Here is a 71058-nt window from a genome sequence, read left to right on the forward strand (position 1 = left end):
CAAAGCATAAAGAAGCAAAATATGACATTTTTTTGCACAAAAATAAGCAGTCAAAAAGTGTTTGTGAGTGAGAGTGACTATCTGACAACTTATTGTAAAGGAGGCCGGACTACTTTTAGAGAGAGGAGTTCCTCCTCTGAGCCTGAATGACTTTTACAACAACAGGTTTCCGCTCATTTCTCTCCTCTATTCGGCTAGGCACAAAGCTGAGTGCGAGGCAGTGCTTTTCCTGCTCTGAATGGGCTGAGAGTGAGAAATGTCATGTTAAACTGACCTTAGATCAGCGGAAACAGAGAAGTGCTCATGCTGGTGCAGAGTTTAGTTGCTATGCAGCCATAGACCTCACCCCAAGAACTTTAGTTGCTCACTGGACAAATTATGTTTTGTGATCCATAATGGCAGACCACTCGAGGCAGTGACATATGATCTGAGTAAAATTTCAAGAATTTATTTTTGTCTGTTAAAATGTGTTTGTGAGAATGAGGGATGAAGGGGGTTGGCATATAGATGTGATTGTATAATTAATGTGTGTGCATGCATGCGTGTCAGTGTGTATGGAAGTGAGAATGCATGGGTGAGAGTTTTTGTGTGTGAAAGACCACACCAGCTACATTGAACATTAGACAAAGTGATTGATGACAGAATCGTTGGGTCCACCAGTCTCCCAAACACAGATGCATTCTGTACTGGCAATTTAGACTATTAGAGTTCAGGAAGTGTCTCAACCATTAAACAGCCTGTGTATATTCACTCCAAACTGCTAAGAAGACTGTAGTGCGGATGGAAAAGCCAAGAGGAAAAAATGCATTCTGCTAGCCCTAGCACCCCCATTGGCTCACATAGTGAACCATATCTGGAGATAGAGCTATTTAGTTTAGACGCCTGATAAAATTTTCCATGACGCTGGAGTAAAGGTTTCCACTCTGTATGTCCAAATAGTTGTTCATCTACTGGTGATACTATGAGGTTTTTAAAGTTTTAAGGTAGAGTTATAGAGTAAAATATGATGTAATATATATTTGTAGGCTACTATTATAACATTTCTATAAGATGTATAGGCTATATCACTATAGGCTCTATAGGTTTAATTAAAACTGAAGGAGAGAAAGCGAAGATCACTGTCCACACCAGACTGGGGCGGAGCTTCTGTCCACACAGACACCCATGATAAGTTAATTCAGAATGAGAGTGTCTATACATGCTGTGATGTATTTGTTTACAGGCTGACTACTCCACTCCATCTACTCAGTGTCCTGTGTTTTCTGTGTCCTAATGTTCAATCAAGCATTAGTTTACTTCATGCCTAAAAATGTACTAAAAAACTATTGATATTCACTCATGTGGAATTAATATTGCACATTTGTGGAATATTCAAAGTTTACAATGAAAAGAATTTGCTAAACAATGTCAACAACATCAGTATTTGATGATGAAACAATTTTCAGTAACAAGCATGTGTGTACTACATTTTATCATGACAAACAGTACTCAGCATTATTTTACTTGTTTACCATCAATATATCAAAACAAATGTATATAAGAGGTTAGTGTGAGAACAGTGCATTTCACTGTGTGCATAGTGTCTGCGCATGCTTGTGCAATCTCCACATTTGAGACATTGTTAACAAGCTTTCATCTTTGTTCTCTGTTCACAGTCTGTGATATCACAACCCAGATAGAGTTACAAGCTCCATCTGAAGGGAATGACTGGTTGTCCGGGTGCCAATGTACCCCCATAGCAGTCTGTATCACTTTACACAATCAGTCACCAGAGGGCCACAATAAGCAGAATCTGTTGGGATTACTTCTGTTTTTCAGTCACTCACAAAGAAATGGTGTGATAGCAAAACAAGGCTATAAGTGAAGAGTGTTTAATGATGACTAATATTATAAAGAGATCACACAGTAGCCCACGTGTTTACTAGAATGAGAGGATGGAGTGAGTCAGTAAAAGGCCCACACAGAATATGCAAGAAACTCTAAAGCTGATTATTATTGTCATGCACATAGTTCGACACACCCCACACCTGAAATAATAATATAATTACTACCAGTCAAAAGTTTAGACACCAACTCATTTTTTTTAAAATTACAATTCGTCTTAATATAGGCCTATACAGCAACAGAAAAGTCCAAGACTGAAATTTCATATCGTCATAACACAACAATTTCTGGGTTTTATGGGTGTTACGATCACTCGTAAACACCCATTAAACCTCTCTTACCACATCAAACCCCCACAGACTGAGCAGAAAGAATGGGTGTTTCCGTCATCTAGCTTTTTTTTTTTTTCACAATATGTAATAACTCCTGGAGTCATTCCAACTACCACATCTACCAAGAACCCGACACAAGAGCATAAATACTGTACATCAACATGTTCAAAGCATATGGTAGTTGTTAACATGAAATTTCAGGTAGCTTCAGCAGTCTTGTGGTGTGATATGCTAGGCTACTGCAGCAATTACAACTATTGTAAATGCAGCAGTTATTGATACTGATAGTAAATTGAATATGAATAGGCTATTTTGTAGGCAACTTAAAAACAATGGATTGATTAAGCTAAAAAATGTTATTAAAATGGTGGGGGAAAACATTCAGTTGAATGAAAAAGAACGTAGAAATGTTGTGTCAAGTACCCTTGCAACCTCGTGGGGCAGGTAAGCGCGTGCCAAGGCACAAGACAAACGTTAACCTGTTGATATGGAGGCAGACAGCAGAAGTTTTGCGCATGCGCCCTGAGTCCTGCATCAACCCGCTATATGAGACCGAGCGCGGATACAGATGCCGTTTTCTTGAACAGCCGCACACATGGATGGAACCGAAACGAACCGGAGAAACTGCGCGAAACCGGAGCAACAGAAGATGTTAGACTCCGGTGGAAACCAAAGTGGATCTAAGGATAGAGTGACTCTTAAAAAGGAAATTGGTCTCTTGAGCGCGTGTGCCATAATTATAGGTGAGATGTTTCCTCATTTTATCGCACCAACGCGTGCGCTCTAACCACCTTGAACTTTTATCATTTGGCATGTTTCTTTGTCTGTCATTTTATCACTCTCGGCTTCTCTTGAATCTATTCATCCTAACCTTCAGTCCTCACTCTTTCATATAGCCTACTTTCGCTTTAATGAAATCTCCTCTCCTAAAAGTCGAGTAGCCTAAAGTATTAAAAAAATACATCTCAATCATGTCAAAACTTATATCGTCACGGAGTACGGCTGTCTTAATTTGTAAGGACAAATTGCATGATTCCGGCGGAGAATAGCCTACGTCTCGTGCCATGCCGCCACTTACAGTAGGCTATTCTCCATCACACTCTATTCATCAGAGCGCAGATTGCATCATTGAGGAAGAGAATCAGGCTGAAACTCAACTCCGCGCTTACGTGGCTGCTGCAACCCTCTACACTGGGTCCTTCACGTGTGCTGAACAAACCCAGCACCATATAAGAGTCCATATGCTGTGCAGTGAAATGTTGCTATAGACCTGTAATTAAAGTAGGAAAAAATTAGAAAGTGTAGGCCTAGACGTTTTATGTAATCGTTTGCTTCCTTTAATGCTATTTTAAAGTTCAGTTTTAGCTAATGCATGTCCTGATCATTACTTACATTACTCGATTTAAATGTTTATTGTAGTCAATAAATCGCGGACTCAGAGTAAAATTAAATACATCCTGGACAGGAAAATACATTAAACAAAATTAAAATTCATGTTTCCTCCTCAAATGTAAGCATCCTTTACACTGACTTTATACTACCCAAAGCCTTTTTAATTCATCTTTTTTATCATGTGTGTGCTGGACACATCCATGAATAATCCTCACTGAGTATAAATATGCAGTCACACTTTAGTTTATGGTCCAATTCTCACTATTGACTTACTATTAATTATGACATTTGCCTCAATAAGCTCCTAATTAGGCTACAGCTGATTAATAGTTTGTAAGGTGGTTGTTAAATGTAGGTTTTGTGTAGGATTTAGGGATGTAGAATATGGTAATGCAGAATAAGGCTTTAATGGACTGCATTTAGTGCTTTCACAAACCTAATGGTCACAAAAGCGCTTTACGATGTGCTTTACTAATATTGTTAATATGTGCTTTACAAGTATTAATAAACATCCAACAATGCATGCTAATAAGCAACAATAGTGAGAATTGGACCCTAAACTAAAGTGTTACCGCTATTGTGTTACTCAGATGAAGGCCATCTAACGGAATCCTTTGATAAGATTGACACTATGTCTTTATATTTTGTTACTGTAATTTCTAATGTGTTGTTGTGTCAGTGAAATTTAGCTCTCCTCCTGAAGCTGTATCAGCCTATTGTATAACGGAGACTAGTTGTCACATTTTTTTCCTCCACCTCCGGTAAATATAAGCTAATGAACGTTTCCACTGTTACAGTTCATTAAACACGTTGATTTACATTAGTCCTTTTAAGGTACAAAAGTTTATTTCTCAACTACAAATATATACTGTATATACACTGTATATCCTATGTATCACTTTATATTTCTAAATAAAGATTTGATTCTCAAAATGACCTGGTAATACTACAGAATACAGAAAGAACTGTGTATCTGTCTGCCAGTAAACCTGACATGTTATTTAGTTAGACGTGAAATACTGAAACATGACGTGGCCTTATTTTAGTCTCACATGTGCTAGAGTTTTGATGTAACTATGTGGAGATTTTCTCAGGTATATATATTGTTGAAACATATGACTAGTCTCTCTTCTTTATAAAGATTCTTTTTTTTAACAAGAAGCAATGACAGGAAGTTAAGTTAAGATATAATTAATATTAACTGCTCGTTATGGCTGTGACCTTTACCCCAAAATGTATGGCTGTATAAGATTAAGTGAAAGTGGTTCGGTGTTTTGCGCTTGGTGTCAGTGTAACATCAGCGTACAGGTGCAGCTGTAGATTTCAGTTATGTTTATGGTTTAGTGGCTTTATGGGTAGTAACTAAGGCAATTTTGTTCACAGCCCTTTACCATTCTAAATGTTTGACATAATTCTGACAAGCACCTTTAAGAAGAGTACAGGATTGCAGATTACTCAAAGGATTTCATAGAGTCAAAAACTGTTGAATTTTAACTGGTGACTTATTTACCTCCTGAACATGGGAAAGTTTTCCTTTGCTAGAATGTCCTCCTGATATAACTCAAGGTCAATGACTAATTTTATCAGTTACTTCACAACTCTTTGCCCATGCAGTACTCAAGTTTATTTCTTTTCAATACTTTAATATGGACACAAATGTAAACTCTTTATTCGCCATCATAACCTAACAGGAGTAGTTCACTTTAAAAAAAAAACTTTTGCTGATAATTTACTCACCCCCATGTCATCCAAGATGTCCACGTCTTTCTTTCTTCAGTCGAAAAGAAATTAAGGTTTTTGATGAAAACATTCCAGGATTTTCTCCATGTAATGGACTTCATTGGGAACCAAATGGTTCAAGGTCCAAATGAGAGTTTCAGTGCGGCTTCAAAGGGCTTTAAACGACACCAGACGATGAATAAGGGTCTTATCTAGGACCCTTCGAATCATGACTCGAAAAAAGATTTGTTCATTTTGATGAACGAGTTTGAACAGGAGAGTCACGAACGCTCATCACAGAACAGAGCAAGGCAAGCAGTTGTGCTTATAAAACTTAAACTTTAATATTTATTTTTGAAATGGCTGATCGTTTCGCTAGATAAGACCCTTATTCATCGTCTGGTGTCCTTTAAAGCCCTTTGAAGCTGCACTGAAAGACTCATTTGGACCTTGAACCATTTGGTTCCCATTGAAGTCTATTATAAGGAGAAAATCCTGGAATGTTTTCATCAAAAACCTTAATTTCTTTTCGACTGAAGAAAGAAAGACATAGACATATTGGATGACATGGGGGTGAGTAAATTTCTCCTTTACTACTCCTTTAATTAAAGTCTGGGATTTTAATTAAATTCTTTTTAATTTTAATTAAATTCTTAAACTACAATTTAATAACTGCTAATGACATGAAACACTTTTTATTTTCACATGTCTTAAAATGCTTTAATATCCATTGACAACAGCGTCGCTAAATTCTGGACCTAATACAAGGGGGATTTAATACTTCTGTCAATCAGGCAAGCGGACATTGTTTTGTTATGTTGTGAGTTGTACGACCACCAGTCAAAGTCAAGTGACCCTGTGAACTTCATTCAGGAACTTTGAATCTCATTTGACTGAGTGTTTTTGAGATCCGCTGGGTGTCGTCAACTTTAATGCCTTATCTTCTGTACAGGTCTGAGGCGCTGGGAGCAAACATTCACATCCACTCAATACTACCCATACCTAATTCTATTATTGTGAACACATTTACAGACAAAGAGAGAACCCAAAATGATTACATAATGCTTCGGCCCATAACTGTAGCTGAGCCTTGTATAATTGAAAGTCTTTTGTTGAAGTTTCCTGAGGCATAATCATTCAGGCAATGCACATGAGTGGTTTTACTAAGATATATATGCAATGAAGCAGAACATTCACCTTTTACTGAATACTGGACCTTCATCTCAATTTCGCAACTGATGTTGACTCTAACATTGTTGATCTCATGTATCGTGTCCGTTTGCTTGGAATGCGCAGCAGCGTTTTGACAGCTGCAAGGACACATTGTCTTTGCACTGGGAAAAAAACAACAAAGATTTTCATTTAAACAATCATTTTGTTAAGACTGCAGTGTATTTCAAGTAAGAAAGTGATATGACAGCATAATCATCAAATATTTTTGCAAAAATCAGCTTTTTTATATGTCTATATTTATTTCTACAGAATATCAAGCAAGCATTATTAGGTGAAGACCACATGATACAATAAATGAAGAATAAACAACCCATTGTGGTTTCTTTTGTTTTCTCAGGTAACATCATTGGCTCAGGGATCTTCATCTCTCCAAAGGGTGTTCTAGATCATGCTGGCAGTGTGGGTTTTTCACTCATTGTGTGGGTTCTCGGAGGAGGAATCTGTGCCCTAGGGTCTCTTTGCTATGCCGAACTGGGCGTCACCATCCCCAAATCAGGTGGAGACTACTCATACGTGACAGAGATCTTCGGGGGCCTGGTGGGGTAGGTCTATTGTTGAATGTTAGTCTTAGCATTCATATAGTTCAAACAGTGAATGCACTAACAGCACTAACAATGCCAAGATAATGGGTTTGATTGCCAAGAAATGCATGAACAGATCCAATATATGTTGCTTTGGATGAAAGTGGCTTCCAAATGCATAAATGTCAATATGGACGTCTCAGTTTGTGGGTGTGACGCACACAAGAGAACTTCTCCTCAGGGAGATTCACATGTGTCTACTTTCTTGTTCAGTTACAACAATAACACTGCTCAGAATTCTGGGTTTGTTGTAAATTGGTGCTGATAAAGATGGCCATTTGTTTACGTGTTTTTACAGCTTCTTGTTGCTGTGGAGCGCAGTGTTGATCATGTACCCAACAACTCTGGCTGTGATTGCACTCACCTTCTCCAACTATGTGCTACAGCCTGCCTTCCCAAACTGCCTGCCACCATACATCGCCACCCGCGTCCTCTCAACCGCCTGCGTCTGTGAGTACAGCACACACCATTAGTAATGAGGTTTTAAATGACATTCTCAAGTCAGCTCTTATTTAGTGTTGCTCAAATGCTCAAAAAAAAAAAAAAAACCCCACAGTCATCATGTTATCAGGCCTTTTCAATTGACTGAGTTATTTACTTACTTTTTAATTAGTCTTCCCATTAAACACTATAATTTTGTTCATTCAAACCAATTTGTGAATGCTCACAAAAACAAGAGGCGGGATTCATGGCACAAACCAATCATATCCAATCATAGCCCGATGGAGGCATTGCCTCCTCTCACATGATTTCTCTTCATTCATTCTCAATTACTCCCCATCAAATCCACTGCACACTTTAGGGGGTCTGTTAAAACTCAATGGGCTCAGGGGAGGCAAGAGAAACGTGGACTCCCACTGTACCTTTACCTGCTGGTGTCACTGTTGGACAGTGTTACTTTAGGAAAATGAGTGATTTATACACTATGTAATGTCACATTTTGTAATATTTGCGTTGTTTTATTTTTGTAATATAGATTAAAAAGGCACTGCCTCTCTTTCCTCCTCAGAGGAATTCCCCCTGATCCCTAGAGTTAATTCTGACTAATAGATTCCGTCATGATCAATCTAGAGCCGCTGTTTTGTCTATCGTTCGGTATTTTTCTCTTTCTCATTTGCCATCTCCCTTGTGTGTCTATACCACTTTACAGTGCTTTAATCCTGGTTCTTAACCCTGGTGGGTGCATGGCAGGATATTTTTGGAGCTGGTGGAGATGAACCAGTCAAATGTACAGTTTGTCTATGCATGCGTGTGTGTATGGGTTTGTTTCCAAAGAGCCCCGTGACTCAGCTGGTTTGGACCTGTCAGATCTGGACAGAAGGAGTACTGGGGGTGTGTCAATGTCAGGGCAGTGGTCCTAATGACAGTGCTGGCTGAGTTGAGCCATCCATCCCTATTTTTGGCTGCAGAATCCAGAACCTGTCCTGAAGAACAGCCAACAAAAGCTTCGAGTCAGTCATACTCTAGAGAGCAGCGTGACAAGGGCCAAATGCTTTATTTAAGGAAGACACCTCATGTATGTGCCCTATCAAAGGATGCTAGTCCTGCATCTCAAATCACTTTGCTCTCCACTGATTAGCCCAATATTCAAGGAACGTATTTGTTTGGTTCCAGATCACAGGACCTAGGACCCTAAGGGCACCTGACCCTCACTCTGTGTGGCGTCAGACTCCGTAATGGTGCCAGGCTTTGAGCCGGCGGAACATGTGGGCGTGTCTTCTGTATTGTGTATTGTTTGGGGACCTTGCGGTTGTCCTGGCTACCCCATTGCTCTTTGATGGAGAAGAACATGAAGGCGGGATTTTGTGAATGGCGCTAAAACTATGCTTAAACCTGACAAATGAAGAGTGAATTATGATTTTTTAATTATCTATTTGGAGTGTGTTAGTCATGCTCAGGGTGGGCACAGTTATAACAAGTTCCCTCCCATCAACTGCCATTAACCTTTAGACCAAGCAAATAACCTAAACTGTGACATCCAAAGACCCTAGAGGAACATCTGAGGTCTTCACGCACAGATTTTTCACTCATATTATACACACAGTTCCCACACAAATGCCAACAAAACATATGCCTTTCACTGTAAAAAATGCATTGGATGCACAAATTTGACCTGCTTGCCGCGTGTTCATGAACCTCCGTTGGGTCTTACAGTGGTGTGGATTGATGTAAGGTTGGGCGAAAATCAGAGTTAAAGAACGGGCTCCCTTTCAGTCCATTTGAATTGAATTGGCCACGCCCATAGGAAGTATGTTGTGAGTATAATGACTGGAAGAGGAGTTTACTGGATTGCAACTTAAAGAAATTGAACTGTAAGACAAAAGTTATGTGACAAAACAATAACGTTAACTTTTATGTTATTATGTTATTTATGTAACATAATCTTTAAAAGATTAGGCTTACTTAAGTTAGCAATAATAATAATAATAAGCAATTACCAATTAACAGATTATTTGTTAAGAGAAATAAATAAATACATATATAAAATCTAAATAAATTAATATAAAAATTATATGGAGATATATAAATAAATGATATCAAAATAAATATTGATGAATATTTGTGAATTTGTGAGAAATAAATTGTTCTTTCACCATGGTCCATAAAATGAAAATGGTATTTTAATTGAAAATAATGCTATATACTGTATATCAAATACACTTTCTGTGGCATTTCAGACATTGATTACTAATGTCTACTGTTTCTGTAATTGCCCCATATGTTGTGTGACTGTGAATGATTACAGTTCTACATCCTGTCTACTGCCACAATTCTAATTTAATTCAAAACAAGTTTTGGCTTCATGCTGTGTGTACCTTTGTTGATGCACTGCAGTGTATAATTTTAGTGGTAAACTGATGCATGTCTGAACCCTTGTTAATGTGTGAGTGAATGTTCTTAGTTGCACTGTGTGAGAATTTGTCTGTATTGCGGCATGTGTTACATTTGCCCTCCCCTTCTGAATGTTCTGAATGAATGTCACAAGCTCTGTCTGCTGAAGTCAGATTACAAACATACACACAAACACACACACACTGCTGGACTGGACACACAAACATTTGCTGAGTCTTAATCAGCATGATACTATACAGCATTAAATAACTTGATTTTAAATTTGATGTCAAAGAAAAGAGTGCGTCACATTGCTTTTTTACAACTGTGTGTGAAGGGTTATTTACTATACCAATGCTTTGTACTTTTTTATAGGTTCATGTCTGCTGGAAGCTTCTCTCTTGTGTAAAAATAAAGGCCATGCACTCTAGAGATTGAAAGAGATCTGTTGATCTGACTCATCTAACTATTGTTTCTCAGATTTATGTCTTCTGATAAAAGGGCTGACAGCATGTCTCTGAACTGCTATATCATTTGGGGAAAATATTCATTTATAAATGGATAAATCATGTCAAATAAAAGTAAAGAGACAATGCCAGTCAAAATACCATCAAGATTAAGCAAAACAAAAGGACTTACAGTATACAAAAAAATCAATAGTGTTTAGCATCTTCAAAGTAGCCAACCTTTTGCCAATATTACAATTCTGCAGTCTCTCAACCTGGTATCCACAAGGGCTGCTTTTTCAAACAATTTGAAGAGGTTTTATTTATCAAATTTATTTATTAATGTCCCTTAAATAAAACTTTTTGAAAAGCCTGTGATCTATAATACTGAGTAAACTTGAAAAATATAATACTTATTTTAGGCCTTGGCCACAGAGAGTTGTAATGGTTTGCACATTATTGTGTATTTAGTGCATCTTTTGTTGGCTTTATTGGTCAATTAGCTGCAGAGGGATGTCCCCCTCAGGAGTTTAGAGTGAGCGGTTGTATTTTGGCAGATTTAAAGGCTGTTGCCGCTTAATTAGAATTCTCCTCTCATTAGGTTTGTGTTCATTTAACTTCATTTGGCCACTCTTAGTCACTCCTGCGCTGTGATAAAAAATAGAAGGAGCTGGAGTCAAGCCAAACAAGAGCAAACAGAACCATGGCAAACACTGTTGTGAAACTGTATTATAAAATATTATACAACATTTGACCACAAAGCATTCACATTCATTAATATGAATAATTTATGTTAAAGGGATAGTTCACTCAAAAATGAATATTCTATCATGTACTCACCCTTCTGTCGTTCTGAGCCTGTATGACGTTATCCTGTGAAAGATAAAACATGAAGAATGTCATCATAAATGATAATGAAAATTAGTCAACTATCTCCTATGTATGTTTCTATGTTGCCAATGTTTTTTTTATGTTTTTAAATTTGAACATATTTTTATCATATTGTTATTGTTATAATTTTAAGGTGCCTACGAGCACATACCTATGAAAATATTGCAGTGACTCTCAAGGTCAAGATGTCAGGACACGGAGGTTCACAGGTGGTGTGTATTGAGCTCAGGATTACATGTGTGGATGAAGTTGAGCAGGTTAGCTGTTAGTTTGCAGGCTGTGAGCTACTCTTGTCGACTGCTTACTCTGGCCAAAAATTCAGTTGGCGTCTGGGCCGTTTTGTTGTGGGGCATCGGAAGCTGTTTGTCTAGGGGGGTCTGACAGATGCCCCGCGTGTGTTTTCGTGTGTGGGCGGGTAATTCCGGCCATTGATGGATGAGTGGGGGTAACCCGTCTCCCCTTTGCCCAGTGTCTCCCTCGGCATGCCTGCGTATACCGTGCCGTCAAGCCCTGGAGACGGACCTCTGTGTACCGGATCTACACCGGACCTGTTACACAATGCAGCTGAACACAGAAGCCACTAACCTCAACACAGATGTACAGACACGCAGTGGCCTATAACGCCTGTACTTCCATTCGTGAATGTGTAGTTTTTAAACCTGTCAGCTTTAGGCTGTGTTGCATTGATGCCCCTTGATAAACTACTATTTTTTGTTTCTAAGGAGCTCTCAATTGTAATGCATAAAGATAGATACCAACTATAAGGTAGATGAGGTAACCGTCTACATCATATATGCAGGTATTCCAAGTCTGTGGGAGCCCTGGTTCTTTTTTAGTTGTTTTAGCAGGTTTCGATGCTTATTTTTTTTATTTATTTCAAAAGTCATTAAGTTATCTTGAGGCTCCCTTGGAAGTTTGCTGAGTGGGCCCTGGCCCCTTGGTTGAGAACCACTTAGCCATGAATGGGTCAGTGTTTTGCCTGCAGCAGTAAAATAAGTTACATCTGATGTTTATTTCCCCTCATTAAGCTAATAAAAATGGATCATGTGACCAGTTAGTGCTGCTCTGCCAACAACGCCACACTGCTTCCATTACTGAAACACAATATGACGAGTTTTTCTCATGAAACAGCTCTTTGATAAGACATCCAAAGAGTGTGACAGTTCAGTTGTTCTTAATATGTGATGGTCTTTATTTATAAATTACATACATGTTTGATGTTCCTTTTATGGATATTGCTAATGGTTTTCATAATATTTAAAGGAATCTTTTCTCGTGAGTTTGGAATATGGGAATGAATAACTATGTGTTCACTGCGCGTGTTTACAGTGTTCCTGACTTGGGTGAACTGCTCCAGTGTGCGTTGGGGGACACGGATCCAGGATGTTTTCACTGTGGGGAAGCTGCTGGCCCTTGTTCTCATCATTGTAGTGGGAATGGTCCAGATTGTCAAAGGTGTGTGAATGACAATTTACACATTCTTACCAACTGTCGTCTTTCATGAAACATGCTATTCTTTCAAAAAAAGAGGGTTTTTGTGCTGTAAAAAAATCGATGCAGAATGAACTACTAAAGGAGGTCTATCGATGTACAGTAATGTTAATTATTAAACATTAGGGGTATAAAAATTCAATACTCTATTGATTTTTCCCTTTGTTTCGGTTGTTAGGCCAAACTTGTACAGATAAGCAATCAAACAATTTCCTGAACAGTAACAGGATTTTGCCATAGTATGTAAACCACTAAAGCAGAGAATGAAGTTAAGAGATTAAAAGAGAGAAATAAAGAGTAGGCAAATGAGAGAAAGAAAAAGAGTATGATACCTCTTATCTGATACTAATTCCCACAGTTAAATGCCATGAATCATCAAGCACTCCCATCACATTAATGCCAGCTGCTGCCAGCCCTAACCTGTTATCTAATGAATAGAAAGGAGAGGACATCTAAAACTTTATTGTTTACTCACCCTGATGTTGTTGTTTTTTTCTTCTGCGGATTTTGGGAGGAACTACTTCTTTAACTATATATTTGTTTTCAATAGTGACATCTAGTGGTAGGTCTTGTAAGGTACTTTTTTGTTCAGTGATTTACAATACATTCATTATTGGTATAGCCCCCTCAAAGATACCTGCGGTTTAGTGCCTTGCTCAATGGCACAATGATAGGTTGGTTCATAAATCACCCCTACTAAAACTTGAACCAGTGAAATTTAAGGCTGGAATACATTAAACGACTTTCAAAATCTGAACAGATTGAAAAACAACAACACTAGTAGGCAGTGAAGACACTGAAGATCACACACTACCAAACAACTCTCCCGAAGCAGTTTTAACATTATGTGACGACATCTGACACACAGAAACCAATGGCACATGTCGCTATCCGTTGCCGCAGTCTATACGATCACACTATATTCAACACAGTCTCATGAAGATCGGGCTGCTATATTATACACTATTTTAGTGTGAACAGACAGTATCAACTCCAGACTGCAAATCAGGGAAAAAATCTGGTCAAAATTTTATTTATATATAACTCACTATCAAAACTTCTGTTTTACAATAGAGAATGTTAGGATATTTCTTTAAAGTAAAGCAGTGCAGTATATAGCTGACTCTTTTCGTTTAGGCACTTCATAATAAACTAAGCTAAGACTGTATATAATTGTGACAATTATGCAAAATTTAAGCCTCCATTGAAGAAATGTTTTAACAATGTGTACTGTCTTGTGTTACACAACTAAGTAATATTACAATAAATCAGCAGTTTATGGCTTTGAATCGTTATGGGTAGACTTTTTTATTTATATTTTTATTTAGTGTGCTTGTCTGGAGGCATTCCTTGAACTGACAGAGAAAGAGAAAGAATTGAGTAAATGAGAGAACTGAGTAGTGCAGTTTCACTCTTGATTGACTGCAGAGAGAAAGGCTTTTTGGAGGCTCTGCCTACTGCCTATGTAGTGGAACAATCCAATCAAACTGATGACATTAGAGTGTCAGGATGAATGTGGACAGATTGATCCCAAGAGCATGTGAAAAAAATACAGTGATTTATGAATTAAACAAAACAAAGAGCTCAAGATCTGACATTTGGTGAGTATTTTTGTAGCCCAAACAGTAGAGCATAGCGTAGCTATAGAGACACTGACTTTGAAATGCAATGCAAGTCTTTGTCAATGTTTTCTCTATATATGTCTCTCTCTCCAGGACACTATGAAGCATTGGAGCCTCAGGCAGCTTTTAAGTTCATAAAGGATCCGTCAGTGGGGCAAATTGCTCTTGCTTTCCTGCAGGCCTCATTTGCATACAGTGGATGGAACTTCCTGAACTACGTCACTGAAGAGGTGGTTGAGCCTCGCAAGTGAGTCTTTATTAGTCTTTACCGTGTCAAAATCAGGGTCTGGCCATCCTACAGGCAATCAATCGCCTGGGGCCCCCAATGTGCCTTCAGGGGCCTCGCGGGGAGATGTACATGGTTTAAGTGCAGTTACTGCTGAGTAATCATAACAAATAACTGATAAATAATTTCAATCAACAAGTGATAAAACATACAGCAACAGTATAAATAGAACCAGCAAACAGTGAAACTAGCAAGCATCCATCTGCATAATTAAGCATCTGCATAATTTATTCATGTCACGTAACATCGAGTACCGTATTCCAAACCCTCATCAAAAGTGCTCAAGTTGTTGGAAATGTACAAAGCAGGTCACAGAAAGGATTACTTTGTGGCTATTTGAGATGCTCTCTGTGCTTCAAGCACGTTTGGATGGTAGAAACAGCACTTCTGTTGCCAAAGGCTTGTCACATTTTCTCAAGAATAATTTGGGCTGTCAACAAAAAGAAGCAAAATAAAGCAAAAATAATTAAATAACCAAATTAATTAGCCAAAAAAATAAAAACCTATTGATAATAAGCCTACTCAAATTATTATTATTATTCATAATTAATATTATTATTCATATTTTTTTCTTACTTGATTTTCACAGATATATATTTACTTTTGCACATACAGTAGTTCTGCCTCACTTTTTGTGTACACGCTTTTTATAAATCTTACAGAAAATGACCCCAGCTCTCATACAGCGTATATTGTATGGTGTTTTATGCTTTCTGGTGTATCTGTCTAGGAATCTTCCACGTGCGATCTACATCTCCATCCCTCTGGTGACTCTTGTCTATACTCTCACCAACATTGCGTACTTCACCTCCATGTCCCCTCAAGAGCTTCTAGAGTCGAACGCTGTTGCTGTGGTGAGTTTCTCTGACCTCTTCTGCGAAAACAACATACTATCTATCAGGTGCTTTGATAAATCGCCATCTGTTTTTGTGTGTTGTGTTGCAGACATTTGGTGAGAAGCTGCTCGGAATATTCTCATGGGTGATGCCCATCTCTGTAGCTCTTTCCACCTTTGGGGGGATTAACGGATACTTGTTTACCTCTTCTAGGTAAAGAAACAAAAGCACTATCGCACTTGCTTAATACAGCAACCCTGAAACCAGAGTATTTACTGCTTTATTGCACATCCTCCACAGGTTGTGTTTCTCTGGCGCCAGAGAGGGTCACCTGCCCTACCTGTTGGCTATGATCCACCTTAAGAGCTGCACACCAATCCCCGCCCTGCTTGTTTGTGTGAGAAAGAAAGAGCTATTCACACACAGCACATGCAACACAACACTGCTTTCAGTCTGCATGATTTGGTTTATCCAATTCAGGTCTAAACGGGGTCCAGAATGTTTTGTGAACAGATCACTCAAACCGCATTGAGAGGTAATAGAAAACTTGTGTGATCACATTGGATTTTCTATAAACACTCGCTTGTGTGTGTTCTGGACATGTGAAGGACCTGTCAATCACTACACTAAAAAAGGGCGCAAATTTGGCTGTTTATGTGCCCCTTTTACAATAACTTTCACGTCACTTAAAACTAAAATCCATTAAATTTAATTAATCGAAACATTGTAAAAGACTGAACTTCACGGATTTGCTTGACATCCACATTAAATCACACAAATCAATTGAAGATCAGTTAAAATTGCAGTTGAACTGAAATATGTCCCAAAACATCTCATTAATGATCATCTTAGATAACAATTTAACAGTACTTTTGGAAGCAAGAGTGTGCTGACTTTGTTTTCTTAACCTCTTTGATTAAAATTAGACAAGTGGTTTTCAACTAGGGGAGCAAACTTCCAAGGGGGTCACTGGATGACTTCAATATATTGATTGTATTAAAACTGAATCTCATGGCGCTTTTCCACTGCATGTTACTACTCGCTTGGCACGGCACGGCTCAGTTCGCTTTAGCTCGGTTTGCTTTTCCACTGCAGTTAGTACCGCTTCAAAATGGGTGGGATTATATTCTGATCGTTATAGTTTATCCGCTCCTCGGGCAAACAACGAGAGGAACGTCTGCACTTTGTCCACTGACCATGATTCAGCGATTTCTTTTGTGAATGTTTTCTTTCTTTCTTTTTTCTTCCATTAAGTCAAGCAATTAGTTTTAAAACAGGTGCTACAACAGTGGGTGTGACTGGCTATTTAAATCTAGCGGGTTTGATGTCTCACAAATACAATGATGTGGTAGTGACAATTCTGTCTGACCAATCAGTGATCTGCAGTGTGTTCGTGTCACATGTTAGTATTGGTACGGTACGCTTGGAACCTCAGAGGTGGTAACAACAGAGGTGGTGAAATTTAAAGCAAGCCGAAGCGAGCCGTACCGTACTATGCAGTGGAAAAGTGCCATAACTTAATTAAAATGCAAGAAAAAAAATCTAAACCCAAACTGAGATTCATATTTTTCCCCTCAATAACGTATGTTTTTTTTTATTGAAGATAAATCACAACTACAATTACTTGAACATTCTAGAATCACAAAATGTTAATTTAATAAATCAACATTCCCAATTCATGTTAATTAAAAAGTTTGAGACAACAAGCAGTGCTGTCATTATCACAACATAAAATGCCAGAAGAAATGTCTTAGCCAAAATGCCTTCAAGTCAAAAAGGTTAAGAATCGCTGTATTAGGTGGATCTTATACCAGGTGCAAACAGGGCCTAAATGTCTTTCTCTCTTGTTCTCCATAGTGTACGGCGACCATAGTGATCCTGTGTATCGGGGACACTCATAACTTGATAAACTATGTGTCTTTTATAAACTACCTCTCATATGGAGTCACTATAGCTGGGCTGCTGTACTACAGATGGAAGAAACCCAAACTATTCAGACCCATCAAGGTACTCAAGTTGCCACCTACAGACCCCATCAGGAAAATGGATTGACATGTCAGTGTTTTAGTTTTATTCACCTCGCTCTTCTTCTCTCCCTTTGTGCAGGTAAACTTATTTGTCCCCTGCAGCTATCTAGTGTTCTGGGCGGTGTTGCTGGGCTTCAGTCTGTACTCGGAGCCTGTGGTGTGTGGTATGGGGCTGGTCATCATGCTCACTGGAGTCCCCATCTACTTCATTGGAGTGCAGTGGAAGAACAAACCATACTGGATTTACAGTGCCATGGGTGAGTAAGACCAGCCAAAACTTCGTTTTGTTAACACTCTGCAACGAAAAACCGTCTGACTTCTGTAAACGTGCATGTGTTTCAGAGAAAGTCACCTATCTGGGACAGAAGTTGTGCTATGTGGTCTTCCCCCAGGAAGATCCTTCTGAAATACAGCCTCTTACAGAAAAATCTGAGCTGTGAGAGTCAGCACAGGACTTCTTGCACTCCTGTTTGGAATAGCAAAGACCTGTCTTCCATCCGTTGTTGAGTGTTTTCTTTGTCTGATGCTGTATGTGAGGAGATGCTCCCCAGAAGCTCCTCTGAGACTCAGCCATCACAGCAGAAGAAACAGAAGTTTTCTTGCTCTGACATTACATTTCTTAGTTGAAACACTTCTCCCCTCGCATATTTGTTCGGACATCACCTTGTAATTGAACGCACCATCCTCCTGTCCTGTTGGAGGTGAATTCCTATGTCAAAATCATGTTTTCTCTGGGAGTTGTTCATTTTTTGAGAACTCCTGGTGTATTCTCATGTGCCTTACAGGATCTCTCTCTGCATTTGAGGTTTTATCTTTACTTTAAGACTTTTTATTAGTATTCCCCTGTGAGTGAAGGGGACCTGCCTGCTTACCTCTTAACCCAGTCTTCTGAAATCTAAACTCCATCTGTAAGTCTGAACTATCTAGAGGATTAGGCCCTGACCTCTAGTCCTCTTAATAATTACTTACTCCCCCCAAGCACAAAAAACAAAACAAAACAACATAATGCCTATAGCTTCTCTCGACTGTCTATGCAATAATAGTCTAGGCACTTTAATGTAGTTGCCTGTTTTTAGCATATTGCACGCTAAATGTATTGCCATGCTTCCTGAATAAGCAACAATCTCCTGCCACTGTTTAACAGAGGCTCTACCCCAGCACTCATTAGCACTGCCAGTCTTTTAGCCTTATGCTGATGATAGGAACCACGAGATGTTCCAAGTTCATCCTAAATAACGTTATTTACATAAAAGGTGCTTTTACATTTAAAAAAAATCCTGCTAGGCAGACACTTTCAACTGTTATCCAAAAGGAGATATTGTCTCTTTTGGGCACTAAACATGGAAATTTCACTGAGCCATATGCAACAGTGACGATATCCATGTCTTCATTTACAAACTGACCACCAAACTGAAGTCCGTTGAACAGATTTTTGGATGTTGTTTAGTTGTTTAGAGTTTCACTTGAGTGCCCTCTTCAGGTCAGATCTTTCAAGACACACGATCATACCCTGTACTCGTCTCTATCCATCTAAAAGTCTGCCAACTAGCAGTGTTCATGCTCTCACTGCCCACAGCGGCGAAGGCACAATGAAAAGCACAGTACAGTGAAATCTTAATGTAAATATTACATTTCAAAGACATCAGGGACTCATTGTGAGATCACATTCCTGACATTAGTAAAGTGTGAAACGTATGTATTAAACATTATGTTTCATATTGTATGCACTATAGATATGTATGCTGATATACTTGTTTTGTAAAAATGTTAAAAGGTGTTTATCAATAACAATATTAGCACATTAAATTTAATTCTAAAAAAGGTTGCTAGTAATTGTGTTACTCTGTGTGTGTATGAGTAAAGAAATGCGGTCTCATTTCGAAGTTAGCTACATGTCAGTGAGGCTGCCTCGCTTCAGAATTGAAGAATTTCAGCTGCCTCCATTATAGCCTACTGCAAAGAAAGAAATTACAATCATTTATGCTGCACAATAAATAACAGACCATTTTATGATTATTACTGATAAATCCATCATGTATTCGTCTGGCAAATGCGACCTCCGTAGGGCGCAGCATTGAACCACAGCCTATATTACAGAAACAAACTCTAGAATCTGTTTATTAACTATATAGGGAGGGTTAGGGAAGATTATGTTTATGAATGACTCTATTCAGATAACACATAAATAAGTCGATATCTAATGAAGAAATGTGCGTTTAATGCAAGGTACAAGTAAACACAAAGTACTTTTCATCCATTCAGAGAATGAGATTCATCAAAATCAAACATGTATAGCCACCTTGACCATTACACATACACAACCAGTTTGGAAGGGGTAAACAATGTAAATGTTAAATATATTTACAAAAGGCAAAAATAGACTGCGGTGAAAAAAAGAAGAGAGGGTGGTTCTCAAACAGGCTCCAAGTAAACTTCCATGGTGGCTGACTTAAAAATGTTTAAGTTAATTATAAAACTTAATTAAGTTAGCTAAAATAAGAACACACACACACACACACACACACAATCAAAATAAGCATCATTTTCCTTTAATACACATTGATGATATTAAAGTTCAAACTGTTCTTGAAACTTGTGGAAACACAAACTTAATCTTGATCAATTAAATATTTCAAGACTGCAAGTTTTTGATATTAAAATGAGGGTCTTCAAATTTTGAGAGTCAAAAAGTTTGAGAATCACTGGTCTATAGGTTTCAAGCTGCTTGCCGAATAACCCCAAAGCCTTTACTGTGGCTGTCTCTGCTGATTGATCTCTTCCAATGAATTTCATTTGAATTATTCAGGAGGACATAAAGGACACTAAAAATGTCAAGGAAATAGTCTCAGAAACTGCAAGCAAGTAAAGTATTTTAGAAGTACTTTTTTAAAAGCTATTTAATTGAACCCAGAAAATACACAACTTCTCTAATGACACTGAATCTAAATGTTTCACATTGTAATAAAACATCATTTGCAACTGTATAAAATCTGTCAATCTCTGAAATGGCACATTCTTGAACCTCTGTGATCAGAGATCCTCCAGTCTGGGCATGGAGGATAGAGGAGATGTGTGAAAATAACAGGCAGTCGGCCAACAGAGAGAATGAGATGAAGGAACATACTGACCCTTCAAAGATGGGACCAGCTTTTTAGTTCGATTAGTTCTTATTTCCAAGCTTGGACCAGGACCAAGTGTGCTAAAGCAGCAAGTATGACTTGCACAGTGTATGTGGAACTAAATGAAGAGTTCAGATGCAAAAGCCTCTAAGTGCCATTTGAAATTTTTATCAAGCTTGTATATTTAAGTTCAGTGATTTCACTTAAATGCCAATGATAATTACTTATTAATTGTTATTTAAGTGAAATTACTGAACTTAAATATACAAGTTTGATAAAAATCATCATTAAAGAAGAAAATTTCAAAAGGCATTTAGAGGCTTTTGCATCTGAACTCTTCAAATGTAAAAACAAGGACATACATTCATGGAAAAGACAGTGATGTCATCTTACTGGCAAACAAGTCCCTCAAGTGCTAAATGCATGAATGCATCAATTTAAAAACAAAGACATTAACTGGTGTGAGCTCAGTGAGTTATTTTCTGATGACTCTGTGATGTCCTGGTGACTTCAGAACTTCAGACTACAGCTTAACAAGGAAATCCATGTTAACTGCTTCTCTCTCTCATTAACCTTTATACAATCCCTGAGTTCTGCTTCCCTTAAGAAAAGACATTGGGGGCTTCATGTCATTGCTGGACATGCCTTTATATTACAAAACAAACCTTAAATACAAAAAGATGATATATCATCGCTAAATTAGCACAAAGCTCCAGTAGTCTTCAGGGTATAAAATCTTACACTACTGTTCAAAAGTTTGGGGTCAGTATGACTTTTAAAAAAAATTTATACTTTTATTTAGCAAGGATGCATAAAAAACATTACAATAATTACAGTTTTTACAGCAGCCTTGGTGAGCATAAAAGACATCTTTCAAAATCATTAAAAAACTCACTGACCACAAACTTTTGAACGGTAGTATATATATATATATATATAAAACATAGAGCACAACCAACAAACATTTAGATCTGATTGTGCAAAGCATAATCGTGAGACAACTGTTTGCTTCAGATAAAAATGAACCTAAAAATGGGGGCAAAAAATAGTGCTGGATTGTGACCCTCTGTAGGCGACACGGTGAATCTCTTATAAGGCGTTGGGGAGGTAAGAGGAGATCTCTGAAGTCTTTTCAGACTTTCTGAAGGTCAAAGTAAAATGTTATTGATAAGAAGTAGAAATTCAAGCATATGAAGTTCTGTGTTATTGACATGATATTCCATGAGGGATAGTATTTATGCACATGTGTGCTTTAGTGTTGTAGCCACAGGTTTTTGGTGATTTCTAGCATGTGAACAATCATGACTGAATGCTTGAGCTGAACTATGAGATCACTGAATCAAGTTTGACCAAAGGAAAAAACTGCAGTGTCTGAGCTAAGGTCGACTCACTGGTGTTCTACTCTGACGGCAAACATTCTGCTACAAGGCTCCAAATCTGTAAGTACACTACCATTCAAAAGATTGGGGTTGCTAAGATTTTTTTTAAATCTGAACAAAAATGCAGTAAATCAGTAATATTGTGAAATAGAATAGTGAAATATCATCACTGTTTTTAATAACTGTTGTCTATTGTAATATATTTAAAAATGTCATTTATTCCTGTGATGGCAAAGCTGTATTTTCAGTCTTCAGTGTCACATGATCCTTTAGAAATCATTCAAATATGCTGATTTGCTGCGCAAGAAACACTTATTATCAATGTTGAAAACAGTTGTGCTGCTTTATATTTTTTTCATTAAATTCTAGAACAGCATTTATTAGAAATTTTTGTAACAATGTAAGTCTTTATAGTCACTTTTGATCAATGCAATGCATCCTTGCTGAATAAAATATCAATTTCTTTAAAATACAAACAAATTCTAACCAACCCCAAACTTTTGAGCGATACTGTATGTTTACATGCACTTCAATTTCAGTCCGAATAAAGCAATATTTTTTCTTTTTCAAATGTCAGTAAACGCCTTAGCCTGACTGAAATAATACCAGTCTGTTTTTTGCAAAGTCAGACTAACAGACCCGGGCGTGACTGTATTTCGTCCAGCATGTATACACACTATTCAGACTACAATTAGGTCTTGTGACACTTTCCAAAAAACAGAAGTGAAACTCAACATGTATAATCCTTCAAATATTTGGATTCAAATTGTGTTATATATACAGTCAGATGAAGTCTGTAGCTCGACTATGCAAAAAGCTTCATAATTACTGCGCATGTAAACGTACTTTATGACTCTGGATGGAAGGCTGTTGGTTGAACCTGGTAAGGCTCACTGTGTTGGCACAAAATCAGAATAGGGAGGCTGATAAAGGCTTCTCAGTGCACTAACAGAATCTCATCATCCTCTTCCTCACAAGTTGTGAGTCTGCAAAGCCTGACACAGTCATCAGGAACATCTTCCGTTCCTGATGGTTTCCTGGAGTGTCCATGACCATCTGTGAGCGAGTCTGTGTGTGGTTTTCTGAATGTAGGAAAGCTCCTCTGCTCCTCAGACTGACCGCTGGAGGACGTGGGTGATTCGGGGGAAGAAAGTGGCGAGATGCCCACAGAGGTGTAGCGTAGGAGAGAGACTCCTCTGAGCTCTGCAGCCAGTTCCTGCACCAGCCGTCTGGAGGATCTCGACCGGCTCGTTCTGCGCTTGGGGCTGTCGGGGGGTCCAGGGGGACTATCGGCATCTTTATGTTTTGGGGAAATGCCCCGTTTGGATCTCGCTCTCATCCCCTCTGAACTTCTGTCATCTTCATCATCTTCCTCCTCCAGGGTGTCAGAGGTGGAGCGGGGCGAGCTGGGCGAGGGCAGAGAGAGAGGAGAGGCCGGAGACTCCCTGTCAGGAAGGCAAAGGGCCTCAGTGTGAGCCTGCAGTGCCAACCCCAGCGCCACCGTCGAACAGGACGGCGGAGTCTGTACCGCACTCTCTCGCGACTCCTCGCTGCCATCGTCCGCTGTGTTGTAGCTGTAGAGGCTCAGATCGAGGTGTGCGTTTGTGTGAGTGTGACCCGGAGGCGTGAGGAGAGGGATCTGACCACGTAACCGAGAGCCACGATGGAACAGGCGATTCCACAGACGACCAAGACGCCGCCGTGACGAGGAACGGCGAGAGGAGTGACGGCGAATCTGCCTCCGCATAGCCGAACGCAGATTCTGGAGGACAGATGCCTGGGAGAGGACAGAAAATAGAGAACTGACTCTATCAAATAACTGTCAGTCATTCAGTTGGACTCTCTACAGTTACTATGGTTCGCCTTATTAATCACCTGATGCAAACTCCCGTACTCGCCCACAGGCCGTTGAATAATTAAAAAATAAGGCTTACCACAGCTCAAGACATTTGTTTTATGTTCTTAAATACACTTGTGTGAGTGGAACTAATTTCTAACGCACCTTATCTTAAGCTTAATGCAAATTTGTAGACCTAAAAATATGCAGTCCGTTAAAAAATGGCAATTGGCTTTTCAGTTGAGAACTATTTTCTCAGAAACAAAAAGTGATCATGGAGAAAGAATCAGACAATAGATAAAAAGTTATTTATTGGGAAAAACATGGAAATTGTTTGTAATTTTTATCATATTGTTTGCCATGTTTGTTTGCTCAGTGTCTTTGTGGGTTTTGTGGAATCAAAATTTAACTGACAAGTATAATTGACTAAATTACAATGCAGACAAACAGGTAAAGTCATTCTGAGAAATTAAGCTTTTTCATTTTAGGTCTAAAACTGTATTCAATATACAGTATATATCATATCATAAAAAGGGACTGAAATCTATTTCTTCATTCAAGCCAGGGTATATTACGGCCTGTAACTTGTATATATAAAAAGTTTCTCTCTGTAAAAGTAATTTTAATCGGTCACCAGCCCGATATTCTTTTTAATCGTTTCTAAAGCCTCAACCATTTGGCCTTCTGGATTACTGTTGTGCACAAATGTTTTGCCATAGGGTAATTTAAAAGAGCTTTTCTAATTGCATTCTTATGCTCCGATTCTATGTTTTTGAGATATCTCTTGGTCCGGCCTACATAAAAGCATCCACATTTGCATGATAGCCTATGTACCACAAAAGTGGTGTTGGAATTAATGAATGCCTTTACGCTGTCCCTTTTATCCGTCTTGAAATTACAGAATTCTTGGCATTCTTTAATACTAGAACAATGATTGCAAGACCCACATCTATAAGTGCCTTTCAATTGTCTGTTAAGCCAAGTAGTCTGTTTTATGGCAGGAAGATGACTAGATACTAGCCTATCCCGTAAAGTTGGAGCCCTCTTGAAACTTATTTTTGGAGAAGCAAAAAACACTTCACTTAGAACAGGATCACTCCTATTTATGGGATTGGCCAAAGAGCTATATTCTGTCACAAAATAGGCCTGATTCTGTAAACAGGATTGTTTTGTCTTCTTCTGAAATAGCTCTGATCTAGGAATTATAAGCATTTTGTACAGTTTTTGCATGATAGCCCCTCTCTAAAAATCAGTTGGACAGGACTATAGCTTGCACTTCATATTCATTATCGGTATCACAAATCCGTCTAAGATGTTGAAACTGGCCAAAGGGTATATTGTTTTTTAGCCAATTTGGATGGTAACTATCTGCTTTTAACACAGTGTTCCTGTGGTTTCATGATATACAGTAGTATGGAGTTTGCCTCTAGAAAATTAACAGTCGTTCTGGAATGTTCCATGCACAATTTTATATTCCTATCATAATCAATCTGCAAATCTTTTTAAACTTTCAGAGAAGACATTGTCTAGCCATTGTTCAAACTTTGTCATTCTTTTCTGGTTAAAAATGACACTTATTTAAATTTATTTTAATTTCAGCTAATTTAAAATCAAATTTGAATTGCAATCCTGTATATCACTTCAATTCAAATGTCATAATCACACACCTGTGTGGGGTTGTAGACTGGAAAGTCATCCACAGGAGGTATGAGACCTTGAGCTATCAGTTGACCATAGGAGGGCGGAGCCTCCCTCTGAACAAACTCCGCCTCTAGTCGGGTCATCTGGGTTTCAAAAGCTCTAATGAGAAAGAGGAAAATACAAATACTTTTTAAAAAGAGAAGCTACTAAACACATGCAGGCAGGGTATCTCTCTAGAATCTTCAGGCGCTGTTAACCAGCGGTACTCTGACAGTTTGATGAAGTGCATGTATTTTGGGTGCTGCTGAGTCTTTACAAGGCTAACTAGAGAAACACAGCACATCACCCCACAAAGCAACAAATGGGCTGTTACTGGAGATACAATTTTGTTTAAAGTGCAACAAGAGAGTCATCCTTCACTTCACTTCATTTCTTTCTCTCATTGGGACCAACTTGTACTTTTCTAACTTTCAGCAAAAACGAATTTCTGTTTCTCACTAATTGTGTGTGTCTAAGCAGACAAAATGAACTGAACTACAGTGTGAATCCATTTAGCACCACTTAAAAGAAAAGAAGGAATAGGCTAAGGATTGACGTTCTTAACGTTTTCCAATGTTTTTTTATTTTCATTTCTAAACATCATTACAAAAAGACAGTTTTTTTTTAATATAGACAGCCATTCAAAAGTTTGAGGTTAATAAGTCCAAATGGACCCGCATGGAAAATGAATGGGAAATTGGCAAAAATGTGAAAATACTGAGTTTTTTTGTGCGTACAATCTACAAATCAGCCACTATCTTGAAAAAAAGCACACAACAGTGAAGGGGTGAATCTATAAAACATAAAGAGTGCCAAACAGACACATCCAGACACACACACACACACACACACACACACACGCAAACACACTTTTAAACACAAACGCACCAAAAAATTTAGATTATATTCTATTATGTTCAATGGGGGGAAATTTTGTCATAATTATTTCATAAATACTAATTATAATTTTTTTTTTAAATTTACTCAAAACACCAAAAAAGAAAAGAAAAAATATTATAAAAAACGAGTAAAAAAAAATGAACCAAACACCCCAAGTGTGACTTTAAAACGAACAACCCCAGAGGGTTAAATATTAAGCAGCACTACTGTTTTCAACATTGATAATAATAAGAAATGTTTCTCAAGCAGAAAATCAGCATATTATATTAATTTATGAAGGATCATGTGACACTGAAGACTGGAGTAATGATGCTGAAAATTCAGTTTTGCCATTACATTAATAAATTACATTTTAAAATAAAAATATTTTGAATTGTAATAATACAACACAATATTACTGTATTGTAATCAAATAAATGCAGCCTAAATGAGTTCTTTCAAAAACATATATTTAAATATTCAAGCAAAAACTGAATCCACTCAGAAAAAAGAAAATTGCTTAATTTTGATTATCAAATAGATAGATCTTGACAAAAAATACAGATAAAAAAAAAGAATCTAGGAATCACCGTGCATTTCCTGACTTATTTGGCTATATGTTTAAATGCATACAGGAAACAGATGGAAACGACCTCACCTGTACTCTCTTGTCCTGAGCGAATAGAGTTTAAAGGCACAACCCAGTGCAATGACCAGCAGCAGCCCGCAGACCAAGCTGCCAATCAGAGCTGCTGTAATGACCTTCCTGGGCACGGACGCCAGACAGTCTCTCTCATCACTGCCGTCGAGACAGTCCTCTTGCCCGTCGCACCGCCACGTCTCGAAGATGCACAAGTTGGTTCCGCAGTGGAAGTTTCCAGGCTGGCAGTCAAAACAGTTTTTCTCATCCGAGCCGTCGGGGCATTTCTTCTGGTTGTTACACCTCTCAGAAGCCGAGTAACACGCCCCGCTGCCACCCGCGCAGGGATACTCTCCTGGCTGGCACAAGGGGCAGTCCTCCTCATCTCGTCCCCCAGGACAATGCCAGTAGCCATCACAGCGCTGCAGCTCAGAGTAACAGCCCTCGTCTGTGCCACATGGATGCTCACCTGGAAAGCAGTATCCCTTAACCTGCAGAGAGAGGGGTGGAGGTTAAACACCATAAGTGTCACAGTGTCATAAACTGTAATACAACTCAAATTATTTAACAGTTTTGCTTATGGATATCTAGTTAAAGCTGCATTGTGGAACATTGGCCTCTCTATCACCATTTGTGGTTAAAACATTTAACTGCAGGTTACTTGTGGAGTTTTTTTAAACCTTGAATTCCCTGCCAAATTTCACCCAACCACTTAAAATACATTTTCCTATTTTAAAAACATATTTTTTTAACTGATTATATTTGGGGTTGATAGACTTTTTAAAAAATGTTTTTGAAAGAAGTCTCTTATGCTGACCAAGCCTGCATTCATTAGATCAAAACATAAATATTTTAAAATATTACAATTTAAAATAACTGTTTTAATATACTACAAAATGTATTCATGTGATGGTTTTAGGCAGTCATTAACTCTAGTTTTTAGTGTCACATGAGCCTTCAGAAATCATTCTAATATGCTGATTTGCTGCTCTACAGTTAAACAGTTGTGCTGCTTAAAATCTTTGAGGAAATCAGAATATAATTTTACAGGATTTTTGATAAATAAAGTTCAAAAGAACAAACTTAAAACTGTTTCAAACATCAAGCTTTTATAACTACTTAAAACATAAACTAATTCCAACTTCAAGTTTTTTATACTACTACATACGTATGTTTGCCTTGACTTTTTTTTTTTTACAATATTTTGAAATCAAAATTTTTTGTAACATTGTCAGTGTCTTTACTTGACTCCTTGCTGAAATACAATAATAACTTCTGTGCCTCAAACGCTAAATAGCTGTAGGATTACACATTTATTTAAATGTTATAGGTTCCAATAGTATTTTAACTGAGTCTAGTAGACTGAATTTAGCATTTCATGTATAAATAAGCAAGAGATTCTGCCAGTCCTGGTCAGATTATTGAGACTCTTTGTCTTTAATGGCTCTGGGTTTGAATAGTTATGCTGACTGGATTAGGATTGGTCTCACTCTCAGGCTAAGGCCCCGTCCACACTACTGCGTTTTCGTTAAAAACGGACAATTAAAACGAATACGATCTCCGTCCACACCAGCGTTTTATCTGCGTATTAGAAATGATCTCCGTCCACATTAAAACGACTGGAAACACGGATCACGTGACCATTCACCAACACTGGGCATGCGCGTGTCGGTGTAAACAGTGATTGACGAATCAGGGAAGGCCACGTCATGACTGATAACACCCAATCATGGAGCCAAGCGTCAGCCCCTGCGTCAGCGTTTCTGAAGTCCTATGTTTTGTCTCGTCCACACTAAAACGCCCTCCGGAGATTCAAAACGCAAAACGGAGCTGCAGCGTTTCTAAACTTCTCCGTTTTAGGTCTTCGTTTTTCCCGTTTTAGTCTGGACGGGAGGTGCAAACGTAGCAAAAGGTCTCCGTTTTTAAACGAAAACGCAGTAGTGAGCAGGTTCCTAAACCTGTATACTTCATTTACATTCTTTGTTTCAGAGTGTCTCCCCCTCGATGTCACTCCCCGCAATTAAGCTGATGAGATCAGGGCTGGGGAATTTCCGGTAACGAGCTGAATCCTGTGCTTCATTAACATGCTTTGTTTCAGCGTGTCTCCGCCTTTATGTAACTCCTCCCCCTTGTAAGGTATACAAACAGTCTGTATTTTAGTTTAGTCAGACTTGGCTAAGATTTTTGGATGAAGCAGACTACAGCAATGCAACAGCAATAAAGAATCCTGCTTAAAAGAGTCTCCTGGTCTTCGCTTCTGAGTTTTCAAACACTTTAGAAGAAAAAGTTCACAACACATCATTCAAAGACTTGTTGCCATTAGATAAACTTGGACAATATTAGAGATTATTTCATCCTAAAAGGCACTTGTTCTATCAACCACTGTAAAAACGACTTTGTTTCTAGGTGGAGTATCTGTGCCCTTACACCCAGAAGTTGCATTTAGCCAAACAACAATAAGATTAGAGCTTGTCAGATGGAGGACGTTTTGTGAATTTGTGTGCTGTAAGTGAATGGACTGTGGTATGAGGCTAAGACAATACAGAAAGACCAGACAATTCTACACTGCACTGATGCAAATTATTCCAACAACACAGAAAATGTCAATGAAAAATGGAGAGCATAATTCATCAGCAGGAAGCATACAAATGATCATTAGCATCACAGGGAATAAGAGACCTGGTAGGTGGCATTGAATCCATGTCCAGGACTGTGTGGTTTAGCGTGGTAGAAGACGCTCATCTGTCCCTGGGAGGATTCAAGCAGAGCTCGTCTGTGGTTATTATGGTGAGAAAGACTCTGCAGAAGGCGTTCTGCACGCTCTCCCAAACCATCGTAAACACGCACAGAGTCTCCCACACCCAGCTGTAGGTCCACCTGCAGCACCAGCGGCTTTGGGTCCTGAAGCAAAAACAGTAAGTGATTTGATTCCAGACTGGCAAAAAAAGTGACTGGGAGAATTTTTCTTACATACAGAATATTTCTTGAAATCAGAAGAAAAGTATGATTTTAGAAATAGAACTACATGTTGTTTGGGTAGCAACATTGTTTTGAAACAATGCCTATGGTAATTTCCCTTAAATGTAAAATGACCTTAAAAAGCATAAGATTTTAACAACTTTAAGTTACCCATGTACACAAATAAAAACAGTAAATGAAACTTCATAATTGCAATCATTCAATGTCATAAAATGTCACAAATTTTGCAGAAAAGCAACTCAAAATAAGAATGACTGAGATTCTCATCATACTTGTGTGTCCAGGAACCACGTGCAGTGAAGATCTGTGCCGCTGCTCCTGTTTGGACGGAAAAAATCAGGTGAGGCAAACGTCCCGTAGAAGTTGACTAAGCGTTTTCCACAGGAAGTGTCGGGGCAGTGGGATTCGTCAGATCCGTCAGGGCAGTCCCGGGCTCCGTTACAGCGCAGAGACACCGGCAGACAGCGGGTATATTGGATATCAGAGCACTGCAAGGTGCCTGGCGGACACAGACTCACCCGGGCGGATGTGGGTGGGGCGGCACAGATCCTTTCATCTGTATTGTCTCCGCACTCATCCAATCCATTACAGTGCCAGGAACGTGGAATGCACTTACCATTTCCACATAAATATTCATCGTTCTCACAACTACTCTGACCCAGTCGACCTAACGAGAGGAAAAAAAAAAGACAAAAGAGAAGAAGAGATTTGAGTCATTTGCACACGTAAACAGTGACACTGTTGAAAAAAGATAATCAAATCTACCCACTCTGCAGATGGTGTTTGCCTGGTGACAGCTTAACAAACACAACCGTTCAGCATTATTGATTGAACTGCACCTCTAAACACAAACACAGCATTCCCCCCCCCCCACACACAAACTCACACACTCAATGACATGCACACATACCCTGTGGAGTTGAGTAATGACATCCCATTATCTCCTTCATCTTCACTAGCTACATATTAGATCTAATAAACAGTGGAGATCTATCTAAAACACACTGAAAGTAGTGCTATCCAAATATGCACATCAATTTTCATAGTACATTATGTAACATTAGCGTTTCATCGCGGCTCTATGGCCATATATTCTATTGATCTGCTAAGCCTGCATTTGCCTGGTCAATCTGTGCCTACAGTAAATCTATATGCTGTGGAAAGAGTCTTCGTGATTTAACTGCTTTCTAATGCAGGAACAGAACTAAATCTGATGAAATATTTCAAACTCCACAGAAAATGAATAAAGTATAATATAACTATGCCAAATCATTTTGTATTAAACCCTAGAACACAAAAGGATAATATGGCATCACCAATTTTTCTGAACACTGATTGAAGATTTCAATTTTAAAGTAATAGTTCACACACACACATTTTTTTAACATTTGTTTGCAGTGGAATAATGCACAGAAATTAGTGTTCAGTAAGATTTTTTGTTTGTTTAATAAAGATTGTTTTTGCAAGGATGCATTAAAACAGTAAAGACAGTATGTTACATTACAAATTCTCTTACATTTTACATTACATTACATTTACAATACATTACATTTCGGTTTCAAATAAAACTTGTATTCAATTCATCAAAGGAAAAGAAAAAAGTTTCATAGTTTAAAAAAAAATATTAAGCATTTCTTCTATCAGCATATTAGAATGATTTCTGAAGGATCATGTGACTTGAGTAATAATGCTGAAAAAGAGTTTTGCCATCAAAGGAATAAATTACATTTTAAAATATAGTACAATATAAATGAATTATTTATACTGTAATAATACTTCACAAAATTACGGTTTGTTTATACTCTATTTTTGATCCGTTGCATGAAAAAAATTGTAGCGACCTGAAACTGTTGACATTTGGGAAGTTTTGAATGCAGACACTCATAACACATGCACAAGACACATAATAACCAATAACATGACACCAGATTTGAATGTGCATGACAATAAATTAAATTTGTGTTGACAGCCAGTAGAAAGAAATATAGAAAATAAAAATATTACAGTTTTAAAAACATGAAATATAGGGCACGAGTTGCATTAACTACTTTTATTGTATATAGCACACCACATACACACACACACACACACACACACACATATATATATATATATATACACACACACACATATATATATATATATATATATAAACATTTCATGCTATGTTTATGTTTCATAGAAGCAAAAGAGTTATATGGATTTGGACCAAAATAAGAAAGTAAATCATGAGATGTTTGAGTGAATTATTCTTTGAATGGGCTCTAATGGAACATATGCACACTCTAAACTCACTCACCTCGTATATAAGACAGTCTGAAGCCCTGTGCCTGTCCCGAGCTGTTGGCCTGAGAGTGGAAATAGACCCAGACTCGTCCTCTGGAGGAGATGAAGGGAGGAGGAAGAACTGAGCCACAGAACCGATACTCAGCTTTCCATGTGGGGCCGAGCAGCAGCCAGTCCCCCCTGCAGTCCCCCGTGTCCTCCACGTCAAAGCTGTGAAAACTGGACACAGTGAACACATGGTGCTTAATGTATGCGATGGAATCTCTACTGCTTCACTCACTTTAAATGTACAATAATTTACAATAACACTTCTAGAACAATATCATCAAAAGTATGAGAGCCACAATAAATGAGTTTACATTTACATTTAGCTGACGCTTTTATCCAAAGCGAATTACAATTGCTATGTATGTCAGAGGTCGCACGCCTCTGAAGCAACTAGGGGTTAAGTGTCTTGCTCATGGACACATTGGTGTCTCGCAGTGGATTCTTACTTTGCAGCATGTCCCCATCACATTTGTTTTATTGAATAAGACATTAGACATTTTTTTTTAAAATTGGAAATTGAATAAATTGTAATTCTCATGCATTAATTTTCCGCCTAACTGAAACCACCCTAATATTTGTCAGAGATACCAAAGAGTGAGAGATCATAAGCAAAAGAGAGAACACACACACACACACACACAAGACTGAGAGAAAATCATCATCCAGTACCATTAAAGAAGAACGGGCCTTTTGCAGACAAAAACTTGACAATGTTTACAGAAACATCTATTGCCCTGTTATTTTTCTTCTCTCTTTCTCCTGCACACTCTCTCCAAATCCTCCAATACTTTCCAAGTCTGAATATTTCAGACAGGACTCAACAATAAGGATGGACCTGATGACCTGGGGCCAGTGTGCCAGAGAGTTTTGTTGTCAGTGTCATATATTTGGTGATCATAAACAAGTGTTTCTATCTCCCACAAACTTAAAACTTTATTTTTCTGTGATATATTAGCCATTGTTGTGAAAACTGCTGATGTTTGTCTTGCTGACACAGGCGAGGCTGTGTCGAAATTGAAACAATGACTATTGATAGACTCAGAAATAGTTGAAAATTACCATCAGTTTCCTTTTCAGCAATCATAAAATGTACATTCAAATATGAATAAATTATTATATACTTAAAAAAAGAAAGAAAATGAACAATTTTTACACTGGGACTAGAGAAAATGTCAACAGCCAACAGACAAAAGTGATGGGTTCAGATTTTCTATATGCTAATCTGTCTGAGGCAATGTGAGAAATCTGTTTGATAGCATACACCTCTACTAGAATGGATTAAAGGAAATTATCAGAACTATTATCCTTTTCCACCTAAGGGTTTCCTCCAAGAACAGATCTCTGAGGAGAATTGGGGGATGACGTCATGCTTTAAATCATTACATTAAAGTAGAGTCAAAGCCCAAACACGCACACACAGCAGTGGTACGAGAGGCGAGAAAAAGTGCATTATAAAATCCCTGGAGTCAGCTCAAGCAATACAGCAGTAGGCACTTTCAAACGAAAGACTGCGCAGACCACTCACAGAATACATGCTGCGCACTTGCAAACAAGCTCATAAACATTAAAAAGCACAAAACAGTTAATTAGTTCGAAAGAAACCTTACATTGTTTTTGGTCTGGAAAATATCATACATTCAATTGACTAGTAAAAGCTGTTAAAGGGCCCCAACAACCTCGTCATGACAATTTGTTGTTAATGAACAATAGAATTTCTTGCAGAGAGTGGGAATGCTAGTTCGCAAAACATTTCCAATATCAAGATCCCATGGACAGGACAGCTGCTGAACAGGCACTATAATCTTGTAATGTATCATGTTAATAGGAATGAACAAGACACTGCTCATATAATCACCACAGCGAGAGTCTGCTTGTGTGCGTCTACCTTATTGTGATCACATCTCCACGGCTTCCCTGTATATTCCAGCTGCAATTCACTCCGGCCGGGTAGTTGAGGGGCCATGATGGGCTATAGATCACTCCTCTCCTCTCAGTGTGTAACTCCACCTTACCGCCACAGGCAGCTGAGGAACACACACAGAAGACATGGGCATTGTTTGTGTGTGACCACAGCTGTCACGCTGTGATTGAGATGGCATCAACACATCACATCAGCCTTTATGGATTCCTGAGTGCATGGTAGGTACCTTTATATATGATTTATAAATTGAATTTGATCCACTCACTCAAGGAGGATCAGAGAGACACACAATACTCAATTTAGCGTGGAAGTATGCGAGTGTGTGCTCATGATTACCCATTCGGACAGAAACACAACAGGACAAGGAAGAACTAGACCAGGAAGAAACAAAAAACAACAAAAAGTGCGAAATGAGAAGTTTGCATTTAATTTATTATCAGTAGTAATAGTAAAAAAAAAATAAAAAAAAAAAACTTGAATTCTTAGTAATTTTTCATTACTTTTTTTTTATAAAATTGTATACAATATATATAAATATAAATGATTATTAATAATACTCATTTATTTAGGGCTGAACATAAAAACAACAAAATTTCTCAATAATGTTTCATGACTCTTATCAGTAATATAAATCACAATATTAAAATTGCCTTATATGTCCTCCTTTGGTGTGCAGTAAGATCCCTGTATATAAACGGCAACACATGTCGTGATATATAACTCTATCATCATCACATCCCCAACACTTGTTCATTACCCTGCAGGGTAAACGGCCATCTCTCATACACACCCAACGTTAGTTTCTACTCTACATAATATGATGATGTCTAGGTGCGGTTGAATGCCCAGAAGCTAACACTGTTATTTGTTTGTGTGAGAGAACAGGAACGAGATCAGGGGAATCCCTGCAATATAAGCACAAATCATTTCTGAGTATTTTTAGATGTTGAGTCTCAAGGCTCATGATCACCTCACTGACATACTTTTTACATCCCCAGATACAAAGAGCACACATAACCTGAACTCAGATCAGTCTAACCTATATTCTTTCTGCATCTTGTGGCTGCTTAAAATGACTTTTCTGCTTTGTTTCTCTCCTCCAAAATGACATTCAAGCAAATAACCTCTACACATAGCCTATAAATGAGAATATTTTGTTTTTTTTTGTGATTTTTACATTTTTTTCTTTCTTTTTTTTCTCAGAACTATTGCAAACTGTAATAGTAAATGAACATCCTTTTTGTCTTCATCTCCCAGAGAGAACATCCTCTAAAAGGAAAATGTGTCAATATCAGTGATACACAGATTTAGAAGGAAAAAAGATGCCTGGACATGGAATATCTGAAGTCAAAGAGAACGGTTTATGTGCATGGATGAGAATAATAAAGAAAGAGAGAAGAAAGTCCCTTTGTCTGTCTGTGTGTGAGATGAAGAGCTCTAGGTGTCACTGGTGCTATCGACACACCCCCACCCCCAACCAAACCCTCTTTTGTCACCACCCCTTCACTGGATACCACCACCTCCGAAAAACAAAAAACCCAACCAAAAAAAAAAACCAAACAGACATTCGTCCTCGTTCTGTGCTTCTGTCTCTGATATGAGAAGATCTGCTAGGGTAAAAGCAGATGTCTCTTTCTCACATATTCTCTCTCTTCTAGCTGTGATTGTTTGTTGAGCATTTAGCTGACATCAACAGATCATGTGTTTTAAGCAAGCTAAGTGCTGTCTAGGAATAGATTGAGGGTGAGATCAGATCCTCAATACTTGGCAGACTGTGATTGCTTAGCTTTAGTCTAGTTGTGGACACAAGAATGTACCACCCATAAAACTGATGCTCAGAATGCTGATGAAGTAGAAAAAGTCACTGTGCACTAGTCATCACTATGTTATCAGATTATCATAATAGTATTCGAAAATATATATTTTTCTCTACAAGCCAGCCGGTTTGGTGGTTTGTTGGACTTAGGTGCTGGCCTGGGAGATGCTGGTGCGCAGCAGGTTTAAATGGTCTCTCAGTTTGACCTTATGAAAAGTGTCCCAAACCCCATTTAAACCTAACAAACAGACCAGACTGAGTAGCAAAGCATTTTAAAAGAGTTGAAACTGTTTTTTTCAATTACGTGGTAACCGATATGTGGAGTCAATAACAATAAGGTGTGTGGAACTGCACGTAAACAACTTAATTTGACTTTTATCCACGAAAGACAGCACAATAACACACATTTGTCAAAACAATTCACAATCTGCCAGTCGGTCTTCGAATATATCAGACTAATGCCGCCGTGTTTATAACTGTCATGGCAACAAGCCAAACGCTGATCTGTCCTCCTGGATTTTCCCTCTATGAATGCTGCAACACCTGCGCGCGCCGCTTAACCTTTCTTTGTCATCATAGGTGCCATTCCCATACTTCAACCTATAAATCACCTGCGTCAGGTCTTGAGTAAAATAATATTTAATACCATTCCGACACGTAGGTGAAAAAGGTCAAATGTAATCAAAAGTAATTAGACCTTCTGATGTAAATATACCGCACACCGCACTCTTTTGTTCTATACAATATAACAATGATATGTGACAAGATCACAATCCCTAAAAAGTCCACTTACCCACACAGACCCAAGCCCAACGCAGACAAATCCATTTCATAAGGTACAGCCGAATCGAACCTATTCTCTCCATCATCACCACCGTCATCTTCTTGTTGTTCACAGCTCAAGTCATTTCCTGATATAATCCAAATCCATATATATATATTTTACCACGTATCTCATGTCGGTTTCACGCTTACTGTCGATTTAACTTCTTGCGCGAGCATCAAAAGCGGCGTTTCTCCCTGTTTTCGAGCGAAACCTCTTGCGCTGTATGGAGGGAACGGCAGAGACCTTCAGGGGAGAGACGGGATTGGAGGTTCAGTGGGGACCACATAGGATAGGACACACACTGATTCTTGAGGCGAACATTAAATCTTTGACGTTTATTTATCACTATCTTATCTTTGCATCATATATGCAGGAGTAATATCGGTTCACTACTTCTAAAGTGGTACTTTGTGCCACATTGTCAATTAGCCCCTGTAATAACAAGCCCTGATGCAGGGTGAAGTAATCGCGGCAATGCAGCTCAGTGGACTCTTGTCCGTCACAGACTAACGTTACCGAGCGCATCTCATGCGAAACAACACTGTCTGAGATCAATATTACAACACCAAGATAAAATGCTGGAGATCTAACGCTAAACGGCAAAATGTTTAACTGAAATGAAACGTTAAGGTCTTAAGAATCGACTGAGGGCACTCTTGTAAGACATTCTGCTGTAATTAGGCTAATCATGTACACTGACATTTTTCCTGAAATTTGCCTTGGTTTGTTTTCATGGTGTTTTTCTGGGGGAGACTCACTCGCCAGCTGTGGTCTGTGGCAGTGAAAGCCTGCACTCTCCTGGACGGAGGGATGCATCGTTGCAAAGCATGGCGTGCGCACCATTTTATTATTTACATGCTGCCGAACAATACCACATCATTTAAGAGGCATTTTAAATATTTCTGCACGGATTGGTTTTAAAATACAAAGGATTTGGCTCTGCTTCTGAAACGTACATACGACTTGAATGTTTTGGCATATATTTACAGTTTCATTAGTCTATTTTAAATGTTTTGTTATATAGAATATATTGTTGTTTTGTACAGTGTTTTGTACCTGAATGTAGCGTTATGTCTGCACTGTACAAAAGGCACCGCTGGGATTCGAACCCAGGATCTCCTGTTTACTAGACAGGCGCTTTAACCAACTAAGCCACGGCGCCGCTATGTGATTGGTTGCTACTCAAGGTATCTATACTGCGATATAGACATACTGGGTGTCTATAAATTATATAAATGAATTATTGATATTCAGCGTGCGAGTATGCATGCAGCGGCAATTCTGGGATTTCCACATTATGGGCTTCAAACCCCAGTGAGGGAGTGATATTTAATATTTTGCTGTACTAAGGTAAGCATGAACAATTTGGTCTACGGCTAGTAACGTTACGCCACCTAACAAATCAATCCCTGAATACTAATGTCACTTCAAATCATTAAAGTTAACTAACGTGCTATAAAGTTATTTAAGTCTAGATTTATCTTGTCTAGGTTGGCAATGTTGAATCTATTGATCATTCTTTTTTTATTTTTCTATTTATTAAAAAGCAACAAATCTTTCAATTTTCAAAGTGACTCCAAAAGTTTTACACATGGGTTTTACAACGTAAACATGAAAATGACAAGAAACTACCACCACTAACCAGTAGATGACACCAGATGACCACTTTTTGCACACCATTTTCTTTTCAGCTGTTTTGCTTTATTATAACAAATATAGGACAATTTAAAACATCTCTAATCGCATCATGATCGTTTTCTACAGTGTTGCTTCAGTTCAGGCACGTTTTGCTGCCGGAGGTAACAGCTAAGCTTATCAGTCAATAAATATGGGACAAATTGTTTCAGGTAGTTTAGGTAGAAACGCAGCAAGAGTACTAAAGATGCTTGCCATATGAAGGGGTTGAATACGTTTGAGACTTCAAAAGTTTCATTTTCAGTTGAAATCGGGAAACCACTTGAAACATTGGTTGTATTGAGCTATTTCAATTACTTTTGTTTGATTTGTTCATTTCAAATAGAAAGTTATTGCAAACAGCTGGGCATTCCTGATTTGAAATTGGTTTGAAGAATTTCAGTTGCATAGTCATTGACAATATGTTTTGCTCACTGACCAATAATGGTTTTCTATAAATAAAATATAAACTGATTTATCTAACATTGAAATTATGATTTCAGTTGGGCGAAACAGACAAACCAACATTTAGTCAAAATCCCTAGTTAAAATAACTAAAAGAACAAATTAGCCTACACAAAATATTAAACTAATTAAATGTACAGCAGACTAGCATTTTTATTTACAAGGTAAAAGGGACTCTTATGAGTAAACAAGCAAATGTGACAGAAAAAAAACCTGCCGTCACAAGCACTCATAAATAGATGTTTAACAGTGGGGGGGAAAAAAGATTAGAACAATTCTTAAAGTTAAAGGCACAAAACACTTCATGTAAACATCTGCTCTACAGTTGATTGCAGGTTTTAAGATTCACCTGATTCTTCTTATATGAGCTTTCCTCCTTTGGTTGATTCATATAGTCACATGAATCTTAACAGAATGTGGTAAAATTACTGTTACATAACAAGGTTAATGTAGTTTGATGATCACATTGTGTTTGTTGACATTTCATTAAAATAATTACGTTTTCTAAAATATTTATTTTATTAAAAATACCAGCAATCATAGCATTATGTACAATTATGTAAATAAATGCACCCACACACACACACACTATCTTGGCGTTTCCGTAAGACAACTTCCTCACTCTCAATTCTTCTATCTCTTGTTCTTGATGTTTTTTAACCTAAGCCAGAGAGAGAAAAATCATCTTTCAAGCAATTAAATAAAAAAAGAATGTATACAAAGATACAGTAATACACAAAAGATGCATTATAAAATCCTATATGATTGGAAATATGAGCTCTGACCTCTGAAGCAGTTCACTAGTAGACACAACTCTATTTTCATCTTCACTGTTGGAGTCAGTGTCGTCTGAGCTGCTATTGGACTCCTCCACCCTCTTCTTCCGTTTCCCTTTATGCTTATGTTTCTTGTTCTTTTTCTTCTGAGAAAAGATAAAAGAGAGACAATGTCACTTATAGTTTTGCAAAGAAGTCTGGCATTCAAACTGAATAAATCTGTTCCAGGAACAACTACCTTTTTCTCTTTCTTGTGTTTCTTGGCTCTGTGTTTCTCCTTCTCTTTTTTCTTCTGTTTCTTCAGCTGCGGAGACCATGCAGGTGGCACAAGCCCTGATGAAGAGAGGAACAATGAAAAACTTGATGTTAAAATTAAAGGCAGCCAGGCTAGTAAAAAAAATTTGGATGAAAGAGAAAAAGTAATAAAGCTAAAATTCCTGCACCTGTATATTACCACATATCACATATAAGTATCAGATAATATATATATTCTTGTAAAGAAACTATGTCTTGTGAGATTAAGCTTTATTTTATATAATTATTTAATTAAATAAGTAAGTATTATTGCTTCAATGCGTAGTCACACAGTGTTTACATGATAAATTGAGGGTGGTGGTTACAGTGACTGACCAGGGGGTGGCAGTCTGGGGCCAAACTCCTCTTCATCCAGGCCTTGTGATTTAGCAGAAGCATTATTGGAGGACTGAGTATCTTGTGCTGCAGTTTCAGCAGATGGCATGCTCTGGACTGTAAGATGCTTCAAATCTGAGGGGGAGAGACAAATAAAGTCAATAAATGATTATGACAATGACATCTGAATCAAGGTTCTGGGGTCTGAAAACAGGTTTTTATGGAAAATTTCACATAAAGCATACCTGTCACATTGCTGATGTCGGGAATAGGAGTCATCGGAGCAGAGATACGAGGGTCCACTGTCCCTGCACTGCTTTGGATTGGTTCAGATGTTGGAAGAGCCACCTCATCCTCTTCCTCGCTACAATCTTCAGATGACGATGAGCTCTTCTCATCTGACGAGCTGGCAAAGATGGCTTTAAAGAGATCCATTGAAGGCCTTACCTCTTCTTCATCCTCTTCCTTCTCCTCCTCTTCAGTCTTTTGTTCAATCTGCCGCCCATCAGACTGTGCACAGAAATGTGATCATTACATTGAGGTTTTGCTGTAGTACTAATTAAAAAATACTTTAGCTTCAAGTAAGATGAAATCTTTATGAATTTATTCTTGAGGGGTGAAGAATACCTCTGGAGTGACAGAAGCATGTGGAGATTCTGTCTGGGTCTTGACCCCAGCTTCATTTTGCTGGGCTGCTGAAACCTCACTACGAGTTTCACTGAGGAATGCACTGAGTGGGTCTTTATTTTCAGATACCTGCCCTGGTACATCCCACCTGGATCTCTTATTTGAGACTTCTGGAGTTAAACAGGGTAGGGTTGTGCTGGAGCTGGGAGTTTTGGGAGCACTCGGAGCCTCCCTGCTGTCAGTTATGGTCAGGAAGTTAAAGACTGAGTACTTGTCTCTCTTTATTTTAGGCATTCCCACTATACTAGACCTGCAAAACAGACAAAAGATAAATGAAAGAGAAATTTGTTACAAACCTTTCCTAATGCTAAATCAATAATAATAATAATAAAATCTTAAATGTGATCATTTTAGTTACATTTGTTACTACATTTACAGGTTGGTGGAAAATACCTTCCATAAAAAAAGGTTGAATTGCACTAATAAAAAAGAAAAAAAAAAGACATGGCATTAACAGTAATTTTTTGATTTCATTTTTTTATTTTCCCCAATTAGAGCAATCCAACAGTTTTTTTTTAAATATTAAAGACCTTTGTCATTGAATTTACTCCAATAGTTAAGGAATGTCTTCAGATAAAGCATATGATTTAATCCACAAGTCTGTGTCTTACCCTGGATAAGGGTTTGGAACGTTGAATCTTTTACACAATAGTTTATCAGGGTGCCACTCAAATGTTTCTCTGGTCAGTTTTCCAAACATCTTCATCTTCACGGCAGCCTGCTTGTCATCCACATCATTCTAATGAGAGAGAAAATTAAAGTACCATTATAATAAAATCAAGTTGCCTAACAGTGGACAATACTGGAAATATAAGCACCTTTTTAGTTCCATTTTAACCAAATGAACTTGAAAAGTAAAGCTCCTAACCTCTTGATCCCGTGTGACCTCAACCTTGTCTGTGTCATCCTCTTGTTTGCTTCGTGTGAAGCGCGAGGAGAGAGAAGAGTTGCTGGGCTTATAGAGTAAAGCAGCACGTACAAATTCGTCCCTTTCTCTCCCTCTCTCCCACTCCGTCATGGAGGTGTCCAGACTCGAGTCCAGGGCATCTACAAATAGTGAGGAAATTAGGTATTTAGCTAAACATAGATTAGGAAAATCCAGGACAAATCAGACCAAACATAAAATGTTAAAATTCACCTTTATTGCCCTGTTTGAGTTTGTTGATGTACAGATCGTAGCGGGCCTGCTTCTGAGGATTGTTTGAAAATGGTTTAAAGGTTTTGCTAGCATCTGCAGTGGGACCAGACCAGGCATTCAAAGCCATCTGGGTCTCAGAGACTGCCTGAGGTTGGATTGGAGAGGTCATGCTTTGAGTGTGGGAATCAGGCTGTGGGGCGTTTGACTTGAAGCGGCTGGACAGGGCCTGCAGAGCAGCGGCTTTAGCCGAAGCCACCACAGCAGCTCGATCCGCAGCTGAGGAAAGGTTTCCCGCTGGCTTATTCCGCCCCTCAGCCGCTCTGCGGAACTCATTCAGACGCTCTCTGTCTTTGCTGTCAAGCAACTCAAACACAGAACTAGGACCTATAGAACATAAACAAATGTTTGGGTTATAAATTGTATTATAAAGGAGTAATAAACAGCATTTAAAAAAAAATCTTACAATGTTCTTTGAGGTCCACTTTTAAATTAGCAAGCTTTTCTATCATGTTTATGCACATAACAGTTTTACATTTTACAATAATTTTCAACATCCCCACCCTTACCATGAGGATTTTTTTTGAAAACTTACGATGTTCGCCATACATGTTTGAAAAACCTACACCTCAAATACTAAGAATGGGACTGTTTATTTGTGAGGTATTTTGTATAAATGCGTATTTTTTGTAAGTCTTGGTTGTGGCAAATAAAATTTAACTACTTGAAATGATCACATTTATATTTGAAAAAGGATGATCTTATGGTGTTTCATGTAAACGAATTATGAATGAATAATGTACCATTGTTTGTTGCATTGTCATTCTTATATTCATTGTTAATCATTTTCAGTAAAGGGAGTACATATCAAATAATCTGTAACAGACAAAGGAATGGTAAAAACACTGTTACTCACACTTGTGTATTGTGAGTGATATTACTTTTGGATCCAAAATTTAGTCAGCACTGTATCATCGTTTATTTTTATTTTATTTTTTGTTGTTGTTGTTTAAAAGCCTGTCAAACTGTCTTGTTAAAAAACTAATCTGCAGTAAAATAAAGCGAAGAATCGAAGCGTCTTACTGACACGATCTGGAGCATGAGTGAATTGATGGGCAGGTCTAGGGCTAAAGAGGCAATGATGTAGAAGTAGGCATTAATCTGCAGTGCGTTTTTTTTTTTTTTTGCACTATGACGTCATGTGTTTCAATAAAATGTTGTTTTTGGACTTACAAGGAATGTTATGAGATCCGAGACGTACAGGATATTAAAGATACACAAACAATAAAACTGTAATTATTAATCCAGGCAGTGACAGTAACTGGATTGAATCTGGTTGACACATAGTAGGTAGTGGTATTGCTCCTTAATGGAAAAAAAGGTGACTCTTCAGTGTAGAGTCACAAAATTATGACAGAAGAAAGCAAGAAGTACAAACTAACAGTAGGTTATTTTTTTTGTATGTATTTGTACAATTACGCTTCCAAACTCTCTCTCCACCTCCCTACACTCAGATTGAGTGATTCTTTGGCCAAAAAAGAGAAAAAATAAATTTAAAGATAAATTTGCCTGATAGCATAATTTTTTTCCAAAGTTTCTACAGATATCGTGATCATATCATTATTGTGAATTGTTTTTGTTTAATTGTGTAATGAAAAATGTGACAGCTCTGATCGGAATGTACCTGCAATCACAAATCTACAATTCAAATCACTCTTAAAACAACCACAACACATACACAGAGACATCTTTACCCTCTAGAGGCGTTTCTCCCAGCATGTCACGTCTCTGACCAGAGTCTAAATTGTGGCGACTCTGCTGTGGTGCATCCTGGGATAGGTGTCCACGTGAAGCCTGCAGTGCCTGGGCAAGAATAGGACTGACGGAGGATGGATCAACCACAGGACGAAAGTAATGTACAGGCCGATAATCACGGGGCAGATCAGGGGGAGGATAGACCTAGAACCAAAACCAATACCAGTGAGCCTAATTTAAAGGCACCACTTTTTCACACCAAATAAAGTAACTGCCTAGTGCTATACATTACAGTTTTAATTTCGGCGGCTTGGGAGGCCAATGTAAACCCCTCCAGAATCCTGCCCGAATACGCCACGTCTCTTTTTGAATCTGGAACAAAAACATATACATTTGTCATAGCGGAGCCATCTTTCTTGTTAAGCCGACAATTTCACGTGAAACAGTATGGTCACATTACAAAAGACACTCAAATAGCACCCAGTTCTGACATCCTAATGCAGCATAAATGCATCATGACATTATGAGGACACAGCCAAAGACTTCATGTCACCAACCGTTCTTCTTCCTGGTATACTGCTGGGGAGCAGTCCATCCATAGAGCCCATCCCCTGGCTCTTCTCCTCCCAGGACAGCATCATAGTTGGACATGGAGTCCTTATGATAAATATCGGTATCTTCCTCCTCCATTGCGCCAACTCCAAAAGCCTACTCACATGTACACTGATGTCAGCATGTTTCTTCTAATGGGAGTGTTTTAGTTTTAGTAGCAAATTTAGTTTTCTAGGCCATTACCGATCAGCACGTTGGCATTACCTGTCCTCCAATCCCACCCCTGCGTTGCTGTCCAGACTTTCTTTTGTCTCCAAATAAGCTGGTTGCTCTATCAGAGTGAAGCGTGAAGAGGTTTATATGTCCTGATCCTGATCCGCCCTCCAAGGCCTGTAGAGGGTTCAGCCCTCGGTAACCCAGACCATGGGTGTCCACTTTAGGGTTGAAGTCCACTGGGATCACATCTTTGGGGGCAAATGTCACATTCTCTGGAGCAAATTCATCATCATCCTCCTGAACAAAAATAAAGTTTTTCAATATGACTAATATCGGTCCATTCTTCACAGAGTAATCACATAGGCTGCATATGAATATGCATACTGATATGTGAAACGAGTAGTACGTCTGAATTCACAGTATTCATAAAACAGTAGGCAAAAAGCACCCGGATGACTGAGGGGCACATCTGATGGACACTTTACAATCCACTGGAGAGATTAGTGAATAGCAGTGAAGCAAAGTAACTGATCTTGGTAGGTCACATGACTATGACAACATGATGAATGTAGTACTTCCAGACTACAATCATACTATAACATTCTTTTTACTGGCCGCAAAGTACGTACTTATTCGAAAGAAGTACCTACGCTGAGAGTATGCAATTTTGGATGCAGCCATTATAAATTTCAAATTAATCAGATCAGAACCCCAAACATTAAACAATATCCACCTCGGACTCCTCAGATCCATTGGGCGGCAAAACACAGCCATAAACTCTAACCGCATCTGAAAGACAAGAAAGAGCAAAATGAAGCATTGTGCTCAGCACATCATATCATCCTATCCAGACCTAAAACCTAAAAATGGCACTTCAGCTAAAACAAAATATCTGTGATATCTTCTCTCATTACCAATCTTTTGCTTGGGTTGCTTTCTCTTCAGTCTTGGTCCGACTCCCTGGCCATCTTTCCAGCCCATTTTTCTCAGCAGCTCCACACCAATAGAAGACCTAGCAATCACACAATGCCATGTATTAAGTTTAGCTTTCAGTTACATTATAGTTATCACATATTATCAGATACATTATAGTTATCACATATCAGATAGAGTGATGCTTACCGTGCAGGGGCGATAAGCTCTTCCAGCAGTCCAGTGTCTCCAGGTATCAGAGCAGCAATAGAACTGACGGCTCGTGCTTTGTCTTTTAACTGATCCTTCCTCTCCGATGCAAAATCATCTGTAGTGACAATGTCTCTTGGGGCAATACCATGCTCACCAAAATCCTTTTATAAAACATTTTATGTATTAGAAAAAAAATAACTCCCCAAGGACTTTACAAGTATCAAGACACAGTAGTGTAGATGTGTGAGAACCAATGATTCATATACACTAACCTCCTCATCCATAAAGTCCTCTGGTCTAGCATTCTGTCTCTCTGCCTTTTGCTGTCGAGTTGATATAAATGTTGATGGTGCCCAGCCTAAAGGACAAAGGAGATTAGTTAAACTACATGACCCGGTTAACACAAAGCATTGCTGCACTGAGCAAGGTTGGCATTTACCTTCTTTGGTGCCCACTGTGTTAAAGTAACCAGCGGAGAAGCCACCAGTAAAAGCTCCGTGAAATCTCTTGTAGCGGCCCTTCTCATCTTTAACCGTCTGCTCGTGCACGGGGACTGGCTTTCTGCTGGGTTCATCTGAAATACACATATAAGAACAACGTTGAATTCATAACTAGGGACGTGTAAAATTTCTGCGCAAGCGGTTTTCATTAAATATTCACAGCTTTTATACATCACAAACCTGCACATTCAAACAAATAACAACTATAGTGTACATGTAACGTTAGTACCTTCTTCCAGAGGCTCTAAAGGAGTTCCGTAAGACACGAAATCCTCATCGCTATCTTCATCGGACGCCATGTTTACAATAAGTACGGTGGCCGCGTGAGCTCTTCATAAACCAATCGTTATTTTGACTCGGATCATTCCACTGATCATTCATGAATCGGTCCGAGCGGTTCTCGAGTCAACTCACCAACATAAACGATTCATGATGGTAGAGTATTTTATTAAAGTATTGAAATGATCGACAGATGGTGCGAAATAACACTTTTTAAAACGTTGTATGTTTCAATGTAACCACAAATTATACAGAAGTTATAAATAAACCGTTTTATATATGTACTCAAGTGTATTATGGCTGCAACAAACAGAACTGGAAAAAATAAATTACAATTAAAACTCTATTACAATGTAAAACGCTTTAAATTATGTAATTGCAAAACTTTGTAATTATAACCTATTCCATGCATGATGTTAGGAAGAAGTGATGATGACCGTGTGAAATAAATAATTTACTCATATTTCGAACCACTAAGCTTAATAAGCTTTGTCAATTTACAGACGTTGGTTTTCGTGTTAACTAGTTCAGTGACATTAATAATAACAAATAGCAAAAAAACACTGTATTACAAACAACCTTTATTATTGCCAACACATAATCTTATAGATTTTAACTCTGGAGTAAAAGTAAATAAAATCTCAGCCAACCATGACACATTAGCCTGTGACCCTTTTGTGTTAAACTAGTGCAGCCTTTAGTTGCATAAAAGTAGTTGTAAAACAACAAAAAGCAGCGCATCATGTCATAGGGATAAACATTTCATAAATGTTTCCTATTATATATGTAAAAGTCAGCGTAAGGTGAACAAATATCCACACTTTAATATTCATTATGTGTTCAGCAATTTACTTAAAAATACATACACCGTATGCATCTAAAATAAGACCAAGGCATTACAAATGAGGATATCAAAATCCACAATCAAATAAAACTCAAATTTTACAACAGAAAAACAATTGTTATTTAAAAGTAGCAGAAACAATGTTTTTCTTCAAAGTGGCTGTGTCCTTTTGAGGTCCCATTGCTTCTTCATAAATTGCAGAGAGAAGTCCTATTTGGGAGATTGACCCCCACACACTTTGGATTATATCCTGGCACTGAGGCCTATGTGCAATCTTGATGATTAATGTTGATATGAAATGCTCTCCACTCCCGTCTCTTCAAGGTGCTATTGGATATGAGGCCGCGGTTTCAGGATAAGTTTCCCAGTCTAGCATTCGAGGGGGGAAAAAATACAAATTATTGCACAAGAAAAGCTGCTTTGGATTTTCAAACCAATCAGTGAAATTGATAGATAACATAGGGCAATAATTCAAAGGACGCAAGTACTTACATCATCACAGGACATGTTATATTCTGCTAGTACTGTCCGGCAGCGAGCTGCAATACTGCAACAAGTGGTTAAGGAGAGATCTGGTAGTCACTGACAATCTGAAGTTTTGGGATTATTAATACTCAATAGAATGGCTGAGCACACCGAACATCACTGCAAATTTCCAGCATTGAGAAGGATACATAGATGGCGCCACAACCCGTTTATGTATTCCAGCAAAGAAAAGGCCAATGAGAGTCACACAACTGATAGTGAAAAACGGATGATTCCATAAAGATGAGAAGAAAGAAACCTGTGGAAAGAGATGACATAAGAATGCATTCAAGGGGAATGTCACACCAGATGCCAAATCTGACCTCATTTGTAACATCTCTTAATTTCACATACTTTCTGAGTGTCTGGGTCTATAAGCCAGTTCCACGCTCCTGTGGCTGTGCATACAGACACCACAATTAGAATCACTGCAAAAAGAAGACAGAATTTATGAATTAAAATGAGACAATATATTGCACAATAAGCTCAATCTTTGTGGATATAAGAGTCAGAGGACAGTTTGTGGCTCAGAGCACAGTCCAGGTTTTAAAACGCTTGAGGTAGATTCAGTAAAGATTACACCAGACAAGCTGGACTGACTTACTGCGCCAACGACCTGTAGCCGGCTGCAAACAAGACACATACTCTGTCAGTCTCCTCTCAAATGCCTTCAGGTCTACAGATGAGGAAAACAATTATATCAGCAAAGTACAGAGAGTGAGGTAATCTATTTTACAATCTCTCTCTTTTTAAAATACTGAGGAAGAAACCCAAACAGTTTACAGTTTGTTTGGCAGTAGTGTGTACTGTGTATACATATAGTCAGCTTTAAAGGGAATTTTTTTGACAGCGCCAGGGATTGTTAAAACTACACTTCTTACTTCCGTAACACATATACCTTCTTACTTATTTATACATTATCGCCCACAGACAGTCGAATCGAGCCCAGAGTATTATAGGTGTTGGAGTTTACGAACCTTTCTGGCAAAACTCAACAACACAGATCTCTATACTCATAACAACACTTTTAAAAAACATTTTACCTTTCCACTGCATAGAAAGTTTTTTTTTTATTATTATTATTAAAACCACATATTGCCAGTGGCAAATCACTCCTTTAAGTCACTATGCTGCAGTTGCAAACATCACTCTGAGTCTGAATAATGCATTATAAACAAAAGCTAAACATACAGACAGGCAAATACACTGGTATGAATATACTAAATACATTGTTTATAGGTACAGAAAAATCAACTGTACCAGGTATATAAATGCACTGACAGCTTTATGGCTTACAATTTTACTGACATTTAGTGGAAAATGTACACTAATTGGCAAGTATTACACGTCAGTGTCTAGTAACGTTATAGTAGAGTTATGACAGGCCAACACAATGTCTAAGACCCATACTTTACTATGACAGAAGATCTGCACTTCTTGTTTATCTCGGTGGTAACGTTAACTGCTGAAATGTCTTAAGAGTCTTAGCTTAGATGCTAGCAGCCCACTGTTAAACACAATACATCTAACATGCCATAACAAACACGTGGACGCTTTGTTGATATATGAATATGACACTCAGAGTTGAGTGCACTAAACTGATATTCTACTGAAAAGTACCTTCGGCTTGTTCTAATGAATTCATTGCTTTTCCCACCAGTGCTGTGGACGCTCACTCAGCAGCTCAGGCCTGCAGACACACGCAACTACCGTCCGTCAGCGGGCAGCAGCCAATCGCGGAAGCTCTCTTCTCATTGGCTAGAAGAGAGGAGTGCGTCATCTTAAAGACATAGACACTTATTTGTTGAATGCTTAGATAGATGTTTAATTCTTCTTCTTTTTTTCATTTCTCCCGAAATAAATTTAGTAAAAAGCCACTAGCTTTTTTTTAATACAAAAACAAACAAGTTGTTCAAGCAATTTTAACTAGGCCACATCAAATTGAATTCCAAAGCTGTCCAGACTTTTAAAGCTTACAGACTATAAAATAAATAAAACAAATAAAACCATGGCTAATAATTTTTGTAAGTGAAAAAAAAAACCTGACTCATGATAATGCAAGAACATGTTAAAGTATTAGGATTTTATTAGGCCTATATTATGTGCACACAAATCACAATGAGGTGGTTGACATGTAGATGAACATAAAATTGTGCAAAAAGTAAACACACACACACACACACACACACACACACAAGTGAGAGACAGAGATGTATCAAGGAAAATTAAGAAAATGAAAAGGAAAATGGAAGTGAAGGTTAAGAACCTTTAATTATTTTTCACGCCCCATCCGAAGGATTTAAGCCTTTTTCATGTACAAGAGCAAGGCAGATAATACAGGGGGAAAACAGCAGAAAACAGGAGACAAAGTAATGGTAAAACCTGCTGAGTTTATTGAATAATTGTGTCCTTCTCAAAGCTAAGTCTGACTTCATCTGACCAGTAAAAATCCATCAGAAAACTATTATTATGCCAAGAAAATGCAATGTAAAATTATTGCTTCAAATTGTCCTGTGACAAAGTAATTAAAGAGAGAAAGAATACAAGGTACAATTTTCATCTTAATATTGAAACAAAAGACATTGGGGACTTAAGTATTAGATGAGTAGTAGCTGAGTACTAGATGCAATAATCAGCTTTGTTGTTTTTAGGTGTGAATTTATTAACTAACACCAGGTTAAACTTTTCCTTTAGTAAAGCCTCTATCTCACTATCTGGGATTTCTTTCATATCCACCGAGTCTGCATCCTCTTTGAATGTGACTTCACTGTATATCCAGCCAATCAGAGCTCTGAAGCCTGTGGGCGTCTGAAGGGAGCAAATGGATTTGAGCATAAACAGAGATTCTGGATTAGTCTGCAGGAACTCTGATGTCTCCAGGAAATGATCTGGATCGCAGGGTGTTAATGTAAAGGAGTACATTGTTTTGGTGAGCCTTTTGTCAATGAGACTAGAATTAGCAAAGGCCTCATCTTGAACCACTTGCTTTCTTCCGGTCTTCTCGAGGACCCACATCACCCCGTCATTTATGAGCCGGAAAACACCCGGAGGCTGTGGCTGGTCTTTATGTGAGATCAACTCCAAGGGATGCCACATTTGGTGCGACACTCCAAAGCTCACATCAGCAATGTACGTCTTCCCATCGATTTCCACCAGATTGATGAGATGACTGTCCTTTGGGAAGAACTCCTTATTGAGCGAGTTAAACACTCTGGCGCCCAGTATGGTGAATTTGTATCCCATCTCCCTCAGAACCCACGAGAACAAGAGGTTGTTTTCACAGCACCAGCCTCCCCGATTGCTCTTCACTATTTTATCATAGATGATGTTCAGATCCATAGTGTTCTTCTCCCCACTGTGGACGCTGAGATTCTCAAATGGAATATTCATGACATGCAGCTTGTGGATGGCGAACAAACTCTCCAGGCTGGCTTTGTCATATTGGCCAGTAAATCCAATCCTGTTTAAATACTCTCTCAGATCCATTATATCACTACGAGAAACAAACAATTTGAACAGAATTTGTGTTGCCATTTTACATTGTTATAATGTCGAAGACATTTGTGTGCATTTGTGTGCATATCTTTCAAGTGCCAAAATATAAAGGATCAATAGAATATATTTTTAATCATGAAATACATGAATGATAACTGCATAAATAATCAGCAATGTATTGAAAATATATATATAAAAATACTTATAAATAAAAAAATAAATATGAAAATGGGTGAGGGAAAGATTTTGTTTCAGGTTCTCTGTTGAAGGGATAGTTCACCCAAAAATGAAAATTCTGTTGGTAATTACTCAATGTTGTACCAAATGTTGTTCCAACCCCGTAAGACTTTTGTTCGATCATCGGAACACAAATTAAGACATTTTTGATTAAATATGAGAGTTGGATCACTCCTCCAAAGGCTTCTTAAGGGACTATAACTTGCCAGCCCAGAAAAGTTATTAAAGACATTGTTAAAATAGTCCAAGTAACTACAGTGGCTCAATCTTAAAGGAACACGCCGACTTTTTGGGGGATTTTAGCTTATTCACTGTATCCCCCCCATAGTTAGAAAAGTCCATATATACCTTTTTCATCTCCGTGCATGCTGTAACTCTGTCTGACGCAACCACCGCTAGCCTAGCTTAGCACAAAGACTAGATGTAAATGGCTCCAGCTAGCATACTAATCCCAATAAGTGACAAAATAACAAACATTTTCCTATTAAACATGTTGTGATTTGTATAGTCACAGAATACAAATAACAAGGTCATATGAGACAAAGCCATCTTTTAACCTTATAAATATTAGGAACTATATTCTCAGAAGGCGAAGCACTGCTACTTGGGTGGAGTGATTCCCACAGCATCTGAGACGCACTGTGGTGAGGAGCGGAGAGTTCGTTCAGAGTTGGAGTAATAGAGTTAGCAATTACTAGATAATAAAAGCATTGTTTATAAACAATCATGGGTTTTCACTGTAATGTAAAGAGCAGCATTAATAAACAACAGGGGAGACCAGGTAATACCATGATGTTTCATATAATTCCAAACAAAAACATCCTGATTAATAAATATCACAGAACATTAATAAAGAATTATTATTACAGGAATCTATATATTTAAATGAAATTTTAATACAGCTAAAACAAATGTATTCAACAGCATACAGTACAGTAATGTTAGATAATTCATTGCATTATAATAGGCTAGAATAAGGGGAAAGTAATAGCAGAGGGCGAATGGTTTTTGCACAATGAACCCACAGACAGTAGCCTACCCGTACTAGTCAAGGTCACTGCTTCTTCTTCTTCAAAAACAAAAAACAAAATTCCAATTCATTAGCAAGGTGAATGCTTCAGTCCTGAATTTACCTCTTGGTCTGCTCATTTGTCTCTAGGGCGATAGAGCGTGTTTGTGAAAAAAAACATTACTAACATTAGGGCCTGCTCACATGTTGTGTCTTTTGCACGCTCAAGTTCGTTGTTTCAAATGTAGGCGCGCGGGTATGTGCGCTCATAATGGAAGAAAGCGACGTGGTCGCGGTGCGACGCGTTTGTTTTTTCCAAGCGCGTCTGCACCGCATCGAGATAAAAAACGTCTCAACTTTTCAGGGACACATGGAGACCACACTCCACACAGACCACAGTCATTAGATCTGGCTAATGGCACTGTTACAGTAGGCTAGTAGTCGTCTAAAACATAACTGAACACTTACCGCTGCAGCCACAGGTGATTGACTTTGTCCTGTCTGTGGATGGCCGTATCCTTCAGTTTCAGATGTCCGTCTGGCAAATTCCATTTTTTCAAAATAGTCGTCCTCAGTGAAATGGTAGGCTACTGAGCAAACATGCTTCTTGATGATCTTCAGGTGTGTTTGGATCTAACGTTATATCCAGAGCAAGTAACTTAGCCATTGATTCATCAGGTCAGCGTTTTTGGTTGTCAGCGTTTTTTTGTTGGAATTTTTTGAAACATCATGGTATTACCTGGTCTCCACTGTTTATTGTTGCAGCTCTTTACAATACAGCGAACACCCATGAATGTAAACTATGCTTTTACTCTATTATTCCAACTCTGAACAAACTCACTGCTACTCACCATGGTGTGCGTCTCAGACGCTGTGGTCTCACTCCACCCAAGTAGCATTGCTTTGCTGAGAATAGAGATGCTCCGATCCGCATTTTTTGGGAGGATCACCAATTAGCCTACTGATCACCAAAATCATGATCTGCCGATCACTGCCGATAACAGAATGGCAGGCGATTGGGGATCTTTTATTTATAATCTAGCAGAGTTTGCACCATTTGTAGAAATGAAACTAACAATGAATTAACTGTAGCTTATTTCTACTGTTTTTTTTTTTTTAATACAGTCAAAGATCTGTTTATTTAATTGTATTATAACTTAAGGCTACTGTAGGCCATCTTTCTCAAATAAGGCTGAGTAACATAAAATTATTCCAATTAAAGAGGGGTCAGACAGATTAGATCAGCTTAATGGGATGAGATCAAGTTACACTTAAGCATAGATTGCTTGGAAATTGTAGCCTCTTAATACACTGACTACATTTAATAATTGGCTGCAAAATGTACAACTTTTTACACCAAACCTGGCTAGTGTCACAAAAGGACAAAACTATGTCAAGTTTTTTTTTCTGTTATTATTATATACGTCTGATGTAGTAAAAGAACCAAAGATCCAAAAAAACAAAAAAAACATCACCACTTTTGAAACATCTCGCGTCGCGGTACGAATGTAACAATAGAAATAAATAAAACATCTCCAGTCAACTAGCAGAGCATTCATTTTGTTCATTTGTTAAATAAGAGGCGCTCTAGGGCTGAAATGCTTTTGTTTTTAATCAAGTGATCAAAGTGCTCATTACTGCTGTGATCAGTGGCGCGGATGCTGTGTTCTCTTGTGGCTCGCACACAACCTTTACTCAGTCGCGAACTTCAATCCGTTTTGGAGACTCTATTCGTTCCGGTGAAGGAGAATTTGTGTTCCGAAGATGAACGAAAGTCTTACGGGGTTGGAACAACATGAGGATGCGTAATTACTGACAGAATTTTCATTTTTGGGTGAACTGTCCCTTTAAGACATAACATACCTAAAATAACATGATTACAAATTCCTTTAATTTACAACAATCAGGAAAAAAAACTGTAAAAGTTATTATTTTGATATTATAAAAATATCCTACCATTTGGATGAATCCAGCGAGAGTTGACAGACAACTAATACCCAGAGAATGTGTGCAACATGAAGGACTGGTGATGATTAACTATCACAAGAACCCTTGAACCGCAGCCAGAGTTATGTCATTAGTTGTAATAAATTAACTATGAATGATAAACACAGGGCAAAATCCACAAAGCTCAACACAGCATTCATTACTACTGCATTTCAAGCTATCATCACACTAGTGTTTCGAATAGCACTACTGGCGATGGAAATCAAAACAAATGCTTGTTTGTTTCAGTTGCTGACCATAATACAACATGCTTCTTGTCTTATGACAATTTCTAAAATTAGTAGTAGGCAGATACAGTTTGAGCCCCACTATGTAATGTCTCTGCTAGAACTGACTGACAATACATGATTGTACACGTGTTTCTACTGCTTTCAGCCTTATATGCCATAATGTTTCAGACATTAAAGGGCATATATCATGCAAAATCCACTTTTTTAGCCCTTAAATGCATTTTGTTGTATATTTGGAGTGTTTATAAGTAGCCTACAGAAAAGATGAAATTATTCTCTTCAGGTGCTTTGTTTATATCTCTATATTCTGTTTTGGTCATATTTTTCAACCTGTTCAGATTTTTCTGTTTTAATGACGTTTTTTGACTACGTCACCGTATTTGCAGTGGAACTGCCAAATAAGGACATCGACTACCGGCCCAACATTTCGAGCAATCCGCCATTATTATTTCTCGCTCCGATTTTGTAGTCCAATCTCAATGATGCAGAAGTTCGGAGAGGGCAAGTCAAAATGTTCGGTTTTTGGATGTAGTGACCTGAAGAACTTCAAGTATTCCCACTTCAACAATCTCCGCCAGTAACGTTATACAGAAGGGTTTGCCGATTGACTTCGTCTGAATGAGGGGTAAATTCCTCCTATCTTTGGAGAAGAACAGAGCATTTCGATAAACTGTAAATATCGTTAATAAAAATAAAGTACTTTACTTTCTTAAAACACATGGTGGTCATGGTTTAGCAGTACCTTTGTCTTTCTTTGTTTTTGTTTTGAAGTAAGGTTACATATCTGCAGTATTATTGTTCTTGAGTTTCATGAATGGTCATTTAGCTGCTTTTCTGGTGCTTTTCTAAACGTATCATATTATCAATAGGCCTACAGATTATTTGTGGTAAGATTAGACCGTAGTCATTTATCTTGTCAGTGTGCTTGTTTTAACAAGAGAAATAGTCGATTTTCACTAATAACACAAAACAGTTAACTCACATACCAATACATCCTAAGAGGTTGTTCTGCAGGTTCGTCGTCGTCTTTATCAACTCGCTCGCATTGGCTCGAATATGTTAGGCTTGATGGACAAGTCTTCTGTTGTTGACATTTTATTAACGTGTGAATAAAAATGTTCTTTGAAGGTATCATATATAATCGTATATCTCTAATCAAACTACAATAATGGCCGAACGGGGGAGTTGAACTGACTGTGAACTCATCGACCTGGAGAGCGGGCGGGGTATGACACATCTCCTTTTTATTTAAAGTGGCCGCTTTGAAGCGGGTTGCTCAAAGACGCACATCAGAAAAGGGGTAGAAAAGGGGCCTGTGGAGCTATAATAATGAGGAATTCAGACCCAAGCATTGCAGTTATGTTTTATATAGACCACAACGGTATGATTTATTTGTAAAAATGAATGATTTAAAAGCATGATATGTACCCTTTAAACTAATCGGCCACACTTTATATTAAGTGGCTTTAAGTACTTACATTGAAATTAATAATGTGATATTAATGGACTTTTATTGTGTAGCCTACATACATGTTGTTATGTTGTACTTATATATTAAAATACCAGCATGTAATTACAGCTATAATTAATTTATGTAATTACATTTGTAATTACACAGTTGACCCTCCCCTCACACCTTAACCTATCCTTATACCTACCCATACCACCACACCTGACCCTAACCTTACACGTATCACACCTCGAGAGCAGCAAATGTGTTTTATTATACAACAGGAACACAATAATACATTGTACTTATTTTTTGATGTAAGTATATATAATCGGGGAGCCAAAGTCTCAAAAATTGGTTGAACCTGACATGGTCTGCCATTTTTTATTTGTGTTTTTTCTGTAAAATTTGACCCAAAAAACAAATAATTGGAGGGTCTGCTCTGCCGGAAATATTGCGAAAAAAAAAATCTGGCTATTTTAGTGTTTGCACCCTTTATGTTTTATCAGACAAATGTGAAAAAAAAATATTTTGGGTTGGGTTGTCATTCAATGTATTCCAGATACACAGAACACATGTGCTGGCAATATCCACTGAAGCAAAAAAAAAAAAACTCCTAAAACACATTTCTACATGATTTTGCATCAATTTAATGCAAAAAATTGGCGTTTCTCACTTTTTTCCAATATTTTCATCTTTACTTCACTGGCAATCAACTATTCCCCTAAGTTATTACATCAGTCAATATGCCATTCTTTTCACCAAACACTATACTCATTCCACAGAAATAATTATAAAAATTCAACAAAAATCAATAGATTTGTGATGATTTCACTACTAGTTGGCGATCAACAGGCTCAGAACTAATTTATAGTTCTGAGCCTGAACAGAATTAAAATTTTAGACTACTCTCAAAATTCTTAAAAACGTGCTGGATATTTAGCATCATGGCACACTTACAAACACACACACACACACACACACACACACACAATCTTAGTAATTTTAATGAGTTTGGAACAACCAACCAACGTTTCTAACAGACTTTGAAGCTGCTCATCATTGTCTGTGGTAAGTGAATACCTGTTGTATATCTGCCCCAGCATTTTGGGAAAAGAATGATAATATGGAAATGTTCATCCAGCTGTCAGGTCTTCTGTGTTCGGGCTCCCCACGGACGTTGTAGTTCGTCAAAAATGGATACAATTTATGTTTGATTATGTTCCTAAAAATTACATGGCTTTTTAAGAAAAACTGCTTCCAGAATCTCCACAAATTCAATGTTGGATTCAACAAGAAACTGTTACTAAAACATGAAGCAGTTCCAACTTTAAAACCAGAGGCAGCAGTTGTTGGGCCACAACCTGTAAGTAGGCTCAGACTTAATCATTTTAAATGTATTTGCGTGTCTAATTTTAGACATGTTTTAGTTTTATCAAATGCCAGCGCTGGCTTTATAGCCACTAGGCTACTAATTATGCTATTTCGTGTCTACGACTAACGCATACAAACATTTTGGACCTGAATTTTGTATGTTGTAAATGTATTTTTCATGTATTTATACTTTATGTTGTTATTTTTCGATTTGATCAAGAATGTAAACCAGTGCCAACGCTGTTTGTATATAGTATCAAGTTAGTTCGATGCTATTTTGTGTAAGCCAAACGTGTATAAAGTTAAACAAAAAATATAGGCAAATTACAATTCAGAAACGTTTTGTAAGAGCCATGTGTGGTGAGGTTCTGCTTGCCTCTCTTCATTGCTGCTTTCTGGATCTGATTCTGGCTCATACTGATACAGTATCGACACCATTATTTACATTTGACATCAACAACACATGCAACTTCGCCTGTAAAGGTAATAGCTGTGAATTTTCCGGACAACGTGCAGTACAGTTTAGCCAATCACAACACACCGACCCAAACTAACCAATCTGAGCCCACTGCCTGTTTGGGAGTGGTTTCATAGACTCAAGAAGTCAACCGGTCGTTCAAATGACAGAAGAGAAAGTGGCTTACAATAAAGGTGAAATTTATGAAAAATAAGACTTTTTTAAAAAAGAAAAACCTCAAATGCATGTTATATTGCACCCCATAAACACAATCATGCAAAGAAAAAAGCAGTAAACCACCCCTTTAATGGATGCGGCCATTTCCTGGCGCCAGCAGATGGCCACAAAAGTTTCTTCTCGTGTTTGGGCATTCAGCACACTGACTGAGGCAACTTTTGTGAATAGTTAATGTTTCCATTGCGGGAATATGACTATAACAGAGCAGAGGTCGAGACTTGCTTATACCTCAGGGAGGCGCAGTCCCCTAGCCTATGCCCCAATCTAGCATTTATTTTGGACCTCAGAATACACATTTTTATGCGCATGGTCAGATGATCTGAGGGTGATCTGAGGATTGACGTGAGGGTTTCCCTGCCGAGGCAATCTCCTTGGGTCCCCCACACCTCACAAGCGCTGCCACCATTGGAGCCCCAAAGGAACGGGCTGGTCCTTCTCATGGACGACCAGCCTTGTCCTTTGGGGCTCGCGTGCATAGCCCATTGAAATGCGTTTACATTTTTAGTTGAAAACTGTGTCGTGTAATTACAGGACTGTTATAATAAGGCTCAAATCAGGAGCCAATTTAAAATGGTTTTACAGCGTCCTCAAGTGGTCAAATCAAGTTAATGTTTTAGATTCAAAATCAGTTTTATTTGCTAAAATTTTATTTAGCTTTTATTTATCTATATTTCTCTGTTTCCAACAAAGAGATACTCCTGCGTGTGGGACACTTCAATTTAATCACATGCAGACTACTGATTGTGCAACATAATGTGTGTATTTCAGATTGTCTGGGTGCAGAGAAAAAAAACCTCTGGGTCCAACAGCTTGTGACAGCACCCTTAAAAGGACATCTTTGCACCTTTCTTTTTTTTTTCCACAAAAAGGTTCACAATACATGAAGTTTTATTAACTAAGTTCGGGAGGAGCACGTTCAGATAATTAACACGAGTGGACAGCAATCAGCAACCAATGAGAAGAGGGTAGCTATAGACTCAGCAGTCTTACCTCGATCCATTGGCAGTTTGCAGCATCCCTCCACACTCCTCTTTCTAAAAAATCACTTACATACGAGGGGAGTACTCTGGGTTCGGGCAGAATTCCGAGCTCGGAACCCTCCCTCCAGACAGCACGCCAAATACGCATTGAATCTTACTTATATTTACCCCTAAATATGCACACCTATAAGGTGCATATCTACAGGCTGCTACAAAGACCAACACAAACTTTATCTGTCAATTTATAACTTCATGGTCTTATTAATCCTAAATTAATTTCAGCATTACAGCTATCAGTCTGAATCCATTTGTCAATACATTATTATATTGAAGAGTAGGCTGTATTCTATTCTATTTGTAGATCGCTTTGTCTGCATAATGCCCGGCCCGTCTTGTCTGTTTGTATGTTGTACTGCACCATCTTTGCATTCTGTGACCTGGAGCCTTGTCATAATTTCAAAGCCCAGCGTACCCTGCACAAATGACAAATAAACTACTTGAATTTAAATATTTTTATATGATGAAGGCTGTAAAAATATATTTAGGCCCTACACACCATGTACAGCAGTTTTAATTATTTTGCCCTCTTCTTTGGATTGATATGGCTGTCAAACATATTTTAAGCTTATCAAGCACTAAAGTATTGAGTGGAAAAGAGGTGAGGAACACTAGAACACTGAGTTCTTGACACTAGAACTCATTGGGCAGTTTTAATTTTGAGACTGATTTATCATTTTTTTTGTCATAATGACTCCCGGCTGGAGAAAAACAGAAAGAGCGAGTGAGAGTTTCACATGGTTTGGTCAGTAGACACAGAGCTGTTGTTGTGGGAAAGTATGCATCACTGAGCAAATTCCAAAGCTTGTGTAGCTATATGAAACACTTGTTTCAAAAATCAGGAGACAAACATGCCGTATCAAGAGTTAGCAGCAAGAGTAAGGATTCCCTTTTCCTGTGTTCTTTGCAAAGCAAGATGAGACGTTTTAAGTCATTCAAGGTATTTTCTGTTTATTTTTTTCTGTTTGAAATATGGTCTGTTCTTGGCTTAAAAAACTATTTTGTTTATTTATATCAATATGACGATGTTATAATAATAATGTTTAATAATAAGTTAAATACTTTGTTTTGAAAGTTTATAGTACCCAATGTTAATATTTACATTTACATTTTAACATTCCTTTAGGATTTTAATTAGCAGTGGGGGCAGGTCTGTCCAAACAACAAACACCTTTGATGCTGAGCATATGCTGCTAAATGGTACCTACCTTGGAGCCTGTTCCTTAAGTCTGTTTTCACCTCTAAAATAATTGTAAAAATGAGTGATGTAAGGGATATTGATAGTCAAACAATCTTTTGGGTGCCTGCAGCCTGCTCACAGTGTGAAGCGTGTGTCGCGCTATTCTCCGAGATGCCTGCTCGCGGTGTGTATTTTAAATCAATGCGTGTCCGCGCTTTCTCCGACTTGCTCGCTCGCGGTGTGTAGCGCGTGTCCGCGCTATTCTCCGAGATGCCTGCTCGCGGTGTGTTTTTAATGCGTGTCCGCGCTATTCTCCGACATTAACTTCACTTTTGCTATTTAACCAGAGCGACGAGTGCGTCACGTGTGGTGTTTGTCAACGCGACTTTGAGCAGAAGTGAAAGTGGCCACTTGGCTAGAATCGATGCTTCGGGAGATTAGTAGGCCTAATTGGTATCGACATAACATAAAATAGATATAACAAAGGCTACTGTGTTTGATATGGGATTAAAATGATTTGCAGTGCATGAGATATAAACTAATGATTCATTATTTCAATATTCTTTTGTTCCAATCAGAGCATGTGAGCGGAGAGCGCATGTCTGAATTCATTTGCATTTCATTCCGCTCGGTCCCGCGCTCAACCCTGCTGGCTCGAAAATATGTGGATAAGGGCTGCCTGCCTCCGACTAAAGTTGTTTCTAGTCGACTATTTGTTTATTTAACCAAATTAGTAGAATTTGGTTAATCCTATACGGCCCACCTGTCACGTCTTTATTCCCCACCAGAGGGGCGCGCCCCCAATATTATCTACAGTCTTTGAGCGGCGACTACCATATAGGGGGCCCCCTGGTGGCGGCGAGGTCCTAAGCAGCCGCTTAGTTCGCTGCTCTGACGATTCATGCTAGCCATCGAGATTTGCTACTTACCGGTTATGCGCATCTGCAGACTCAGTTTTTTTTTAGAGTAAATAAAAATAGTAAAAATAGACAAACCCCGAAAGACTAATTCGCTGCTGGTTCCATGGAGATTTTCCTTTGAGGTTTATAATGGGATTTTAAATGTATGACTAAAATAAAGCCTGTGGTAAACATATCTTGATAATACTCTGTAAGGACCACCCATTGGCCCAAGGACGGAATCCAATGGCTGGGCGAAGGGATAATGCGCGTATGTCTTTTCAGCGCTCCAGTGAAGTTCACTTAATTTATTAGAATTTAGTTTCAATAGGCCTATTGCTTTAGCTCTACGCTCAATCTGACTCCAATTTTTACTGATGATCAAGTTTAGATTGTGTTTCTTATTAGAAAATATCCATAACTATTGATTATAATTTAATTTAGATCTTTGATATGTCTGTGTTTCTTACACTTTCAATTATTCGTTCATTATGGACCCGATGCCGCACAGAGATCACGGCGGCCAGATCGTGTTTCTCACGGACACACTGCTCACACGTATAAAGAATGTAGTTTATTTTAGCCACTTCCATACAACTTGCTAAATCAGTGATAGACAGAAATCAAAAGGTCTTCAGAGGACGTGCCTACTGCTGCTCCATTCACATCTGTGCCTTTAGTTTGACCTATCCTGCAAGATTTGCGGTAGCACCAGCCTCCTATAATTTACTAAAATAATGACGTCAGAATACTCCAGAGTAAATCAAGATGTAACATTTATTTGTCAGGAAAAAATGTATCATGTCAATTACCCAAGCAATTAACAGCCAATTCAGAAATAGTAAATACATGACATCAATTACTCAAAGATGATTCTAAAAGTAAACAATGCATTCCTGACAGAGCAACGCGGACAGAGACACACAGTAGTGTGTGAGTGTTTTCCACTGGGAAAACACTGACACAGCACTGTAGGCTATGGGGGTTTTCCTGGTTACAGGTTCCCGAAGACTGCTCTGTTACCTAGCCTTAAATACCCAGACCAGAACAAAAGGGTTGTACCAATAGCTTTCAGAGTTTGTTTTGGGTCCATTCCTATACCCCAGGGGGTAACACCTGGTCTCGGGGGAGAGGGGAGATATCTTGAAAAGACATCACCCTTGGAGGAGAACTGGATTCTCCTAAGTTCTCAATCTTTCTCCTATTTCCAATAACTGTAATGAAATTAAGACAATTTTACCAATCGCACTGAGACACTTAAAATGATACCAAACATGAAAAAGGGAAAACCTTAGATTCACAAGCAAAGAAAAACACCTATCACCCAAATCTTTATTGGGGCATCTCCCACAACAGAAGAACAGGCGTTGTTTTCTTGTTCTGCCTGTTCTGCTGCTGCAGGAATGAAACAATTTTACCATTCGCGCCAGAAGTATTTATTTTGCCCTTGCGTAACACAGCTGGAGGCAGGTTTGTGAGATTTGAATGCCTGAATGAGCGCTGGAGGAGAGAAGATATTGTGCAGAGTCAAGAACCACAACATGGGGGGAAGATATCAGGTTGGGCCAGTTGTGTGGTGCCCTCTGTCCCTTTGATCTCTTTTACAGATTAGTGAGTTTTTATTGTTTTACTGCAGTTTCGAATTCCTAAATTCAGTCTTAGGAAAGGCATTCCTTACACTCTGTTAATACGATGTTCTACATCGTAAACTGCACACACTCACACCCAGGGGCGGCTCGCCCATAGAGGGCGCTGGGGCGCCGCCCTCCCTCCGACCTGTCTGTCTGTTTTTTTAATATATATATTATAATTTATCATTTTGAAAAATAATCTTTGTTAATTATATGCTAATAATGGTTTTACTTTTAAAAGTGTTTTGAACTCACCAGAATGATATTTGCATTCACTTTCGTTACTTTTATCATGTTGGTGTAGTAGTATAGCCAATAGGCTGTCTTGTCAGGGCGCCAGTTCGCTCAGCCCCACAGTGCTGGAATTTAAGCCAATGGTTCCCCGGTTGCTATGCAAAAAAGTTTATATTTCGCCAATCAGCGCCGTCAAATTTTATGGTTTGGGGGCGCTGAAAATATCGCCCACAGTATCAGATTAGGGGAGTGCACTGTGCACGCGCACCACGGGACATTTTTTTTTTACCTCAGATGAGAGAAGAATGGCAGCGCCAGTGACGTCGAGTGGAAATAATGTAAAGTTAGTCGCTCTGTCACTCACTCACTCACTCACTCACTCACTCACACACACACACACACACACACACACACACACACATAAACACTGTTTCACACACATTTGATATTAAAATAGTTATAGGAATATTAATACCTGTGTGTTTGCTTTGTTTTTGATGTTTTTAAGTTCTGAGATAGATTACTGTGTTTCATACTAGTTAAAATCAACTTTCTTCTCATACTTGGGTGTTACAATCAAGAATGTTGTCCCAACCTCTCTTTCAGAGCCTTTTCTCTCTCTCTTTCTCTAGTATCAACACGTTGTTATCCATTATCCAATTGTCAATTTGTCAAAAATATGTAGTCTACAGCTGGGGGTTGATTAAACTAGATTGTTGTATTACCTATTATTTTTTTGTATTACCTATAGGTATTATAATTATTATTATATTATAATTTATCAATATTATGCGTTTGCACTTTTTCTGTCAGCACACAGAGCATAATAAACATGCAACTTGTTCATTATCATTAACTGTCAAACTGTTATTATTATTATTGTATTATTTGACCATTGGTATTGACTGGTTTAAGTTATTTTATTGGTATAGGTAAGGGCATGGCCTAAGGCCTAAAATGCACCAGAATGCAGGAAATCACATCTACTAATTTCAAAATCTTCTGGGGGGGAACCCCCAGACCCCCCTCTTATTCAGCCCCCCCTACAATAATTTTCACCAGCCGCCACTGCTCACACCTCAAACTGTCTTAGTTATCTAATTGTCAGAAACATATGTTTTGAAAAATAAACTTATCTGCTTCCAAATTCAGGGTAGGACGGGTACAGATACGTACAGTTGAGACACCTTAAATAACTTGCGTGCGCAGCCAGCAAAAGTTGTGATTTTTGCTGTGCACATGCATATTAGTATCCTCTTTGATCATGGGAAATTTGATCAATGGACGCATCTCCGATCCAAAGATATTGGCAAAAGTTTTTTTTTTAAGGTAAGACGTTCACTTAACCATGCACACTCCACAATAGCTTAATCATTATATGACTGTTAAACGTAACTGGTATAATCACAAACGTTATTATGTGCCCTAAAAACGGGCATATTTCATGGTATTGTGTCATACATGGTCACTGCAAAATCTAGAGAAATGTTCGAGGTGGCCAGCGGGGTAGCCTACAGTTGAGACACTATCTCAACTGTACCCGCGATAGAGTTCAATTAGGAAACACACTGTTTAGTTGTTCAGTGTGATAATAACAGGTTAAATGTCATAATTAGCCAGCATAAGCCGCAAATGAAATAAAATTTGGTATTTGTGATAATTAAACTGTGTATTATTAATGAATAAAGAAAATAAATTGTTTCTGTTTTATAAAATTTAACCAGTGCCAATTAAAATAAAATTAATGAATTTGAATGGATTAATAAAAAAGATGTTGCCCAATTGTTATATTTTTTTTATTTGTCTTTATTTATTATATTTTCAATGAACGATTAGTTACCTTTACATCATTAAAAATGGGTGTCTTAACTGTACCATGGTACTGTCTCAACTGTACCACATATTGGTACAGTTGAGACAAAGTTAAGACAAAAAACAACTTATTTTTATGAGCTAATTGTGGAAAATATAAACTACTTATGAGTAATATTGATTGATAATATCTTAGTCTACAATCTAATGAAATGTCATGTGGCATGTCATGTGAAAATTCACGTCTTTTCAGTATCTATTTTTGTGTGAAAAATTAAGACACAAAAAGTGTCTCAACTGTACCCAGTCTAATTTTCGCTATGTGTAATCTATTGTAGAACAAAACGTCAAAGTATCATCAAGTTATGTTTACCACTGGCTTTATTTTACTCAAGCACAATTATAAAACCCTGAGAAAATCTCAAGGGAACGAGGGGCGAATTTATTCTCCTGGTTTTGAAGTCATCCCTTACTTTATGATGCTTTACAAGTTTAAATAGCCTAGTTTAACAGTATTAGCTTTCGCAAGCCAACATAATTATGAAATTATAGTATTTTATTTACAGTGTATAAATCATAATTGTAAACGACATAGAGAATGGTCAAGTTAACAGGACAGTAAACTTTGCTAACTGTCATGTCAACAAAACTGACTCATCAGAAATATGTGTCCATAGTTCAGAAGAGCTTTAAAGCACCATTGGCCTATTCTGAGGTCAGGTGCCCCATCACCTACTGAGAAGTTATAATGGTTTCCCAACCCTGTTCCTGGCGGCACACCAACACTGCGTGTATTCTTTGTCTCCCTTATCAAACACACCTGATTCAACCCATCAGCTCATAATCAGGTGGGTTAATGAGCTGATGGGTTGAATCGGGTGTGTTTGATTAGGGAGACAAAGAAAACACGCAGTGTTGTGCCGCCAGGAACAGGGTTGGGAAACACTGGGTTAATATATAGACAAACAGGGCAAACCTCATTCCATTGAGAAGTCTCTAACTGATTAAAAACAACTTTAAAGTTCAATAAATTGGAAAGGTTGCTTTAGAAATATATTTTACAACAACGAATGTCTGCTTTTTCTGTTATTAGATGATTGCACTGGAAAATTATTTGCCCTTGTGATCTTTTTGTTACTGAGAGAATAATAGTCTGGCCACTGCCACTACTGTTAAAATTTGCATTTGTTGAAACAAACTCATTTTGAATTAAATTTGAACTCATAACATGGTAACTGACACTCAGTGTTCAACATAATATCTACAAGAACAGTTGTAGGTGAAAGAGCCTATTTGCGCTTTTGCCTTCACCCAGAACCGTTTCCTCAGGTGTTATAAAGTTGGTTTATTTCACAGGTTGAAAAAAAGGTTTGCAGCATCCAACAGGTGCAGGAGGAGGAGTTTCAAAGACCTCTGCTTTTGGTAACCTTTGAGCCTGGTAAAATAGTGATGTAACTTAATGTCAAGATTTGAAGCACGTTAGTCTGACAACAACATTGACCAGTACAGAGACAAAGACAACTGGTAAACGGTGAGGTAGTTAACATCTCACTTTTGTTACCATTTACAGCCTAAAGGCTACTGATTTTTATTTCATTGTTTATTCATTTATTTATTTATTTTAAATGCTGTATTTAATGATTCCTGTTCATGTGAAGATCTTTATTAATAACTTACAGGAACTGCTGAAAAAATGAGGAACTTGTCCTCCTCCACAGAAAAACAGAATGTGAAAGGAGTTTCTTTCGTAAGTGAGATGCTGACTGCATATTTACTTTTTTTCTGTCAAAACATTTGTCCTGTTATGAGATATTTTATGACTCATTTTCTATTGTCTCACAGTTCCTTTTATTTTATGATATTTATCTCTTTGATTTTCTATATCTGTCTTATTGTGCAGAAACAAAGAAGAGACAGTGTTATGGGGACACCAGCATTATCTTCAGCCATGAGTGCCTTTTCTGAAGGTCCACCAGTTCTAGATTACAGGGAACCAGAACCTCCTCCGCAGAAGCACAAGTACCAGCAAAGCTTGAAAACCCTCATTCCGTTCCGTACTGGCTCACAGTAAGACAGATTTCTCAATATTATATTATAATATATATTATAAGCATATGTTTTTTTTTATTTCAGTAATGAAAGTGATCTGTCCATTTCATCAAGATATCTGAGAAAAACCAAAAGAACCTTTGTTTTCACGATTGCTAATGCTCAGGGTTTTTTCTTTTTTATCAAGGAATCTCCAAATGTCTGATAAATTCAATGTAAAATGCACATTTTTTAACTTTGCACAGCTCGCACCCAGTTGATGATGCTGGTTTCTTCTCCTTCACATCGTTTGCATGGATGACACCCATGATGTGGAGACTCTTTAGGAATCGGTTAAATTATGACTTTCCCTCTCTTTCACCTCATGATGGAGCCCACATCAATGGAGAGAGGTATTCTTCATAATCTTTACATTTCAATCGTTGCTTGGTTCAAGAAGTCTCGACACAATGAGTAGCTGCAGTGTATAGAACTTGGCGAACAAAAACAAACCAAAAAAAAAAAAAAACACTGGTCACACATTAACTCGTTGTCTGAGGTCTAAGAATGTTTTTCTGAATCCAGGATGAGTCTTGGAGAATGTACAGTATTTGTGGGCAAAACAACTATCTTCAGAAAATGAAAACAGGTTGTGATTTCTGTTGTGTTCAGGTTCCAGAGATTGTGGGAAGATGAAGTTGCAAGTGTGGGTCTAGAGAAGGCATCGCTTCCTGCTGTGGTCTTTCGTTTTCAGAAGACAAGATTAATAGTGTCATTCTTGGCTTCAGTCCTGTTTACTTTTGCTGTATTTATTGGACCGGTATGTAAAATGGCATAGCAGTACAAAGAATTGTTATGGATTTTTTCCTCAAACCTAAATATTTTAGATTTGTTTCCCTAACTATACTACAGTAGTATAACTCATACGCTAATGGGTCTATATATATATTTGACGGTAACTATGTTAATACATCAGCGAGTTTCCAGTCAACTACACTAGCATCCGCTCCCTAACTATGATTCAGTGAGTCTTCAGTCGACTACTACAGCATCCGTCTAAATCTTATACTCCAGCAAGTCTACAATCGACTACAGCATCCGAGTTGATAATTCTAACTTACTTGTTCTCTTTGCTGCGCAGCTTAAATGGCAAACTGACTTAATAATTGAATAATTGTCCTTTAAATGCTCTTTATTACGGCCAGGGGTTCTGGAGCAGTTCTCAGAGAATCTCCCAAAAAGAAGCAATAAACAAGGCCGGTGGATCTCAGACGAAACCCATTGAGAAATCGACCAGAAAACACACATAAAACAGTTTTTATAGAAAAGGACAATGGGCGAAATTGGCATGATGCATTTTATAATTTCCCTAAAATTAGATTAGTTCTTCATTAATTCCAACGCATTCTCATCCCAAGGCGTCACCTTTGACCATGCTTCAATATTTGAAGCTTTAGGCGCCCTTTAGCGTCAGTTACATGACGTGATCCTATGGCGTCATCTAACTGACGCTAAAGGAAAGCGTCAGTTATATGACGCGGTTAGGTTTAGGTCTGGGGTGGGGGTAGGGTTACACGCGATCCTAGGGCGTCATCTAACTGACGCTAAAGGCCGCCTAAAGCGTCAGATATTGAAGCATGGCCAAAATGGCTGTTAATTCATAATCACAATGTTTCAAACCTAGATTCTCTAGTCTAATTTCCCATATTTGTTATTTATACACACACACTTACAAGTTTTCCATTGGTTTCATATAGTACATTCTGTTGAAGTTTAAAATGTCCACGACAGTATCAACCAGTTGAAAAATCAATAAAACATATTGTTTAATGTTCCTTAAAGGATTAGTTTACCCAAAAATGAAAATTATCCCATAGTTTACTCACCCTAACCCATCCTGATGTATATGACTTTCTTCTTTCAGCCAAACAATCAGAGTTATATTAAAAAAAAACTCATGGTTCTTCCAAGTTTTATAATGGGAGTGAATAGTAGCTGAGATTTTGAAGCTCCAAAAAGTTTATCCACCCATCATAAAAGTAATCCATACAGCTCCAAGGGGTTAATAATTAATGAATAGAAAGTTTGGGTGAACTAATACTTTAAAGTGATTTATAGTTTATAAAGTCAACCCCCTTTTGTGGGACCCACTTGCAAAAATATAGTAGCATCTGTATATATAAATATTTGTTATATATTTGTAATATATACCACTTATATTGTATGAGAAAAATATTTATTAATAAAATATTTATCTTTATAATGATATTATAAAGACATGTTATTTCCTATTAGTTAGTAGAATCCTATTAGTTCCTATTATTAGTAGAATAATAGTTTCAATTACATTTGAAATTGAAATATAACTATCACTATCTAACGATTGTGATCCTCACTCATGGATCTGTTTTTAATGTTATTTTTTACATTTTGTGTGTCTTCTAGTCAATTCTAGTGTATGAAATCCTGAACTACGTCGAACATCCTGAGACATCCACAGTGTTGTATGGCGTTGGTGTGTGCGTGGCTCTGTTCACATCTGAATTCAGCAAGGCATTTTTTGCATCGCTCATGTGGGCTGTGAATTTGCGTACCGCTGTGAGAGTGAAGGGAGCATTCAACATGCTTGCTTTCAAGAAAATCATCTCTCTCAGGAATCTTACCAGCATCAGTGTAGGAGAGGTAAACTATTGATTGTTGATTTAACAGTGAATACCACCACTTTACTGTCTGTAGAATCTATTTATTGGTACTTGATAAGGAATTTGTATTTATTTACTCTAGTACTCCAACCACTTTTTAATTACTTTAATTATATATAATACAAATAGTGTTTTTCATAAATTGTTGTGTGCATTATTTCTATGTTTTGTTCCTCTATGTTGTAGACTATAAACGTGTTGACGAGTGATGGTTATCGGATGTTTGAGGCGGTCCTGTTTGGGACGTTTCTGCTGTGTGTTCCTTTACTGCTGATCATATGTATCATATATGCCTGCTTTATTCTGGGATACACGGCACTAATTGGAATTTTGGTCTACCTGGTGTTCTTACCAATACAGGTGTGATGGTCTTTTCTGGTTTGTGTAACATATTTTCGAAATCTACATTCAATATTTACCTGTCAGTAATATTTAGTATTTTCCCTGTCTGTTTGTATGTGCGCACTATAGTTCTCAATTGCCAGGCTGATTGGTGGGTTCAGAAGGCGGGCTGTGTCTGTGACAGACAGACGTGTTCGCACAATGAATGAGGTTCTTACCTGCATCAAGCTCATTAAGATGTATGCTTGGGAGGAGTCTTTTGAGAAAACAATCACAGGTTGCTTATCCATCCATCCATCCTATTGTATTTTACTCATAACGATGTGTTTTCTTTCCTTTCTCTCATCCATTCTTTCCTTATTTTTTTCTGATATAGATATTAGAAAAAATGAGAAGTTGCTATTACAAAAGGCTGGTTATGTTCAGAGTTTAAACTCTTCCTTAACAACGATAGTCCCCACACTGGCAACCATCCTCACCTTCATTGTCCACACGGCGCTGAAACTGCCTCTTCAACCTTCTACTGTGAGTGCAAAAAAAAAGGCTTATAGT

General features: G+C 38.0%; 6 protein-coding genes and 1 non-coding gene across 10 annotated transcripts in view; 2 read left to right on the forward strand and 5 right to left on the reverse strand.

Annotated features, from left to right (window-relative positions):
- The first annotated feature begins 2746 nt into the window (after positions 1–2746).
- On the forward strand, positions 2747–19397 carry slc7a10a (solute carrier family 7 member 10a). Its single transcript, XM_039657486.2, has 11 exons — positions 2747–2959; positions 6898–7102; positions 7440–7591; positions 12640–12765; positions 14517–14670; positions 15440–15563; positions 15655–15758; positions 15846–15942; positions 17403–17552; positions 17652–17829; positions 17915–19397. The coding sequence occupies exons 1-11, from the start codon at positions 2812–2814 to the stop codon at positions 18010–18012; spliced, it is 1536 nt and encodes a 511-aa protein (XP_039513420.1). The 5' UTR covers positions 2747–2811; the 3' UTR covers positions 18013–19397.
- Positions 19398–19768: 371 nt separating this feature from the next.
- Positions 19769–37747, reverse strand: lrp3 (low density lipoprotein receptor-related protein 3). The gene is made up of 8 exons (XM_039657466.2): positions 36950–37747; positions 34305–34443; positions 32385–32590; positions 30358–30752; positions 29786–30007; positions 27125–27597; positions 25575–25707; positions 19769–23847 (listed from the first exon to the last, which is right to left on the reverse strand). Exons 1-8 carry the CDS (start codon positions 37035–37037, stop codon positions 23008–23010), a joined length of 2496 nt encoding a protein of 831 aa, XP_039513400.2. The 5' UTR covers positions 37038–37747; the 3' UTR covers positions 19769–23007.
- Positions 37748–38070: 323 nt separating this feature from the next.
- Positions 38071–38144, reverse strand: trnat-agu (transfer RNA threonine (anticodon AGU)). Its single transcript has one exon. It is a non-coding gene; the product is annotated as a tRNA-Thr (tRNA).
- A 1105-nt stretch (positions 38145–39249) lies between these two features.
- gpatch1 (G patch domain containing 1) lies at positions 39250–46868 on the reverse strand. 2 transcript variants are annotated; one of them, XM_089129481.1, is made up of 19 exons: positions 46727–46868; positions 46437–46571; positions 46270–46355; positions 45995–46158; positions 45787–45884; positions 45606–45661; positions 44921–45169; positions 44662–44812; positions 44397–44476; positions 44104–44308; positions 42353–42736; positions 42083–42261; positions 41826–41953; positions 41155–41464; positions 40773–41037; positions 40528–40662; positions 40136–40230; positions 39907–40040; positions 39250–39782 (listed from the first exon to the last, which is right to left on the reverse strand). In XM_089129481.1, exons 1-19 carry the CDS (start codon positions 46794–46796, stop codon positions 39755–39757), a joined length of 2952 nt encoding a protein of 983 aa, XP_088985607.1. In that variant the 5' UTR covers positions 46797–46868; the 3' UTR covers positions 39250–39754. The 2 variants fall into 2 exon arrangements, with proteins under 2 accessions (XP_088985607.1, XP_039513388.2); XM_039657454.2 differs by having other exon boundaries at positions 39907–40043.
- A 662-nt stretch (positions 46869–47530) lies between these two features.
- cnep1r1 (CTD nuclear envelope phosphatase 1 regulatory subunit 1) lies at positions 47531–53428 on the reverse strand. Its single transcript, XM_089129482.1, has 7 exons — positions 53355–53428; positions 49766–49903; positions 48750–48821; positions 48500–48573; positions 48295–48404; positions 48113–48167; positions 47531–47989 (listed from the first exon to the last, which is right to left on the reverse strand). The coding sequence occupies exons 2-7, from the start codon at positions 49788–49790 to the stop codon at positions 47948–47950; spliced, it is 378 nt and encodes a 125-aa protein (XP_088985608.1). The 5' UTR covers positions 49791–49903; positions 53355–53428; the 3' UTR covers positions 47531–47947.
- LOC120468823 (Arylamine N-acetyltransferase, pineal gland isozyme NAT-10) lies at positions 50556–54932 on the reverse strand. Its single transcript, XM_039657430.2, has 2 exons — positions 54843–54932; positions 50556–51638 (listed from the first exon to the last, which is right to left on the reverse strand). The coding sequence occupies exon 2, from the start codon at positions 51629–51631 to the stop codon at positions 50765–50767; it is 867 nt and encodes a 288-aa protein (XP_039513364.1). The 5' UTR covers positions 51632–51638; positions 54843–54932; the 3' UTR covers positions 50556–50764.
- An 11882-nt stretch (positions 54933–66814) lies between these two features.
- Positions 66815–71058, forward strand: part of abcc12 (ATP binding cassette subfamily C member 12) — a 23709-nt gene continuing 19465 nt past the window's right edge. For 2 of the 3 annotated variants that reach the window (XM_039657408.2, XM_039657422.2), the window contains exons 1-9: positions 66816–66970; positions 67114–67181; positions 67335–67501; positions 67729–67875; positions 68135–68282; positions 69908–70144; positions 70351–70524; positions 70636–70783; positions 70883–71031. In XM_039657408.2, coding sequence (XP_039513342.2) covers positions 67128–67181; positions 67335–67501; positions 67729–67875; positions 68135–68282; positions 69908–70144; positions 70351–70524; positions 70636–70783; positions 70883–71031 — 1224 coding nt within the window. In that variant the 5' untranslated portion in view covers positions 66816–66970; positions 67114–67127. Of the gene's footprint in view, positions 66971–67113; positions 67182–67334; positions 67502–67728; positions 67876–68134; positions 68283–69907; positions 70145–70350; positions 70525–70635; positions 70784–70882; positions 71032–71058 lie in introns of all 3 variants that reach the window. The other variant, XM_039657415.2, reaches the window with a different exon arrangement.

The sequence above is a fragment of the Pimephales promelas genome, chromosome 1 (genome assembly GCF_988280905.1).
Source record: "Pimephales promelas chromosome 1, fPimPro1.hap1.1, whole genome shotgun sequence".
Taxonomy (NCBI): Eukaryota; Metazoa; Chordata; class Actinopteri; order Cypriniformes; family Leuciscidae; genus Pimephales; species Pimephales promelas.

Excerpts from the sequence above, each read along its gene's own strand:
- LOC120468823 (XM_039657430.2), bottom strand. The coding sequence starts at position 51,631 with ATGGATCTGAGAGAGTATTTAAACAGGATTGGATTTACTGGCCAATAT.
- slc7a10a (XM_039657486.2), top strand. The coding sequence starts at position 2,812 with ATGGATGGAACCGAAACGAACCGGAGAAACTGCGCGAAACCGGAGCAA. Across the intron at positions 7,103-7,439 it reads ATCTTCGGGGGCCTGGTGGG|CTTCTTGTTGCTGTGGAGCG; the intron begins GTAGGTCTATTG and ends GTGTTTTTACAG. Across the intron at positions 15,759-15,845 it reads TACTTGTTTACCTCTTCTAG|GTTGTGTTTCTCTGGCGCCA; the intron begins GTAAAGAAACAA and ends CATCCTCCACAG.
- gpatch1 (XM_039657454.2), bottom strand. The coding sequence starts at position 46,796 with ATGGCGTCCGATGAAGATAGCGATGAGGATTTCGTGTCTTACGGAACT. Across the intron at positions 45,885-45,994 it reads GAGCTTATCGCCCCTGCACG|GTCTTCTATTGGTGTGGAGC; the intron begins GTAAGCATCACT and ends TGTGATTGCTAG. Across the intron at positions 44,477-44,661 it reads GTATACCAGGAAGAAGAACG|ATTCAAAAAGAGACGTGGCG; the intron begins GTTGGTGACATG and ends TTTTTGTTCCAG.
- cnep1r1 (XM_089129482.1), bottom strand. The coding sequence starts at position 49,790 with ATGAATTCATTAGAACAAGCCGAAG. Across the intron at positions 48,405-48,499 it reads TAGACCCAGACACTCAGAAA|GTTTCTTTCTTCTCATCTTT; the intron begins GTATGTGAAATT and ends CTCTTTCCACAG. Across the intron at positions 47,990-48,112 it reads ATAACATGTCCTGTGATGAT|ACTGGGAAACTTATCCTGAA; the intron begins GTAAGTACTTGC and ends CTCGAATGCTAG.
- lrp3 (XM_039657466.2), bottom strand. The coding sequence starts at position 37,037 with ATGACGGTGGTGATGATGGAGAGAATAGGTTCGATTCGGCTGTACCTT. Across the intron at positions 30,008-30,357 it reads CGTGGTTCCTGGACACACAA|GACCCAAAGCCGCTGGTGCT; the intron begins GTATGATGAGAA and ends TTTTTGCTTCAG. Across the intron at positions 23,848-25,574 it reads CAGTCTACAACCCCACACAG|GCATCTGTCCTCCAGAATCT; the intron begins GTGTGTGATTAT and ends GTCCTCTCCCAG.